We start from the raw sequence: 72,089 nt of genomic DNA on the forward strand, positions 1-72,089 counted from the left end.
CTTCTTTCTTGCCGACGATTTATAAATATATTATAATATATATATTAATTTTAAGAATTAATTATATATTATATTATATTTATGTACATAGTTGACTCGTAATTTTTAGTCCATTGCGTCGAGCGTTGAGAGTTGACTCATGTCCCGGTTCCGGATTTTCGAACGTCCTTGCGTACAATTTTATATTTTGTACTTTGCGTTTTGAATCTTGTACTCTTGTAATTTCGAGACGTTTCTTATCAATAATTGGAACCTCTTTGATTGTATTTTGTACTTTTGAGCTTTTTGGTCGTTTGCGTCTTCAATTCGTCGAATCTGTCTTTTGTCTTCACCTTTTAATATTTAAACGAATATCACTTGTAAATAGAACAATTGCAACTAAAAGCTTGTCTTTCTTGGGGAATAGTGCTATGAAATATATGTTCGTTTTTAGCATTATCACCTTTTCCTAAAGATCATGGTGATAATGCTACTGTTGAACAGATTCGGCAAAGGAGCGAGTGGGATAATGATGACTACATCGCTCGAGGTTTAATCCTCAATGGTATGGCTGATTCCCTCTGCCTGTCTCATATGTGTGGAACCTGGTCTTTTTTGGTTCCAGTCCCCCCTCGAATACATTGGGTAGGTAGGACTAGGTAAGAAAGTGTTCCGTGTTGCCAATAAACTTTCCCCGGCCTTCGATTCCCCTTACTCATAAAGGGTCTTACGGTCGGTACTAACTAAAGAAAAAGAGTCTTCTTTCTAAGAAATGTTGAATCTGCTAAAGAACTATGGGACTATTTGGAAACCATGTATATGTTTGAGGATGCTTCTAGAAATAAGTTCCCGGTAGGTAATTTTAATAATTACAAGATAGTCTATTCTAGACCAGTTTTGGAACAATACAATGAGCTCATTCGTATACTTGGCCGATTCACACAACACAAGATGCATATGGATGAGTCTATGCAAGTCTGAAGCATCATTGACAAACTACCACCTTCTTGGAATGAATTTAAACATTCTTTGAAACATAAGAATGAGGAGTTACATCTTGTTGAGTTGGGCAGTCATATGCGCATTGAGGAAGGCCTTAGGTTGCAGGATAATGACAAGCCAAAGAGAAACGAAGTTGTTGGTATATCTGCTGTCAATATGGTAAAACATAAAATGTTCACGGGTAATAATGACAAAAGGGGCAAACATAAGCATGAAGGTAATAACAAAGTTGATCTAAATAAGAAGTCGAAACTGACTTGTTGGAAGTGTGGTAAATCTGGACACTTGAAGGGGATTGCAAGGTTTAACACCCCGTCAAAATCCATTAACGGAATGTTTACTCTGGTCCCAGTGCTTGGCTTGACTTCTATGTAACAGCAATATCTTACAGCGGAAGCAATTAATACCTGAGAATAAAACACACAAAATGGATCAACAATAATGTTGAGTGAATCTACAGGTTTTAGGTAAACAATACAGTATGTTTAAGAATAATATTCCGAAAACGTTTCTTAGTGGAAGACCCAAAATTTGTAGATAACACCGTGTCCCGTTTCAAAAGTTTGTTGACACTACCATGTCAAGTTTCAAAATATCTGTAGGCAATACCATGTCCAGTTTTATCTCATTTGTTCGTAAACCACAGTTTTAAATAACATTGTATAGTATCTGAAAAACAGCTATCAGAAAATAGTTTAAGTTCCTTGACCACGAGATTTTACAAGTACAACTCCAAGTTGCGAAACGTTTGCATAATCTATGAGCACCTGAATAATAGAAATGACCCGAGTATAGAATCCACTATACCCGCCTTTACCTCATAAAAATGTTATACACTTATACGAGTGTATCTAATGTTCAAAGTAAATGCACCACAGTTAATATTGTAGGGTGAGGTTGTCAACCTAACCGATCCGTCCATCTAAATTGTGCCTACACCGATGGTATTTAAAGTATTCAAGCTAGAGGCTTTGTGAACAAACTCAATATGCATATATAGTACTCGTGTCAATACAAAAAGCATTTGATAATGTAAGTATAACAGCGTGTATTCTCATCCCTGAAAACATGTAAAAAGCGGGACTGTAGACTCACCTTTGAATAAAGCTCGGATGATAGACAAAAACTTGTACGGATTATAGCCGAGTAATGCAACCTAAGTATACGTATTTAGGTTGGTCAATAAATATGTCTTAAACAAATGTGGTTTCATCGCATAAGTTGTCTTACTACTCGACTCGACGCGTTTCAAAGTAAAAGTTAACATATAGTCAACATGATCATGCAAGTCAAACAAAGTCAACCAAAGTCAAACCTGGTCAAAGTAGTCAACTAAGGTCAACATAAGTAGGTTCATGTCAAATGTTTGTCAACATGTCAAAACTAAGTCAAACAACACATTTTAGATCATACATGGTCAATTTCACAATTTCAGTTTATCGTTGTGTACAAAGTTCATGTACACGTAGCAAACTTAGCATATTATCTCATAGTACAAAATTCATGCAAACATGGCAAACTCCAGATCATAAGTATACTCAAAATTGATTCCAAAAAGTCTGCCCAGGGTCTCATACGATAATTAAAAGTCAGGAATCAGAAGGGATACATTTATGGTTTGCCAAGTGAGTTTCTGACCACACACTGATTTTGTTTTGGCTATAACCGGAGCTAGGGGCATGCAATTGATACAAGAATAGTGGACATGGTTCAAGGACAAGTTAAACTAACACATATCAAAAATAAGCAATTTTTGTTTAGACAATTTGTACAGACTAACCGATCTTTACTGATCTATCAGTTTTGTACAACAACTAGACATGCCAATTTATCAAGCTTATAACTCATGGAAATTAAAGTTTTCAGATGTTAACAGGCAAATTAAATATGTCAAGGAACATATGAAATAACATAATCCAGAAGATAAAAGCCTCAATCAATTTCTAGTTCACTCTAGGTAATTATTTCTAGTATTAAAACAGTTTCGGTACACTTTAACGTATGAATCTTCGTTTAAACATATCCGGAGCATTACAAAAGCTTTTGATGCAATTCTTAAGTCTAACATGCATGATTTTTCACAAGAACTACAGTAGTACACTTTTCATTAGCTAATTCAATAAACACATATCTCAGAGAATTCGGATTTCAATTATAAACTAGTCAAAACTTCGATTTAGCATATCTTAAGCATACGGTAACGAAATCAAGTGAAATCAAAGCCTAAAGTTAATAGTTTTTCGAAAGCTAAACATCTAAACATGTTACATGATCAGATCAAAAGTCAACTCTCATCAAATCCTTGAGAATACAATTCGTTTTGTGACGACCCTGAAATTTCCGATCAAATTTAAACTTTAATCTTTATATGTTTCCGACACGATAAGCAAAATCTGTAATGTTGAGTCTCGAAAGTTTTGAAATCTATAATCATGTAATCAATTACCCTTTGACTATGTCTGACGATTCACGAACATTTATGTGTATAGATATGTATATATAAGATCTGGTTATAATTGAAAACGTTAATAAAGTATTAGATGTATAATACTTTACATGAACATATTTGTTTCAATATATATTTAATATAATTATAGACGGGATTAAAAGATAATATCAAATGATTGAATTATCAGATACATGGTGATATGATTACAGTCTATGTTGTGAAGCCCACTATGATTTAAGAAATCTTTCCTTTTTAACGGCATTCTGAATAAATGGTAAATTGATTTCAAGTAAGAACAAATGTGTCAATTAACGAATGTTAGACAAAAATTAATAGAGAATTGAATTTCATAATATTTGATTGATCTATTTTTCAAAGGTGCGGAAACGCTTTTCGACCCAATAGAATTTGATTATGAAAATGTTTGATTAAATAACATAATTTGAATATATAAATAGGATATCAATTATTAGAATTAAATATGTAAATAACTCGCAACATGTATTTAAAACGTGTTTCTGAATATAACATATCAAGTATATATATATATATATATATATATATATATATATATATATATATATATATATATATATATATATATATATATGTAAGACAATTAATATACAAACACATATATCATAATTATATTAAATAAATAATATTCAACATATGTTATATATGGTACAATTATAATATATACTATTAATATGTTAATTATAAGTACATATTAAAAATATGATTGTTATATTAATATTACTTTCATTAGTATTATTAATGTTAATATTTGTATTATCAGTATTATTGATATCATTATTTTAATATGAAAATGGAATACATGTAATTTGTTATATCTTTTATATCACTTGTATTATTAGATATTACTATCATTATTATTAAAAATTGTTAATATTATTATAGATTAATATTATTATTAGGAACTCATATCCCTTATTATTATTAACATTTTATTATTATTATTATTATTATTATTATTATTATTATTATTATTATTATTATTATTATTATTATTATTATTATTTAATAGTAAGATAATAATAAAAAAAATAAGAAAAATAAAAGGATCGTACAAGGCAGATTCCAAATCCAAATTCAATTTACTTTCAACTGTTAAGATTTTTGTTTTTGGTCTATAAATTATTGAAAAGTGATATCAGATTGGTACGATTCAGTTATCTATCTAAATCATTTTATTTTTTTATTTTGTTCTTTTTTCCTCTGTCTTCGTACTCCAGCGAATGAACTTTCCTGCCCAATTGGTTTACATATATTGACCTAATCAGGCTCTAAGATGAATCATCTAACTCCTTCTCTTATCAATTATCTTTTACATCTACAATTATTTAATTAAAATTTTTAGAAAATGGTGAAGAACACGAATGTACTCTGTACGTTTCATTTATTTTTCATAATTCAATTTCGAACTAATTAGAAAAATCTATAAATGCTATTTTATTAGGAATCATCTAGTTAATCTATCTGCAAGTTTTTAGTTTTCAATTTCATTGATTGATTTCGAATTCATGAAGTCAAAGTGTTTTTATAAAAAGTCAAACAACGAATTCATCATGAAATTTGAGTCCATGTTTGTGTTTCAGGATAAATTAAAGATTTAGAAAGTTTTTAGGATCGAATTGAAATATATTTCGTGTTTTAAATTTTGTCTAATACGTTAGTATAATAGAAATCAATTTTTTTTTTACTTTCATAAGCAGCGACGAGCACTGCTGTGTTCTTCTTCTTTTTTTTCCTGTTTATTTAATAACAATTACTACAAATCATTTATATTAAATTACAAGTCTTGGAACAATTGAGTAATTCGCTAAGTGGATTGGATTAGGGTATTTGCTGTTTGAATTGTGAAGAAGAAAGGGAAACAGATAAGAAATGGGTGATAAACTATTAGAAAGGATTATAAAACAGAAAAAGGGCAACATCCCCACGGTTAAGGGTGTTGGTGTAGTAGCGGGAGGTCACGGGTTCGAGTCCCATCCTGGGCAGTTATTTTTTTTTAATGCTTCTAAGGTATTATTTGATATCTTATTATTATTATTATTATTATTATTATTATTATTATTATTATTATTATTATTATTATTATTATTATTATTATTATTATTATTATTATCATTGGTATTATTATTACAAGTATTATTATTATTATTAGTGTATCCTGACTAGTGCTCGAGTATATAGAATTATGCATGCTTGTACGGTTGATATGGTCGTTAGATAAGTTATTATGAATCCTGAATTAGATATACATGCCACTAGAATAGGATATAAGATATGCATGTCGTTGGAAAGCTGGCGAAAAATCATTAACTTTTCATTAATATATCGAATGGTTTCGATGAACGGATTAGAAGGTATAGTCAATTGAATTTTTGTATTATTATTAAAAATGATTATTATTATCAACGTTATTATCGTCGTTCTAGTTTTCTCTAATTATTATTATTATTATTATTATTATTATTATTATTATTATTATTATTATTATTATTATTATTATTATTATTATTATTATCATTATCAATAAAAAGTATTACCATTAAAAATTGTTATTTTTATTATTATTACTATCGTTATTATCGTTAAAGTTATAATTAGTATTATTATTATTATTGTTATTATCATTAAAATAGTTATTAGTATTATCATTATCATAATAATATTTATTATTATTAGTATTATTATAATTAAAACTAATATTAGTAACACTTAATTATTATGATTACTATTATTATCATTAAAATGAACGCGATATAAAAGACGATTTAAAAGCTATTAACAAATTGATTAGGAAATATTGAGTATAAATATCATGATGAAATTTAAGGATATTGATTTAGATAAAATTATCATTTTTCATTATTTTTATCACTATTATTATTAAAAGTATTATTACTAATATTAAAAATATCATCATTTACAAAACTTATTATTTTTAATAGGAATATCATTGTTAATATAAATTTCATTATTTATAAGAATTATCATATTGTTATAATACCATTTTCGTAAATATAAATATTGTTATTATTATTAGTAGAATAATAATAATTATTAATACAATATAATACAATTTTTACTTATTATTATTATTAATGTTATTTTATCAAATAAAAATGTGATACAAATAATATAATTACCTTAATAAAACCTATCATAATATTTTTAAGATATTCAATGAAGGTTATAAATTTTATTATCTAAGATATATAAAAGTATATTTTTATATAAAGTTTTATTTATTAATAAATGAATTATATTTTTACTCTAATAAATCTTTTAAAAATATAAAACGACGATATTTAAACTATATAATAATAATGTTTAAATTTTGGAAATCATTTTGAATCAAATTGACTTTTGTTGACTTTTGTATAATAGTCTCGAGCATTAGGATTGTGATACACTATGACATGACCTAAATTGTTTGATAGATATTGACCATTATATGAATATATATAATTAATATAGGTTCGTAAATTCGAGGCCAACCCTACACTTGTTCAATGATGTTATATATATTTTTACTACGAAATACAGTATGGTGAGTTTCATTTGCCTTTTTCCCCTTTACATTTTTGGGCTGAGAATACATGCGCAACTTTTATGAACATTTTACGAAATAGACACAAGTAATTAAACTACATTATATGGGTGAATGATCGAAGCCGAATATGCCCCTTTTAGCTTGGTAGCCTAAGAATTAAGGAACGGACACCCTAATTGACGCGAATCCTAAAGATAGATCTATGTGCCCGACGAACCCCATCCGAACGTCCGGATGCTTTAGTACTTCGTTTTCGTTTTAAATCATGTCCGAAGGGTTTCCCGAAATGATAGGGGATATTCTAGACGCGTTTTTTGTTAATGTCGGTTACCAAGTGTTCACCCTATAATTGAACCGTTAAGCATGCATGCTGTTAATGAGAAATGGAAAAATATAAACTCTTGTGGTCTATTAAAATGATGGAAATGAATGATTACGATAAACTAATGAACTCATCAACCTTTTGGTTGACACTTTAAAGCATGTTTATTCTCAGGTTTAAAAGAAATCTTCCGCTGTGCATTAGCTCATTTTAAAGATATTACTTGGAGTTATTCATGACATATTTCAAAAGACGTTGCATTCGAGTCGTTGAAGTTCATTAGAGATTATTATTAAGTAAATGACAGATTAGGTCATTTATAGTTTGGATATTATGAAATGGTATGCATACCTGTTAACTTTCAATGAAATGAAAGATTGTCTTATAAAAACGAATGCAATGTTTGTAAAAATGTATGATTTAGAGGTCAATACCTCGCAATGTAATCATATGTTATCGTATTCGTCCTTATGGATTAGGACGGGTCGCTTCATGTGGTATCAGAGCGGTGGTCTTAGCGAACCAGGTCGTGCATTAGTGTGTCTAACTGGTAGTTGTTAGGATGCATTAATGAGTCTGGACTTCGACCTTGTAGTTGTTAGGATATATTACTAAGTCTGGACTTGAACCTGGTCTGCATGTCAAAAGTTTTGCTTATCATTTCTTGTCGAAAATTACCTGCTTACCATTCTTAGTCTAGACACATCTTACTGCATTGACTGCATGAATAGTGTATAGACAAAATTCATATCTTAGCGTATCTGCTAATTAATATCTTAGCGTATCTGCTAATCCGTATCTTAGGGTATCTGTTACCATAAACTATGCATGATATATTTCGTAAATTCCTCCGTCATCTACGAAATCTTTTGTTCTATATACATAGATATTCTATGTAATTAGAATATCATCCGATATCCGAAAAATTATTTCATATCAGAAAAAAAATCCTTTATTCAATCGTGCGAAATGGAACTCACAACTAGTTCAACTCCCTCGGATTCCGATATGGAGTCCCACTCCAGCTCCGAAAGCGATGTCACCAGAATGAATCAATCAATCAGCCATCCCCAATTCATCTGATGGGTTCGTAGTCGACTTAATCAATGGAGACAAGAAGAAGGCGATCCTTTCCACCCACCGAATTTCCCTCTTGGTAATGAACCTGAAGCACTCACCGGCGAACCAATTTGAAACACCATTTTCACCCTCAATGCCCGAATACCTCGCCATGATTATATACTATCTCAAATTCAAAATCTTATTCACTCGCTTGTTCCAACCGCCAATCATCCCGGAGTAATCGAAGAAGTTAACGAGCTTCGCGCTCAAATAATGATTTTGGAGAATATAGTGCAAAATGTACCAGCTTCAGCAACATTACCGGCATTAACAGTACCACCAACAACAACGTCCGCATCCCAAGCCTCAATTTCACAATCTGTCCCACGAACATCAACATCATACGCACCATAGATACCAAGGAGTACCAACAGCAATGAACGATGAATTATTGATCCATAACTTCATTAATATTCTGCGAAGAATATGTGGATCCTAAAAATTAACGATGAAGTATTGATCCATAACTTCATTAATATTCTGCGAAGAATATGTGGTTCCTAATAGTTTTAGAGATTACTTATTCTAGCTCAAATCAAAAATCAAATGAGTATAATATTATATTGACTCCTTAAATCCATGATTACATCTGAATAAAATATATATGTATATATATTTTTTTATAAAGATTGTGATTAAAAATTCTTTCGTACAAACTGTTAATGGTGAAAATATTTTAACGCGTAGGTAATACCCGAGGAATATTTAGATTTCACATTAATAATTTACACTGTACATTCTTCGAATCTGATTCAACAGTCATTTACAATCCTACTTACATCCATAAATATACGAATCCATTCACCACAGAACAACCGATCTCATCCACAATCGATTACATATTCTGATTTTAATAGATCAGAATTCAAGTCAAGAAATAACCGATACCAGCATTTTTAAATTCCTACATCTTTCAAAGTTATACTTTGACTTCAAAACTGTGCTAGAACATCACTTCTATTCACAAAACTCAGAAAATATTCATATCAATAACAATATGCGTTCAAACCTTTCATGATTCTTGGAAACACCTCAATCGAGAGGATGAACCAACCGCACTTCATCTACGGAAGAAAAGATTGATGCATATAGTTATGCACCTAAAAACGCTCGGAACTTAAGTAAACGTTTAACACGTATCTGTGCTAGCTTCTTTGGCATTGTTATTTCCGAAAATAACAACGCAATTTCTTTTCAAATTAGCCAATTTTGTGACAGCTCCAGCAAATCAACTTCAAGTTTTTCATTCGAATAAACCCTATTATAAAGATTACCCCTTCATCATCATTACCAGGGAACCGTGTATATTCCACCACATTAGCATTAAACTTACCAGCAACTTCATTACTCATTGACTTAAGTCTCTCCGAAGAATCGTTATATTTGTTCATTAAAACCCTATCATATACTTATCCGCGTCTTATAGCGAGAGTTGTCATATCAATTACCGAGAATTAGCAATCAGTATTTCGAATCTCACAGCGTTTCTACATCAACAGTTATATGTACACATATAACATTTATCTCTTAGAATTATGATCTTGCATTCTGAAATTCTGAAAAGCACTCAGTCTACGAATCAATACTCTAAATTTTGAAACATTGAATGAAGCAACAAAAACTGTAAACGACCTTAACAGCCAAACGTTTGGTGATAAAGAATTGTATGTTGGCAAAGCTCAGAAATGTTGGAACTGGAAAACGGATTGAGCAAACTATGAAGGAGGCTGTGGACAAATTACAAAGACGAAATTTACCTTCAAAGAATCCAAATGATTCAGTGTCTGCTGAAATCTTTAGCAAATACCTTGCTCCTTACTTTAAAACCTTTGCGGAAAATATTCTTCATCATCATCTTATCTTAAATATTCTAAGATATCATCGTATCTTTCATTGTAAATATCCTCAATATTTCTTAAGATATCTTCATAAATATTCTCGTCCGACATTAATTATCCCTCCGCGCTATCTTTGTTATCTCATAAAAGGAAACTGTTTGGGTTCTATATTCTGTAAATCTTCGAATTTAAAATATGAATGGTTTGAAGTAGTGTTGGGAACTGATGCATGAGTTAGTATAATATAATGACACTTGATCAACGTGATTATATTACGGTAAGTCATGCTGAGTTTCTAATGAAACGTGATGATTCGCAGTACCATCATCATGTGCCATGTTACACGACTCTTACATTCTATCTAATCTCCAAACATATTAAGAACATATCTTCTTAATAGTTCTATCTTTTCGGATATTCTGGTAATTTGACAAATCAAGTTCATGCCATTACGATTTCCTTCTTAGAACATTAACTATGTTCATTTCAAAATCCATACCTACGAATTCCGGACCCTTCAGGTATCTCATTGATGATATGGTCTGATTGCACACCAAATGGTCGTATCTATGAATTTTGTCATGTTACTTATGTTGATTTAATCTTTATGTATTGAAAAAGTTTATTTTTGTGACTATTTAAATTTATAATCACGTTATTTGATGCACACAATGTGTTTGATGAAAAGATATAAAGAAATTTGGATGTATGTATATTTTCTTATGAGTTTAGAGATGACTTCTTAATTTGTACGTGCAGACTTTGAGCAGACTGAATATAAGGTGATCATTTTAAAGCAAACCTAGAGTTACATCAATGTTTGTTCACTTACAGATACATATTAAATATTTCCTTTGTTTCTTTATCGACTGTATTTATATTAAGGGTTTTATGATAGTTTCTGATGCTCTTGAACCTACGTTTACTGTTTTGGAAAAAAGAAGAAAAAGCACGTTGATAATGGGTTATTAAGAATGTGACAAAGAATAATGGAGCTTATCATAGATTGCTTATGTCAAATTGTTATATTTTAGATTGTTGAATTGTTGAATTGTTGATTGTTTAGATAGATCCACTGAAAGATCAGAGAGTTCGAGCTTGAGAATGACCTAAACTTGGCAGCTGATTGCGAAATTCGATGGGAAGATCTAATTTCAAGGAAGAGATCGGTCATGGTAAAACTGTGATAATTATTTGTTAATGTTTTTGTTTATGCTCTATGCAGAAAATTTTTCATAAAAATCTATATTTTTTAAAATAAAATTTTTGGTCTTATTATTTTAGGGTCATTTGCTTGAGTATACCGTGGAATTTGGAATGGATGGGTAAATCTTTACATAATTTACACTTTTCATACTTACATTTCATCCTGATGTATAATGTATAAATGCATTAAGTTATTTTTTAGGCTAATTATTTTGTTGCTTATCAGGATGTTGCGGTTAAAGTTTACTTAGGTAATCAATACAGTGAGACGGTTTTGCAGGACTACAATAAAGAGGTATGTGGTAGTAATATCAAAACATCATTTATTTACTAATTTAAGTGTATAAGTACATAAAATGGACTGCATTGTGTGTTCGTTTCAGATTGATATAATGAAACGATACGTCATCCAAATGTATTGTTTTATATGGGCTCTGTATGTTCACAATACAAACTTGCCATGGTTACGGAGCTACTACCTAGGTACTGCATATTATTTCTTTTCACGGTGTCGAATTGTCGATGTCACTATGTTGCTAAATGCTAATTTTCTTTAATGTAACGCCGTCTTTTGTACTGGAATGTGAAAAGATATAATATGATACGGTTTAACTTATGGATATGTGTTACCAACAATGGATGTTGTAGTTATAGTTTATTAATCAGTAATTCATATTCCAAGTTTCAAACATATGGTGTTTTTATTCTCATACATTCTTAATAATACAACATATGTTGTATTATTTCACAATTTTTCACTTAATTATCTACCAACCAGACCTAGCACTCCAAATTAAAATTTGGAAGCGATAGTCAAGATGTTGATAGCGGTGAATGGAGCCGCAGCATCGCGCGTTCGAATCCCTTGAATACACTTTCAATTCAACCCGGGTTTGTTGGATCCATGGGATAATCATCATTTGATCTTGTGGCGGTGCTTACGAATTAACCATAGGGTTTTGAAGTTCTTGACTTTTTGTTTGTCTGAATATTATCTAACCTTAGGGGTTTCGATTTCCTTTCATCGATTGTGCTTTAACCCTATTGTTTTGGATTTCGTATGACCAGTCAAGTTTCCGACAACTGTCGTCACTACAGCCGTAGTTTTGTCCCCGCCGTCAGCGCTACCTACGCTATTGCAAGTAAGTATTTTTTTACTGATGCGTTTTCCCATATAATACTTCTTCATCAACTACATACGTGGATGAAACTGATGTTCAAGGTTTTGGTCATCTTTTATACATTTTATTCAATTTTCTTTAGAATATTCTTATTTTTATGCCTACATATTTAGAGAGTATGTTGTATTGATTATGTGTCTTGCTTATCTGTTAGATTCTATTGAATATAAGTACCTTTCTACTTCCGACATATTTTTTATATATCATATCATTTATGAGATCAAAACAGTGAATGTTAAATTGTTGAAAGTCAGGCAGAGTACACTTTATGTAGTGTATGCGCTTGTGCTTACCGAGGAACCGTTGAAGATGTCGGCTAAATGAAATTACGGGATGTCTTTTTGGCACTAATGGATTAAAGGTCTATGATGTCATAGTAGAATGTCAAATTTGTGACCCTGTGAAGAAGGTATTAATCATTTACATAAATTTTGGGCTTTTGGCATATACTATTATTATATAGGTAGACTATACAATCATTGGGCTTAGAAGCATGTTGTATTGTCTTTCTTACCATCCATTTTATGATATAATGATTTGTTATAATAATAATAATAATATAGATATGGATAGTCAATTTTGGTGTATACATATAGTCAATTTTGGTACACAAAGTATGTATTTTTATATTGAGATTTTAGGCTATAAATACTCATGAATGCAAGCATTAAACTTGCACCATTTCTCACACTTACAAAGTGTTTCTTTCTTTCTCTCCATTATCATCTTTGTTCTTACACTTCATTATTAGTATTCTAAATCAAGAATCAAACCACTAAAGGTAGTTATAAGCCTACTGAATTATAACATCAAGAATCAAACCACTAAAGGTAGTTATAAGCCTACTGAATTATAACACGTTATCAGCACGATAATCTTAATACTAAATATGGTTGGCTCTGCCACCAAAATGATATATGGTCGGTTATACCACCAAAATGATATATGGTCGGTTATACCACCAAAATGATATATGGTCGGTTATACCACCAGAATGATATAGGTCGGTTATACCACCTGAAAAAATATATGGTCGACACTGTCGCCAAATTTTTCATTTATGTTTACTAATATTTATATTTTTGTTATATAACATTTATTTATGATTGCTTACACATGGTCGACACTGTCACCTACTTATCATTTATGTTATATTAAATTTATGTTTAATGTTTATATACTTATGAATATAAATTGACTCTAATTTATCATGATGTTTGTTTTAATTTTTGATAATAGAAAATGTCGAATCTGGAAAAACTTAAATTTACTCCTTTAGAATCAACTGGAAACAACTACATGCCATGGGTTATAAAAGTAAAAATGCATCTTAAATCAATGGGCATTCTTGAAACCATAAATAAAAACAACACTTGTTCTGAAAAAGAACAAGCTACGGCATGTTGCTTTATTCATCAACATATTGATGAATGCTTACAAAATAATTATGTGACTGTAGAAGATCCCCATGTTTTATGGGAAGGTCTCAAAAGCAGATTCAATAATCAAAGAGAAATTTTACTTCCAGCTGCAATGGAACAATGGAGAACATTAAGGTTCCAAGACTTTAAGAAAGTAAATGAATACAGCTCAGCTCTGTATAATACATGTTCACAACTTAAATTCTGTGGACATGAAATTAGTGATGCAGACATGATGGAGAAAACTTTCTCCACAATGAATGCTGCAAACATCACAGTGCAAAGAAATTTGAGAATGCTAAAGTTCAAAACATATCCTGAACTTAATTCATATCTCTTAGTTGCAGAGCAAAATGATGAGCTATTAATGAAAAATCAGCAATCCCGTCCTACTGGTACACTTGCAATCCCTGAAGCAAATACTGCAAATAATTATAAACAGGGACAAGGACGCGGTCAAGGTCGTGGTTATAATAACCATCACCATCATCATGCCAAAAGCCATAACTATGGTAGAAACCATCCTTATGGTAATGGTAATGGGCGTGGACGTGGTCGTGGTCGTGGCCGTGGTGGTCAAAGAAATAGTAATCCACGAAAATATAAATATCAACCACAAAACAAGCCCATTAAACAAGATGTTGAAGAAAATTCTTCTAAAAATTCTGAAGAATCTTGCTACAGATGTGGTAGAATGGGCCACTGGGCTAATACTTGCCGAACATCTAAACATCTTGTTAAGATGTATCAGGATTCGCTGAAAGGTAAAGAAAAGGAAGTAAATTTTGTGGATAATATTGATCCAACAGTCACTGAGAAACCATCTGATTTATATGAAGATTTCTTGAATGTTTAAGTTGTGTGTCTTTTGAAAAATAAACGATTTAATATCGTCTGTCTTTGTCATTATGTTTGCTAAATGTTTCAGTACTATCTATTTGCGTTTAAAATATTGTGTAATATTAATGTACTCACTATTTATTTCTTATATATGAAGTTCAATATGAATTTTGCTGGAATACAACATCAATCAAGTGGTGGAGATCTCTGTATAGCAGACAGTGGAACTACACACACTATACTTAAATCCGAGAAATATTTTATTGATCTAAAACCAACGGAAGGAACTATACATACAATATCAGGACCTGCTAACTTGATAAAAGGGATAGGAAAGGCAAATTTCATACTACCAAATGGTACAAAATTTTTAATAAATGATGCCTTATTTTCTCCCAAATCAAGCAGAAATTTATTGAGTTTCTCCGACATATACCTTAACGGGTATGATTATCAGTCAGTGACAACAGAAAATGAGAAATATTTAAGTATCACTGACAAGAGTCATGTGGTTGAAAAACTGCCAAGACTTAGTTCTGGATTACATTATACACATATAAATGTACCAGAAATACATATGGTAGTTAACGAAAAATATATTGATCCTGGTGTATTCAGTTTATGGCATAACAGATTAGGCCATCCAGGATCAACAATGATGAAAAGGATTATTGAATGTACTCATGGACATCCACTAAAGGATAGAAAAATCCATCATGATACAATGGTTCCATGTACATCTTGCTCTCTTGGAAAATTGATAACTAGACCCTCACCACTTAAGGTTGAGAAAGAATCACCAATGTTTCTTGAAAGAATTCAAGGTGATATATGTGGACCAATTCATCCACCATGTGGACCATTTAGATATTTCATGGTTCTAATAGACGCATCTAGCAGATGGTCTCATGTTTGTCTGTTATCAAGCCGTAATGTGGCATTTGCAAAATTTCTTGCCCAAATTATTAAATTGAGAGCTCATTTTCCTGATTACACCATTAAAAGGGTGAGACTTGATAATGCTGGTGAATTTACATCTCAAGCATTTAATGACTATTGCATGTCTATAGGAATTGTTGTTGAACATTCTGTTGCTCATGTGCATACACAAAATGGTTTAGCCGAGTCATTGATTAAACGTTTACAGTTAATCGCTAGACCATTGATAATGAGAACAAAACTCCCTGTATCTATATGGGGTCATGCAATTTTACATGCTGCTGCATTGATTCGCATCAGACCAAGTGCAAGTCATAAATATTCCCCCCTACAACTTGCTTTTGGTCAAGAGCCAAATATTTCCCATCTTAGAACATTTGGTTGTGCAGTGTATGTTCCAATTGCGACACCACAACGTACAAAAATGGGTCCTCAAAGGAGGTTGGGAATATATGTTGGATATGAAACATCTTCAATATTAAGGTATATTGAACCTATGACAGGTGACGTTTTTACAGCACGTTTTGCTGATTGTCATTTTAATGAAACATTGTTCCCTAGATTAGGGGGAGAAATGAAAAATAAAGAAAATGATGTTTCATGGTGTGAACCTCAATTAAAGTATCTTGATCCTCGCACAAAAGAATGCGAGACAGAAGTTCAAAAGATAATGCATATACAAGAACTTGCAAATCAATTGCCTGATGCATTTACAGATACAAAAACGGTGACAAAATCATATATACCAGCAGTAAATACTCCAGCTCGAATTGAAATTCCAAAAGCTGGCAATAACGTCACTCATGAATCTTTGCCACGTCAGAAACGTGGAAGACCAATCGGTTCAAAGTGTAACATCCCGCGTTTTTCCGTTAAATTTAATTTTAACACCGTCTTTTTTTTTTAAAACATAATCTTTCGTATTTAAATTAATAGTTTCCGTGAGTAACGTTCATTATATTCCCGCTATTTAATTTTGACATCACCCGTTTACTCGAGCGTTTTAAAAATATTCGTTTGGTTAATTCCCGCACCCGCTTTGAAACTTGAGGGACTAAACTTGCCAAGAGGGCAAAGAGATGACTAGGTCAACTAGTCAACCTTCACCCTCCTCCATTCAATCACCTCCACCTCTCTCTCTTTCTCTCTATCAAGAACACACACACAAACACCCAATTCAATCATTCATCATCTAAATTCAATCTTGGAAGCTCACAACAAATCCGATTACATTTTCGTGATCCTCTCTTCATCCTCTACATTTTGATACAAACTTCATCTCGTTTGGGTAACATTTCTAAAACTCTAGATTTCTCTAAATTCGTGTTTTTGATTTGAAATGGTGTTAGTTAGTGTCTATGGCTCGTGTCTAACATGAATATATGTTTGGTTTGCTCGATTTGTTGTTTTTGGAGTAACTAGCATGAACTTGAAATGGGTGTGCTTAATCCTTGATTTTTGGATGAGTTAATGTTGTTAGATTGTTAAAGTGCATGTTTTAATTGTGTTACTAGTATCATTAGCCACATTTGGATGTGTAGGTTGATTAAGAAAACTTCAAAAACCCGATTAATGATTTTGTGATGTTTGACTAGGGTTTGATAGTTTTGACATGAACTTTTGGATGCTTAAATGCCATGGAATGTTAATTGTTAGTGTTTAGTAGTAATGTATGCTTCATTACCTTCAAAACGGCATATCATATGTGTGAATTGGATTCCCGGAACTCAAAATACGTTTTACGAACTTGAAACTTTGAAAATAAACCTTCCTTGATCAATTGACGAGTTTTCGGTTATTGTAAATGATGTTTCTGATTAATGATATGTGGTTAGTTGTATTCCTTGTCGAAATAGCTTTCCGATGATATAAAATACATGTTCTAATTGTTTGCGGATCATAAAATGTGATTGTTTGTGTTTTGGTTCGTGCATACTTTGAAAACTGACCAGAATTCTCTGGCCAGGTAGTGGCGCGGCGCGCCCCATCCCCGCGCGGCGCGCGGATTGGCCTGGCCAGATTCTGCTCACTTTGGCGCATTTCACGCGAAATGTTTGACTAGCTATCGACCTCCGATTCACATGAAACTTGTTCTAATATGCTTATATATGAATAAAAACCTCAGAAAAATAGTTCGGGACCGAACCCGAACGCGTTGACTTTTTCGTTGACTTTGACCAAGTTTGACTTTTAGTCAAACTTAACCAAACTTTTATACAATCATTCTAACATGCTTTTATACTTGTTTCTTGTATGAAACTTGACAACGTGATTCACATGCTATACTTAATCGAGTCGTAACGAGCCATAGGACTAATTGAACACATTTCACCCGACCTTGTGTCGTAACCGGTTAATTGATATAACTTACTTGTTTAGGTCAAGGCTAAGCAACTTTCATGCACACGTTTACTTGTTGAAGTACTTTTATACTCGTGCACTCGAGGTGAGATCATAGTCCCACCTTTGCAAATACTTTTATTCTTTTAAATCGTGGGCTGAGAAACATATACATTACATACTTATATACATTTCACATGTATATATACTTTTCATACTTTTATACTTTGAACACAAATGCGAATACAAAGATACAGACGAGTTAGAACAAAAGTCCTCAATCCAATTATCATTAGTTCCACTTGCAGGGTGTAAGTGTAAGCGAGTGATTATGTTGTGTGGCCATACGGGTTTAACGAACCCTCATTCAGACGGTTCGCTACCGTTAGTGGATGAAATATAATTTCAACGTGCATAGTGTATGTTCTAACACTATATTCAAAATTCAGAGGGAAGATTCAGTTAAGCTTTGGTAATTGGGTGCTCGCAATACAAACTACATTCTTCGGAATAAATACGATTTGGATAATCATCTATACAAACTATTGTGGTTCAAAGTATACTTTTACAAATACATTTATGATCTCACCAACGTTTTTCGTTGACAGTTTTCTATATGTTTCTCAGGTTCATACATGGCTATTTGATACATGCTTCCGCGTACATTCATACTTGCTTGGGGTCAAGCATACATGCATACACTCTGATTTCATGCTTGGAGTCAAGCATACATACATGCATACGCTAGTGATAGCACCTTTGGATTCAAACATTTGTCTACTTACTTACGCTATTTATAGCAACTGTGGTTTCAAACTAATTATGTCGCAAGTTATTTCATTTATACTTTATAACTTTGTAAACTTAAACTTATTGTCGATCCGTTTGGTAAACTAAACTTTGTACCTTTCAAGTGAACGCGACATAATTTTGGTCAAACGAGTCTCATATAGGGACTACGACCACGCTACGGGACCTAAGTAGTCGGCGCCGTCAATGACGATTTGGTCGGGTCGCTACAGATGGTATCAGAGCTGGTTTAACCTTAGCCGTAAAGGTAGTCACGCGCACCGGCTGTCAGGCCGGGCACTCATACGGACTATGCTTTTTGGCGGGTTAATCGTAGAGGGGGTTCTCACAGTGTTACCTGTGACGAAGCATTGGCTCTTACCCCTTGCGATCCCTTGGAATTTGAGGGTTGGCAGTTTGGCAGAAATGCGGGCCGTAAAATCAGTGTCTGAGGTACACTCAGTGGTCACCAAGCGGTTAGCTGGAAAGGCACTGGGTGGGTTTCTACCCCATCTGTAGCTACTTGCAGGGTCGCTACAGATGGTATCAGAGCGTTGGTTGTAGGGAACTAGGACGTGCATTAGTGTGTCTAACAGAGTCGTTAGGACGCATTAGTGAGTCTAGACTACAACCGGATAGTTAGCCATTGCATTCTGACATACATTTGCTATAGATAGCACTTACTTGAATACTTGTGCATTATACTTGAATCATTCTTAGGCAAACTTTTTAATGGTACCCAACCTTCATCATACGAATTCGTATTCCGCCACTTTTTGGTAACACACGTAAATTCATGATTCATACACGTATGGATGACGACGACTTCGTTAGTCACACTCGTTCGGGAACTCTGTCTCCCGGATTGTTATTTGCCACCGTTTCAACTTACTATCGGTTTCCCACTGGCGTTTCTTACTATCTACTTTTTAGTGTTACTACCATCACTACTCTAGATGAGTATCGTCATCACTATTTATCGCTACGGTTGCGTACTACTTGTTATCATGACTCGTTACTCTTTTTATACCTAAATACATTATTGTTTGAATCGAACCGATTTGACGTTAACAATCATTTATACTCTTCCCGCGGGGAAACGCTTCTTTAGAGTTGTAGAAACTATTTCGATTTAATACGAGTCACGTTTGAGACGTCGTTACATTTTGTTCATTTTAGATTTTCGCGATGACACGAACTTGAGTCTATGGAGTAATGTGGGAATGGAGGTATGAGTTAGCATAATATAACTACACTCGATCAACGTAGTTATATTACGGTAAGACATACCAAAGTTCTAGTGACGCGTGATGGTGGTTAGACTCGATCAACCTAAACACCACCATGTGCCATGTACATGACTTCATCTTTTCATGTTTGGACATCCGAAAACTCCGAGAATATTGATAACAACCATACCGGGGACACCCCTTCGACTTTTGTCGAACTATACTTATGCTTCCGAATGAATTACCGATTCCTCTCGACTTCAACCGTATGTTACACGTGTATACTATCTCGTCCTCGCACAGTCTTATTGACTAATTACGATTTACTCGTTATGCTCGCACCGAGGCGGAAACTTCTTTTGCATCACCCTCGTACTTCCGGTTCAGGAGGTCCTTATTCTAAATTCCCAATGGAGAGAGACTCTCCACGTTATACTAGTATTCACCTCGAGGGTGAATAGTTCCGACGAACGTTTTTCTTTCAGAAACCGATGAGGACTTGCCCCGACGAACGTTTTTGGAAACTGATAAATCTTTCGCTACGCGAATTTTCTTGAGAAACTTGTCCTAGCTAACGTTTTCAATTCCTAGCAAACTTGTTCAATATGCCTTAGGGAAATGTACCCCGTTTCGGATCGAGATCCTCGTTTCACTTCTAGATTTTGGAGTGCCTTACAAAAAGCCTCGGGACCGCGTTTAGACATGAGTACCGCGTACCATCCACAACCCGACGGACCGAACAAACATGCGATTTAAACCTTGGAAACCATAATACAAGTTTGTATTACCAACTTCAAATTTACTTGAGAAAAGTATTTTCCTTTAACTGAATCCTCGTACTACAATGATTTTCATTCGAGTATTGACGCCACGCCTTCGAAACCTTATATGACCGGAAACGTCATACTCCTTTTGTCGAACCAAGTAAACGATGACCAATTCACCGGGACCGGGATTATGCATGAGCGACCGAGAAAACTTATCCATATCCAAGGAAGACCCAACACGACTCGTTGTCGCCAAATGAGCTACGCCGATTTAGACGTAAACATTTCAAATTCCACGTGGAAAACCGCGTCACGTTAAGAGTCGTGCCTTGGAAAGGTGCAATCCGTTTCGGGAAAACGTAGGAAGCTAAATCCGCGATATTTTGATCCTTTAAATTCTTGGGGCGTTTTGGACCCGTCGCTAGCCGTTTAGACTTTTCCGACTCATTTTGGGTCTCCGTTTATCCTACATTCGATGTATCAACTTAAAGGCGTGTTTTGTGAAACGAGAACTTATTATCTCCTTTGATGAACTCACTATCGACGATAACCCTCACTTCCTAGGAGGACCGGTTGAAACCATAAATCGTGAATCCAAACCTTAAAACAACATATGATCCCGACCGTCAAAATTCGTTGAAATACCCTAGGACGTACTTCTCCCTCACTCGTAGAATTGGCAACGCAAGATCTCGAGGAAGATTCAACAACTACTACTTCCAACTAAATTTCGGGACGAAATTTCTTTTGAGACGTGGATAATGTAACATCCCGCGTTTTTCCGTTAAATTTAATTTTAACACCGTCTTTTTTTTTTAAAACATAATCTTTCGTATTTAAATTAATAGTTTCCGTGAGTAACGTTCATTATATTCCCGCTATTTAATTTTGACATCACCCGTTTACTCGAGCGTTTTAAAAATATTCGTTTGGTTAATTCCCGCACCCGCTTTGAAACTTGAGGGACTAAACTTGCCAAGAGGGCAAAGAGATGACTAGGTCAACTAGTCAACCTTCACCCTCCTCCATTCAATCACCTCCACCTCTCTCTCTTTCTCTCTATCAAGAACACACACACAAACACCCAATTCAATCATTCATCATCTAAATTCAATCTTGGAAGCTCACAACAAATCCGATTACATTTTCGTGATCCTCTCTTCATCCTCTACATTTTGATACAAACTTCATCTCGTTTGGGTAACATTTCTAAAACTCTAGATTTCTCTAAATTCGTGTTTTTGATTTGAAATGGTGTTAGTTAGTGTCTATGGATCGTGTCTAACATGAATATATGTTTGGTTTGCTCGATTTGTTGTTTTTGGAGTAACTAGCATGAACTTGAAATGGGTGTGCTTAATCCTTGATTTTTGGATGAGTTAATGTTGTTAGATTGTTAAAGTGCATGTTTTAATTGTGTTACTAGTATCATTAGCCACATTTGGATGTGTAGGTTGATTAAGAAAACTTCAAAAACCCGATTAATGATTTTGTGATGTTTGACTAGGGTTTGATAGTTTTGACATGAACTTTTGGATGCTTAAATGCCATGGAATGTTAATTGTTAGTGTTTAGTAGTAATGTATGCTTCATTACCTTCAAAACGGCATATCATATGTGTGAATTGGATTCCCGGAACTCAAAATACGTTTTACGAACTTGAAACTTTGAAAATAAACCTTCCTTGATCAATTGACGAGTTTTCGGTTATTGTAAATGATGTTTCTGATTAATGATATGTGGTTAGTTGTATTCCTTGTCGAAATAGCTTTCCGATGATATAAAATACATGTTCTAATTGTTTGCGGATCATAAAATGTGATTGTTTGTGTTTTGGTTCGTGCATACTTTGAAAACTGACCAGAATTCTCTGGCCAGGTAGTGGCGCGGCGCGCCCCATCCCCGCGCGGCGCGCGGATTGGCCTGGCCAGATTCTGCTCACTTTGGCGCATTTCACGCGAAATGTTTGACTAGCTATCGACCTCCGATTCACATGAAACTTGTTCTAATATGCTTATATATGAATAAAAACCTCAGAAAAATAGTTCGGGACCGAACCCGAACGCGTTGACTTTTTCGTTGACTTTGACCAAGTTTGACTTTTAGTCAAACTTAACCAAACTTTTATACAATCATTCTAACATGCTTTTATACTTGTTTCTTGTATGAAACTTGACAACGTGATTCACATGCTATACTTAATCGAGTCGTAACGAGCCATAGGACTAATTGAACACATTTCACCCGACCTTGTGTCGTAACCGGTTAATTGATATAACTTACTTGTTTAGGTCAAGGCTAAGCAACTTTCATGCACACGTTTACTTGTTGAAGTACTTTTATACTCGTGCACTCGAGGTGAGATCATAGTCCCACCTTTGCAAATACTTTTATTCTTTTAAATCGTGGGCTGAGAAACATATACATTACATACTTATATACATTTCACATGTATATATACTTTTCATACTTTTATACTTTGAACACAAATGCGAATACAAAGATACAGACGAGTTAGAACAAAAGTCCTCAATCCAATTATCATTAGTTCCACTTGCAGGGTGTAAGTGTAAGCGAGTGATTATGTTGTGTGGCCATACGGGTTTAACGAACCCTCATTCAGACGGTTCGCTACCGTTAGTGGATGAAATATAATTTCAACGTGCATAGTGTATGTTCTAACACTATATTCAAAATTCAGAGGGAAGATTCAGTTAAGCTTTGGTAATTGGGTGCTCGCAATACAAACTACATTCTTCGGAATAAATACGATTTGGATAATCATCTATACAAACTATTGTGGTTCAAAGTATACTTTTACAAATACATTTATGATCTCACCAACGTTTTTCGTTGACAGTTTTCTATATGTTTCTCAGGTTCATACATGGCTATTTGATACATGCTTCCGCGTACATTCATACTTGCTTGGGGTCAAGCATACATGCATACACTCTGATTTCATGCTTGGAGTCAAGCATACATACATGCATACGCTAGTGATAGCACCTTTGGATTCAAACATTTGTCTACTTACTTACGCTATTTATAGCAACTGTGGTTTCAAACTAATTATGTCGCAAGTTATTTCATTTATACTTTATAACTTTGTAAACTTAAACTTATTGTCGATCCGTTTGGTAAACTAAACTTTGTACCTTTCAAGTGAACGCGACATAATTTTGGTCAAACGAGTCTCATATAGGGACTACGACCACGCTACGGGACCTAAGTAGTCGGCGCCGTCAATGACGATTTGGTCGGGTCGCTACACAAAGGATAAAAATCCTCGAAAAAGAAAATCAGCTGATAATGAAGTAAAAGAAAGTGTTCAAGAAGAACCACAAATCAGTACTCCTACTGCAGAGGAGATTGATGATGTCAATACAGAAATTGCAATCAATTATGCATATTCAAAAATATTATGGAACCGAAATGAAATGAAAAATCTTGATGAGAAATTTTCATTTAATGTTGCATATGACATCATGAATAATGATGATGATCCAGAACCAACATCTATGGTTGAATGTCAAAATAGACATGATTGGGCTCAATGGAAAGAAGCAATACGAGCTGAATTAGAATCACTCAATAAAAGAAAAGTTTTCGGATCCATCATTCTCACTCCTAAAGATGTGAAACCTGTAGGATACAGATGGATTTTTGTCCGAAAAAGAAATGAGAAAAATGAAGTTACAAGGTATAAAGCTAGACTTGTAGCTCAAGGTTTTTCTCAAAGACCGGGAATTGATTATGAAGAAACTTATTCTCCTGTTATGGATGCAATTACTTTTAGGTACTTAATCAGTCTGGCAGTTTCTAAAAATTTAGAAATGCATCTCATGGATGTTGTGACTGCTTATCTATATGGATCACTTGATAGTGATATATATATGAAGATACCTGAAGGATTTAAGGTACCAGAAGCATCAAATGCAAAACCCAAAGAAATGTATTCGATTAAATTACAAAGATCTTTATATGGGTTAAAACAATCGGGACGTATGTGGTATAACCGATTAAGTGATTACTTGATAAGCAAAGGGTATACAAATAATCTTACTTGCCCTTGTGTTTTCATTAAGAAAACAACATCCGGATATGTGATCATAGCTGTTTATGTTGATGATCTTAACATCATAGGTACAAATAAAGAGATCCATGAAGCCATTCAACTTCTAAAGAAAGAATTTGAAATGAAAGATCTCGGAAAAACCAAGTATTGCCTTGGTTTACAAATTGAGCATATGCCTAATGGTTTACTTGTACATCAAACAACATATACTGAAAAGATTTTGAAACGTTTCAATATGGACAAGGCAAAACCATTAAGTACTCCTATGGTTGTTAGATCACTCAATGTTGAAGCTGATCCATTTCGTCCATGTGAAGATCAAGAAGACATTCTTGGACCAGAAGTACCATATCTTAGTGCAATTGGAGCTCTTATGTATCTTACAAATTGTACAAGACCTGACATTTCTTTTGCAGTTAATTTGTTGGCAAGGTTCAGCTCTTCTCCTACCAAAAGACACTGGAATGGGATCAAACACATATTTCGATACCTTCGAGGAACTACTGATTTAGGATTATTTTATTCTAACGAATCAAAACAAGATTTGGTTGGTTATGCAGATGCAGGTTATTTATCTGATCCACATAAAGCTAAATCTCAAACTGGATATGTATTCCTAAATGGAGGTACTGCAATATCATGGCGTTCTCAAAAACAAACACTTGTTGCTACATCGTCAAATCATGCCGAAGTGATTGCATTACATGAAGCTACTCGAGAATGTTTTTGGTTGAGATCAATGACACAACTCATTACTGATTCTTGTGGACTAGAACGCGATAAAAGTCCAACAACTATCTTTGAAGATAATGCAGCTTGCATAGCACAGATGAAAGAAGGGTATATCAAAAGTGACCGAACAAAACACATACCACCTAGATTCTTCTCATACACTCAAAATCTCATTAAGGACAACCAGATTGAAATGAGATATGTGCAATCTAGCAAAAACTCTGCTGATCTTTTCACGAAAGCACTTCCAACTGCTATTTTCAGAACACACGTTCATAACATTGGCATGAGACATGTTCAAAAGATGTAACAGCTGAAGCGATGTCTACTTGAGGGGGAGTCAACTCCATGCTGCACTCTTTTTCCCTTAGCTAAAGTTTTTTTCCCACTGGGTTTTCTTTAGCAAGGTTTTTAACGAGGCAGTAATTTATAGTTGATCTTCAACAAAATAAAATTGCTATCCAAGGGGGAGTGTTATAATAATAATAATAATATAGATATGGATAGTCAATTTTGGTGTATACATATAGTCAATTTTGGTACACAAAGTATGTATTTTTATATTGAGATTTTAGGCTATAAATACTCATGAATGCAAGCATTAAACTTGCACCATTTCTCACACTTACAAAGTGTTTCTTTCTTTCTCTCAATTATCATCTTTGTTCTTACACTTCATTATTAGTATTCTAAATCAAGAATCAAACCACTAAAGGTAGTTATAAGCCTACTGAATTATAACATCAAGAATCAAACCACTAAAGGTAGTTATAAGCCTACTGAATTATAACATGATTATATTTTTAGTGTATTGTCTTTCATTATAGGCATATACTCTATGATGATTAAAGTTTCAAAAGGGTTTGCTAAGGAGATGTATTTGCTTTTCAATTTCTTGCAAATATGTATGGCTCTAGGAAATCATTTACTTGAAGTGTTGGTGACAAAAACTTGATAGTCTATATTATTCTTTGTTTCTTAGTGTTCGCAAGTTTATGTAATCGTTAGTCAATTACTAACAATTACATCATTTTGCATTTCTACTTATATCTTTGGAACTTTAAGTCATTAAATTTCTAAATGGGATACAACCTCGACCAATTTACTTTTTTTTGGCACATTGGTATATATAGTTTTTTACATGTAACATCTTAAATAGCTTTGAGAAGATCCATGTATTGTTTACAATATTGTCTATCTGTAGGAAAACACGTGTATTGTTTCCATGTCATGTATTGAAAGAAATATACTTTCTTCACCAAATCCATTAAAAGTATTCTATTTTTACTTCGATGTTTGATTTGTGACTTCACAATGTTAGTTCTTTGCATGAGCAATTTGTTATTCTTCAATTTTTGATGAATTGATATGAAATTTTAGTGCTTTTTTTACTTCTATTATGTCTAATGACAAATTACAAGTTACTATTATGTTATGTATTAAGGTATAAACTAAAATTAAATTCATTGTTGTTGAGTAAAATCTGAATAATGTTGTAACTGTAAGCTATAATCTTTATTCTTTCATAATTAATAGTTGACCAGCTAAAGGAACTCAAAATATCATTTTTTGAGAATAGGTGTACGAACGTAAGATAAGTTCCAAGTTCCAAACCTGAAACGTTAATGATTATATAGACTAAATACTTTGAGGTAAGACAAAAAACTGCAAGTACTAAGCAGATTTCATGGCTGCTTTTACTAAAAGCTCAATGAATACTACAATATCTTTCTTTCCATGGTTAACAATGCGTTTTTCTAAAACTTTTGTTTCTGTTAAAAAACGAAACATATATTACTAAAGTGTTTCGTCATAAAAATACTATCAACAACAATGTTGTACAAATACGAACGTTTTCGAATACTATTTTCTGAGCTAATATTAGTTTGTAGCTAGTGATTTCCGGCACCTATATATTGTTACAGTGAAACACTCACTTTTAAATACAAGATCATAACTCATCATTCGTTACCATAATTTGCATATCAAATAGAACTAGACTTGAACTACGACTCGCTGAAGATCTTAACACAAAATTGCTCACTCTGTTTTTGACTATTTTAGTTTTGAAGTACTATTAATAAATCATTGTTGCATTCTAAGGCTATTGATTCATAGCGTTTACGAAACTCAGTTATAACATTTCTTTAGTTTCAATACATATACTATACTACTAAGTGTTTTGTTTTACCATTTCTTTAGTTTCAATACATATACTTCTAAGTGTTTTGTCATTGAATTGGTATCAACAAAAAACAATATTGTACAAATAGTAACGATTACGAAAACTATTTTTTAGAGCTGTCGTGCAACACACGGGCTCTCAAAATCTATAGTTACATATAGTACGTTATTAGGCGTTACTAATGGGTGAACTGGGATTAAGATACATAGCAACAGTCAAAATGTTATCATTTAATGCATTTCGGAAACAGATTGTGCTTATTATGGTGTAGCTCAAGCAACTTTGGTGAAATGAACACAAACATACAACTTAGACATTTTGTTTTAATTATGTTATACATTGTCAAAAAAATAGCTTACAAAATATGATGACTTGATCAGAACAGTTCAATTTCATTACTGATTGCTTGCGTCATTTCAATTGTGTAATACAGGTATTCGGTGCCAATAGTAATGCATTCAAATACTATTATGTTTATTTCATTCACAGGGATACTTGTCATACTCTGTTTATCACTCCATCGTAACTTTAACTATCTCGGTTATAATGTTTCAGTGCTGAATAAACAGTAATGATTATGAAACAACTTTTTACACCCATCGTGCAACGTACGGGCTCTTAATCCTAATAGCATAGACATACCATTTAGAGAAGGTTAGAGTGTTTGGCGGAGATTTTCGGCAGGTGTTACCGGTTATAACTCAAGAAAAAAGAGAGGATATTGTAGCCGCATCACTTAACTCATCATTTCCAGTTGGTTTGATTAATGAAGTTGGTGATGAAAAGACAAGCATATCTACTTATCATCTTAACGAAATGGAACAACCTGACTTCTTACAACATGAAGTTAAAACTTATGATTGCGAAATTACCATACCGCGTGGTCGGGTATTAGTAAGTAAACATTCTTATCTTTATACTATTTAAACATAATCATGAACACATTTTTTATTATCAAAGTTTTAACACAATATATTTATATTGAATTTTTTTTTCTTACATTTAAAATTTAACTAACAGTTTATGTTACAAATGTATCTTTTTTTTTTAGAGTCTTCCAAAAGAATTGATGCTACTTCCTGGACTACGAAGTGGAAAAATTGTTTCATGTTACAATTTAGCAAGGAAGAAATACAAATGGCGGTTGAAATAGGAAAATTCAAAGTCAAAGCCAAACCTTTCTGTTACGTACGGTTTTATCATTTAAGAAAAGAAAATCGCTTAAAGTCCCGGAACAAACTGCATATTCACCTACTATTTCGACGAACGCGCTTTCTATCTATATTGATGTTTAGCACAATCATACAAAAACTTCAATGCATTTGATGGATTTAAAAACATTGTTTGTTTAATTATCTACTATGATGTTTTATTTTCAATGTTCATTTGTTATTGTCATCATTAACTTATGTTTTAATAATAAGTGTAATTAGAGCCATCCGTGCAACGCACGGGCTCTCAAAGTCTAGTTTATTAATATATTTGATTGATATTTAATTTGTACATTTTAACCTTCAAAAAAATGACACGTAGCCAAATAGGAGTTTCAAACTCCGGTTTACCTTGTCACTCTGCCATGTGGACAAAAAGGATACAAACCGGAGTTTTAAAATGCGGGTTATCTGAAACCGGAGTTTTAAACTCCGGTTTTAGTAATTTTGTAAAATATTTTTCCAGATTTCTATTTTTGTAAGACTTAAATCTATCTATAGTTACTATTAAAATGCTATAATGATGATGTCATTATTAGGCTAATTCCTTTGTTAATAAAAAATCAAAAAGAAAAAAGAAAAAATCTAAGCATGGTGGATGATGTCATTAATCTAAATAATTTTGAATTAAAATCAAACCTTACAAATTAATTATTATTATTATTATTATATCTTATTAATAGTTATTTTAATTATTAAAATTAAATAATTTTGAATTATTTAATAATATTAACTATAGATTATTTTTAAATGAGTACGAGAACGTATAAAAGCTAGGCAGAAGGAAACCAATTCTAAATTTATATTTTAATTTACACTTTTAAAATAAAATGACAACCAATATTATCTCTTATGATTGAATGTGGATTGTTTAATATGCATTTTAGGTTTTTGATGAAATGTTCAACTGACGAGTTTCTTAGTCGGACTCTGTGGTTCCAAGGGTCATTAAACTAAATAACTTTAACATTTACGTTAACTTAATACCTAAAACATATTATTAAACTGTTACGTTTAAACAAACCCGTAATTCCACGGGTCATTTCACTAGTTATTATTTCACTAGTTATTACTATTCCAATAATAAAATCCCAAAATGTAGCGGAGATGTCTACAGTTTTGGAATATTGTTATTGGAGGTAATGACTGGAAAAAATCCGACACACGATATGTTTAATGATGGCCTTAGCCTTCATAAATTTGTTTCCATGGCTTTGGTGGACCATGTACTAATCGATGTGATCGATAGCGATGCAATTACTCTACAACGTACGGAAGCGGATGCAATGAAACTGGAGGAATGTTTGTTTTCGACTCTCAAGATTGGATTGTTTTGCTCTGCGGATTCTCCAACACAACGAATGAAGATTGAAAATGTTGTCATTGAATTGCAACATATTAAGGACGCCCTTCGAAATATTCAAGGTACCATGTCATCTCTTTTTAATCATCTGTTTATTATTTTCTGCATCACTTGTTTGATAACATGAATCATTGGATTATTATCAGCTTATCAGTAATACGGTTCCAGGAGCAGCATACTATTTATGCTCTTCAAATGATGCTTGTATGGTGGAGTTGAGAATACTGAATCAGGGAGTGGTGTGGCATATCATGTCAAGTAATAAAGCAACTGTTATTTTGTGAAACATTTGTGTATTGTAAAGATTTGTGTAAGTCCTTCATTTGCCAAACAAAGACCAAGGTCCGTATGGGCCTAATTGTAATTAAAATATAATTGGACTAATCAAAGCTGTCGGCCCATATTTAGAAATTAATGGCCCAAAATGTCTCGTTTCTGATTAGTCCCCTCCCCCTCTCTTTCTCGTCTCTATTCTCAGAATTTTCTACCCAAACTCCGTAAACAGCAGGTACAATATTTCAATATTTAATTGTTTGATTAAGCTTATGAATTACTTTTAATTATTATTTTAAAAGCCCAATATTGCTGAAATTGAGCTAAGGGACACTCACAATTGAAGTTTTTGGGTAGCAATTGTTGTACTTTATACGCCATTCAAAGATTGAATTTTGACTTTTAATTGTTATATGTGCTACTCTAATGTTAATAATAATGGTGCAATCAGTTCGATATTACGTAACGTTTGATTGATTTGAAGATATTGTGTAACACACTTGGTTTGTAGAAACTGTATTTGTTTTTCAAAATTGGAATTTCTTGTGTTAGGTTTATTTAGAAGGAAAGGGTGATGACTGATGAGACCTCAAGTGTCAGTGATTGTAGTTTTCAAGAAAATTTGACAACTCGTGATTGGATGACAGATATGCCAGGGTCTATTAAAAAGTCTACTAGGGAAACTTAGTCTCCGTTTGGCTCACGGAATCCCATTGGATTCCGTGAACCAAGCGGGTCATTAGTTACCTAGGAGTTTAGTTGCTATGTTGTTATAGGAAAGGTGAGGTATGGTATAGAGAAAGTAGTTAACTACTCTAGAGAAAACGGTTAGGTGCTTGATTAACCGTACTGTTAAAGTTTAACAAAGGTTGGTAGTTTTAATCTATATAAACAATGCTTATATGAGTGGTGACTTGGGTGAACATATATATACATGTCTTTCCCACTTGGTTATTATTTTCATCAATTCCATTGGTTACAATATCATATACATAGACAAAGTAAAGCAACAGATAGACCACTAGAATACATAAAAAATGAGTATATGCACTAAACTCTGAGAATGAGCCTCGAGTTTGTAATTTGACTATACTTTATGGATTGAAACAAGCTCCTAGACAATACGGAGTAGAATGTCAAGTTAACTGCTCAAAGTGAAAACCTTTTTGTGCTTAGAGTCAGATATCACGTTGTTTGTTAAGTATTTTGGTGTTCTGTTTGTTAAGTATTCTGGTGATGTATTTGTTGTTTTACTTGTTTATGTAGATTATATTGTAATCAATGGAAATGATGTAAATGAAATGGAAAAGTTTAAAACATTTCTATAAACTAAGTTCTTGATTAAGGACTTGGGTACTTCAAAGTATTTCTTGAGTATTGAGGTAGTTAAAACCAGTGACGGGTGTGTTTGTCACAAAGAAATTTTTATATGGAGTTGTTAAGTGACTTTGGTATGTTTGGGAGTAAACCATTGAATACTCCTTTGGAAGCAAACATTGTTGTTTATGGTATTGTATCTGTCAAGGATCCTGTATTGGATTTTATTTCTGAATGTCAAAATCAATTGGAAAACTTATAAACTTGACTTTAACAAGGCCCAAAATTTCTTATTGTTTTCAATGCTTGAGTCAGTTTATGCATACATCTCTTAATTTTTAATTGAAAATTTGCTTTGGGACTGTTGAGGCATAGTATTTAATGGGGTCCATATTTTGAGTAGGAGCCATGTTTTTACAGTTTATATTGTTCTTTCTGGTCCCTTGAGTGCAGGATATGGTGTATATGCAGATTGGATATTGTTAAATAAAAGACTTCCTGATTAGAAACAACTACTCTTAATTATACAACACTGTTTTTTCATGTGCTAGTCACTAATTACCATTATTTTTCTTAAACAGGAGGCCACCACCAGTACTTCAATTTCATGCAATACCTTGATCTAATAATTGATTTTCAGTTCAATCATATACAACATCTTTTGTGTTCCCTTATCAACATGTGACATTTGGATGCATCTGCTGCTTTCTATCTCGATGGGTTTATTCCTCATCAACAATCAAATCTCTCCAACTTGCTTCATCAAGATCTGTAATTGCAGGTATTTTATTGTTATTCTTATGAGTTTATAACTATACATGGCAAATGGTTCAAGTTGGGTCGGTTTAGATAATGGGTCAAAATGGGTTTGGGTTGAAATGGGTCATAGGTCAAACGGGTCAAATTTTAAAGGGTTCAAATGGGTCAGGTTGGTTCGGGTTGGGTGACAGGTCAAAACGGTTCATGGGTCAAATGGGTCATATACTTTTACATTTAAGTTTTTACATTTATTATATTATTTTAGTTATTAGTATCTATATCTATATTTATTATTATATATAAGAATATATTAAAATACATAATAATTGATATAACGATGACTGCTTTCATAAATGTTTGACGGATGAAACTTGTTATGCTCGATCCATTCACAAGACCCATTAGACCTATTTCTTTATATCTATTTATTGAGTTTTAGGAATTGATACCCATTAGACATGTTCTTTTATATTTTGTATAGGATTCAATAGGTTGAAGGAAAACCTATTTCACCTTTTTTTAAGTTTTGGTTTACTTTGTTAAGCCTAATATTTCTCAAGATCCAATTGAATCGAAAGTTTGACCCTTTGACTCAAATTTGAGAGTATGATCTCAATTGTCAATTGCCAGGTATAGTTTATATATGTGGATGCATATGGATACATGGATTACACCTCTCAAGAAATAGTTTAGGAGGTATTATTCCACAACAACAATACACCTCTCAAAAATCCTCTATTCTTTCAACTTTAACCTAGGGTAAGGATAGGAGGTTTTTTTTTTTTTTTTTTAAATTAGTCAAACTCTAGCTAAACTCAATTTATCAGAAGTTCAGAACACCTCCTCCTGAGCTTGGATGTTTATTAGAACACCTCCTCAGCTTGTCATCCAAATAATTTTATTGTATAATTAATGGGTGATGATCCTTACACTAGTCATACATCATCAATAATAGGGATGGAATGGATCGGATATGAATCGGATGAGCCTATATCCATATCCGTTTAAATATATTTCATCTATCCATATCCATATTCGTTGGATGAAGCGGGTAAACATATGTCCGTTTGGATGTTAAGTTTTTCCAAAAATATTCCTGTTATAAAATAAAATTATTAAATATTTTTAACAAAAGATATATGTAATATATGCAAGATATACGAATTAAATACTATTCGAATAGTTGTATGTATATTAATGACATTTTAATAGTTTATAGTGTACATATATAAGGATATGTAAATGTAAATGCATATATTGAAATAAATATGTATATATTTATATGTATATATGTATTTCGGGTGGTAAATGGATATATCCATGGATGAAAAATTATTATCCATACTCGATCCACTAATTTTTCACATCAACCATATCCATATCCATTTATCATCTATTTAGAACATTCATATCTATTTATATGGATCGGATTGGATCGGATGGTTATCCGATGGATCAAACATCTTGTCATCCCTTGAAACCATTGTATTGTACGATACTTTAATGCACATTTAGTGATTAGTGATGTATTGATGTATGTCTAGAACTTAGAACTGATGGTTGGATAAGATATGACTACTTCTTTACTTATTATAGTCTATTAATATATTACTCCATATTAAATATCAATGTACATAGCATTTATTTTTATTGGTTTTAAAATGGTAGGTACGTATCAAGTCATCAATTAATAAAATGGACCATTTAACTCTTGATGCGGTAATCATTTAAAGCATGTCGCTCTACCACTTAAAACTAACAGCGTAATTCCAGTTTTCGTGAAAATTTGTTTAATTAATTAAATCTAATTCCAGTTTTTTGTTTTTTTTGTCAAAAATAACTAACACCGTAATTGATCAAATAAAAACGTACATGTAAAAGATCTTTCTTGAAACATATATAACAACACTTCTACTTCAAATCCCTAACTAAATTGAAAATCCACAAAAACCCAAATGGACAATTGGTAGTGTACATTTAAGTGACTACTATTAATAAAGTTGATCACTTATAAAGTTTTTCCATATTTGACTTGTAAGTCTCTTATCTACCTACTAGATCATTGATTATGTCATTCTAAATCGTCCCACCAAAGTGGAAACTAAAGAATTTCTAAAATTATTTTATATAATTTAATAATTAATAATAAATAATAAAATGGGACAATATGGACAAGACACCAAAAGTTAAACAAGACTTTTGCTAAAGATAACTAGAAAAGATACCTATATATGTATTAAAAATTATAGGTGAGGACTGTCCTATAATAGAGTTCGGCTCGTATAAGCTCGGTATCAGCCGATCCTAAACAAGCTCGAGTTCGAGCCTAAGTTATGGATCGTTTTATAAACGAGCTCGAGCTCGAGGTTCGAATGTCGAGCCCGTTTAAACTCACAAGCATAAACGAGCTCTAATATTTATAAAAGAGAAAATTGTGCGGTTGGTCCTTGTGGTTTACATGAAATGGGGTGTTTGGTCTCTGAACTTCATTTTCGGGATTGTTGGTCCCTGTGATTTTCAAAACACGTGTGGTTGGTCCCTGACAGGGACCAACTACACAAGTTTTGAACTTTCATTTTCGGGGTTGTTGGTCCCTGACAGGGACCAACCACACGTGTTTTGAAAATCACAGGGACCAACAACCCTGAAAATGAAGTTTAGGGACCAAACACCCCATTTCATGTAAACCACAGGGATCAACCGCACAATTTTCTCTTTATAAAATATAATTTTTGTATTTTTATATATTAAATAATATATAGTATTTAATATTGATATTAGTTAGAAACGTTTACAAGAAATTGTGATTTTTGATTTAAAGACCAATGTGAAAAGCCATTTAACACCTACTTCGTTTCCCAAGGTTGTAGATAGACTTTATAGTTTTCCATTTGAAATTGGTCACCATCCCACCACCAATCTACCTAATGAAAGCTACTTCACAATTTTAATAATAAAGTTATGCCTACTTATTATATTTTGCCCATAAAAAAACCAACAACGAAGGTGAGCAGTGTAATCTTATGCATACATAGTTTCAAAAATGAAGTCAAGGGAACCAATTTGCTCATCATTTTCCCCTCTCACTTCTTTCCTATTTTCTTTTCTTCTTATATATTTTATGACTACTAATACTACTAATGCCACCATTTCATCATCTTCTTATGATTATGGAAATGAGACAGATCACCTTGCCTTGTTATCATTCAAGTCACTCATCACCCACGATCCTTATGGAGCTCTGAGCTCATGGAACACTTCCTTCCATTTCTGTGACTGGAGTGGCGTTACATGTGGGAAGCAACACAAAAGAGTAACTGTTTTACAACTCACTTCACAAGGCCTAAAAGGATCATTGTCCCCTCATGTAGGAAACCTCAGCTTCCTTCGTGAGCTTAGCCTTGGAAATAACAGCCTTCAGAAAACCATACCCCATGAACTCGGTCGTCTGTATCGGTTACGTGTTTTGAATCTTTCAAGAAACAAATTTAGTGGAGTCATTCCAACAAACTTGTCAGGTTGTTCAAATCTTGAAACACTTGGGCTTGGTGTCAATGAGCTATTTGGAAGCATACCCAAGGAAACATTACATCTTTGGAAACTATGTTAAGTTTGTATGAAAATCGCCTAACAGGTGGAGTCCCGTCTTTCTTGGGAAACATTACATCTTTGGAATTGCTCTCCCTACCAAAAAATCCGTTTGGTGGGACCATTCCAGACACGTTTGGCCATTTGAAAAGTTTAAAAGAATTATACTTAGGTGTATGTAACTTAACTGGTACCATCCCTCTTTCCATTTATAACCTTTCACTCCTAACTGAATTATCTTTACCTTCAAATCATCTCACCGGTAGTCTTCCTCTCACCATAGGTTCAATGTTACCTGCTCTGAATGGACTTCAGTTATGGGGTAACCAACTGACTGGGATTCTTCCTCCCTCCATCTCTAATTGTTCTAAATTAACAACATTTGATATAACTAACAATAGTTTTAGTGGTAAGTTGACAATCGACTTTTCAAAACTAACAGATATTGTTAGTCTAGGCTTAGGTAATAATCTTTTTGGAGGTGCAGAAAATGATGAAATGAAGTTTATTGATTCTTTGAACAACTGCAGCAAATTAAATTATTTGTTTATCTACAATTGAAATTTTGAAGGAGCGCTACCGAGGTCAGTTGGTAATATTTCAGATCAATTGTCTTTTCTAAATTTAGGAGCAAATAGATTATATGGAAACCTACCCTCAAGTATAGGTAATCTAGTTGGATTGAGTCGGTTAGTTTTATCTTCTAATAGATTGACAGGAAAAATACCGTCTTCCATTGGAAAGCTTCAAAAGTTAAAACTTGCTCTGTTTTATGAAAACCAATTCTCGGGGCCAATTCCTGATGCCTTTGGGAACTTGTCAGGGATCAATAGACTTGCTTTACATTCCAACAAACTCGAACGAGTTATTCCATTAAGCTTAGGAAATTGTTATAGCCTTGAGTTGTTATACCTTAGCAACAACAGACTAAGTGGCAACATACCGAAACAACTTCTTCAACTGCCATCGCTAACCATAGCGTTAGAACTTTCTCAAAACAACCTATTCGGCTCCCTTCCATCAGAGGTCGGAGACCTCAAGATGTTGATGTTTTTGAATTTATCTCATAATAATCTATCGGGTAACATTCGTAGTAGTCTTAGTGGTTGCACTAGCCTTTCATACCTAGACATCAACCACAACTTATTTCAAGGTATGTTACCACAATCATTAAGTTCTATGAGGGGATTGGTGGAACTTGATCTTTCTCATAATAATCTTTCGGGCCAAATTCCCCGATTCATAGAAGAGTTTCCATTATACGCATTAAACCTTTCATTTAACGATTTTGAGGGTGAAGTACCAGTGAAAGGAGTGTTTGCCTATGCAAGTGGCATCTCTGTAGTGGGGAATAGGAAGCTTTGTGGTGGATCGTGAGAACTTGGGTTACCCAGATGCAAAAAGAAGGAGAAGAATAAAAGTAAAAGGTGGTTTATGGTGTTTGTAATAATCTTATTCATTGCTTCAACGCTTCTCGTTATATCATGTGTTGTGTATGTTTTGTTTAAAAAGAAAAGAAAGGGCCAACATTCTCAATCATCACAAGTGGACGATTTTCGAAAGTTTCCTACGATCAACCTCTTAAGGCTACAGATGGCTTCTCTGAAGCCAATTTGATTGGCAAGGGTGGGACTAGCTCTGTTTATAAAGGAGTTTTTGAACATGATGATAGATTTGTTGCGGTGAAAGTCTTGCATTGTCAATTTCGAGGAGCTCACAAAAACTTCATAAGAGAATGTGAAGCATGGCGTAGTACTCGACACAGGAATCTATTGAAGATAATTACTTCGTGTTCTAGTGTTGACTTTCAAGGCAATGATTTTAAAGCTTTGGTTTATGAGTTCATGCCCAATGGAAGCTTACACGATTGGTTGCATTCAAGTGCACATGAACCGGGACTAAACCTTATTCAAAGAATAAATATTCTCATCGACGTTGCTTCTGCACTTGATTATCTTCACAATTGTTGCGTAACAACCATTGTGCACTGTGACTTGAAGCCTAGCAACATTCTCTTGGATGATGATATGGTGGCCCATGTTGGAGACTTTGGTTTAGCTCAATTTCTTGGAACAATGTCAGACCTAAATAGCTCATCCGGGTTGATAGGAACAATTGGTTATGCACCTCCAGGTAAAGTTCTTGCACTCTTATGCTCATAGTTAATCTGCATTACTACATTTTCCTAAAGTAATGATGCTTATAAGTTGCAGAGTATGGTCTTGGGAATGTAATGACAAGTAGTGGAGATGTGTATAGTTTTGGAATACTTCTATTGGAAGTGATGACTAGGAAAAATCCTACACACAATATGTTTAATGAAGGCCATAGCCTTTATAAATTAGTTTCCATGGCCTTGGTGGACCATGCAATAACCGATGTGGTCGATAAGGATGCAATTATTATGCAAAGTACGAAAGCAGATGCAAAGAAAGTGGAGGAATGTTTAGCTTCAACTCTTAAGATCAGATTGTCTTGCTCAACGGATTCACCAACACAACGGATGAAGATTGAAAATGTTGTCAGTGAATTGCACCATATAAAGGATGCCCTTCAAAACATTCAAGGTACCATGACATCTCTTTTTAATCATCATGTTTATGATAATCTGCATCACTTGTTTGATTATCTAACATTGGCTTATTAGCAGTTTACAAGTAAGACGGTTCAATTTGCTCCCACTCCTTGGATGCACGTACTATTTATGTTCTTCAAATGAAGCTTGTATGGTGGAAGTGTTTTATGAGTAATAATTGCAAATTGTAGCTTATTATTTATTGGTTCCTTGAAGGCTGATGTAATTGAAAATATATAAATTAGATATTCAATATTATTATTAAATGAGTTTTTCTGACCACAATTTTATACTCCGTATTTGATAGCCACCACTTTAAATTAAATTAAATATATATTTTTATTTTTATTTTTAAAAGGCAAGCAACTTTTATTAATAATTAAAAATGCAAGTACATAAGGCGATTAGGATTGCATTGAGAGAATGCTAGAAAACAACAAACGAGAACCAAAGAAAATACAAGTCAAATGAATCTAGTCTAAACGGAACGAACGAACTAAACAAAAAGGCCTTAGCTGTGATCATCGTATGTGCTTGGATTGAGGCGCCACGTGTTCCAATCGAGATTAAGACCTTTCGACCTCGAAGTGATCCATAAGTAGCTTTTCGATTGTATTTCGTTGAGAGCCATTGGGATGGTCCAATTTTTACCCTCGAAGACTTTCAAGTTTCAGTTTTTCCAAAGTATGTAACCGCAAATCCATTCGATCGATTGCCAAATTTTTGGGGGTCATTGTTCGAGTTAGTCATTTTTCCAAGGAACATGTCGGCTAGACTATCATAGAACACATTGCTTCCATTCCACCAACGAAAGACTCGGGACCATAACTCATTTGCGAATGTACACTTGAGGATGATGTGTTCTACCGTTTCGATATTGTTGTCGCATAGAGGGCATCTAACCGTGTTGAGGTCTATAGATCGTTTATCAAGCTCGGCTCTTACCGGTAATCTCTCAAAACGAGTTCTCCAAACGAAAAGACCAACCTTTTGAGGTACAAAATTGTTCCTTAATGTCTCAGCTTTTATACTACTAACTTGAGCAATTTATCATTTATGATCTTCGTGAGTTTTCGAGAGGTAAGGATGCCGGTGCTATGCAAAGACCATGTCCACTTGTCTCGATCACTGATTGAAAAACGATACGCAGATAGCATCTGTTGAAGTTGTTGCAAGTCAGAATCCGTACGGCCTGATGGAGTTCTTGTCCAATGCCACGTGAAAGAGACATTTGAACTATTACTATACAATGCAATTCTCATGTTTACAGCAGCGTTCTGATTCGAATTTAACCTGTATAAACGATCAAACCTTTCACAAAGCGGGGTGTTATCAAGCCAAGGGTCTTTCCAAAAGAGAGTATCAACACCATTGTTAACGGTTTTGACAAAAGAATTTGCGAAGTTAATGTTTATTTTGTTAAGAACGGATGCAACCTTTTGAATGTTGTTCCAGGTGGTGCCTTTTCGAAAACTACATGACCCGTTATTTAAAGAAAGACCCCCATCCCGACCGTATATGCTTCTAATAATTTGGGTTCAAAATGAGTCTTTTTCAATCCTAAATCGCCACCGCCATTTTCCTACCAATGATAGGTTTTTCGCTTTAAGATAGCCAATGTTAAACCCGCCCTTTTCGTATGGTAAAACTATGGTGTCCCAACTAACCCGCGACATATTTTTGTGATCCCCGAACCCGTCCCAAAAAAAGTTACGACGCGTACGTTCAAGCGATTTGACGACACCCGCTGGAGCACGATAAAAGGAGAATGCATATAGCGGTAGGCTAGAGAGGACCGATTTAATCAAGGTCAACCGACCACCAAACGACATCAGTTTCGATTTCCAACTACAAGGTTTGTTTTGCACTTTCTCGACAAATGGGTCCCAATCTTTAATTTTGTTCATTTTTTTCCCGATAGGAAACCCGAGATAAGTTAGGGGGAGAGGACCCGATTGACATCCCACAAAATCAGCCATGATCTTCACTGAAGGGTTTGAGATGCCAATACCGAATAAACAGCTTTTCGAAAAATTAATTTTCAGCCCAGATATTTTCTCGAAACATTGAAGGCTTTTCATCAGGTTTATAATGTTCCGTCTGTTCCATTCCCCAAATATGATGGTATCGTCAGCATACTGAAGGTGAAATACGATGACCTTATCCGAACCGATTTGAACTCCCTTAAACAGTTCGACATTCATGGAATTTTTTATCAAGTCTATTGAGGCCTTCGCTAGCGAGAATGGAAAGATATGGTAACAGGGGGTCGCTTTGACGTACCCCTCTATGAAGCGAGAATTCTTTGGTTGGCGAGCCGTTTACTAAAACCGAAACCGTGGCCTACTTTAGACAGGCTTTCATCCACGTACACCATTTTGTACCAAACCCCATTAACTTTAGGACCGTTAGCAAATAATTCAAATCGATACTATCAAATGCCTTTGCAAAATCTGCTTTAAAAATTAAACTCTTACTTTTTTGTGCCTTTAAGTCGTCAATTACCTCATTTGCTAATAGTATGCTGTTCATAATATACCGGCCTTTGATATAAGCAGAATGCTCATGACCCACTAGTTTCCATACGATCTTCTTTAGACGATTAGCTAGGACCTTTGCCACGATCTTGTAGAAGCTTTCTATTAGGCTTATGGGCCTATAATCACTTAATCCCATTGGGCACTTGACTTTCGGGATTAGAGTGGGGAAAGAAGCATTGCAACCCTTCGAGAAAGAGTTGGAATTATGAAACCAGTCAATAGCTGATAGTAAGTCATCTTTAATGAGCCACCAAAACTTTTTGAAAAAGTTCAAGTTAAAACCGTCCGGGCCTAGGGCCTTGGAGGGCCCACATTCCTTAATCGCGTTCCAAATTTCCGTTTCTGAGAAAGACTGTTCAAGAAGCGAAGCATCAACCTCATTTAAACGATTGAAACTTAGATCATGTGACGACCCAGAAATTTCTGACCAAATTTAAACTTTAATCTTTATATTATTCAGACACGATAAGCAAAGTTTGTTAAGTTAAATCTCAAGAATTTTAAACTGTGTTCATACATTCATTATAACCTCGACCAAATTCCGACGATTCACCAACCGTTATATATAAATAGATATGTATATGTATATATATATTATAACTTGAGAATATTAATAAAGTATTAAACATATAATACTTTACACGAACGTATTTGTTTCAATATGATTTTCGACGAAAAAAAATATATTAAATGATTGAATTATCAGAAACATTGAATTATGATTACAAGTCTCTGTTGAGAGGTCCACTATGATTTGAGAAAATCTATTCCTCTTAACGATATTCAGAATAATTTGTAAAGCTATTTATAAATAAAAACAAAAAGTGTCATTTACGAAAGTTAGACAAAAGTTAGTGGAGAATTGGTTTCCATAATATTCTATTAATCTATTTTCAAACGTACAAAGACGTTTTCAGTTTAAAAAGAACTTTATTATTAAAACGTATATAACTTTTATAAATATCTAGAATCACTTTTGACAACTCATCACTTAACCAGTATAATAAATATAACGATATTTATATTTTATTTCATTAAATATATATAACGATTTAAATTAATATTATATATATTTATACGCGTATTATACATACATAGTTTTTTTTTACTTTTACTATACTTTAACTTTACCTTTACTTTACTTTTACTTTACTTTAACTTTAATAATTCATACTTTAATAATTCACTTTAATAATTCATACTTTAATAATTCACTTTAATAATTCATACTTTAATAATTCACTTTAATAATTCATACTTTAATAATTCACTTTAATAATTCATACTTTAATAATTCACTTTTATAATTCAAAAATCTATTATAAATAGAATTCAATAGGTTTCATTATTTCATAGAAACTTGAAAATATATTTCTCTAAACTCTCTCAATTGATATATATATATATATATATATATATATATATATATATATATATATATATATATATATATATATATTTGCTCTGTATTATTTCAAGATATTATTAGTATACATAAAATATTACGACGGAGTGCTGTCCGAGTGATTTCAAAATAGTTTTTTTGAATGAGTCGAAGCTAAGGAAATTATTGGTTATAGCTATGGAGGTGATGGGTATGGTTCATGGGTATGCTCGTGAGGTCAATCTAGTGTTTATCATCTCCGTTGCGTCTACGTACTTTCCTGCAATATTGAATCTCAATATTGATACGTTCGTGAATCCGAGGCCAACCTTGCACTTATTAAATGACGTTATATGTATTTTTACTATGAAATACAGTATTGTGAGTTTCATTACTCCCCTTTTATATATATTTTTGGGCTGAGAATACATGCGCTGTTTTATAAATGTTTTACGAAATAGGCACAAGTACTAAAACTAATTCTATGTGGGCTTAAACTAGAAATATACCCTTAGCTTGGTAACATTAAATTACTTGTCTATGTACAGTAGGCGCGAATCCTAAAGATAGATCTATTGGGCCTGACAAACCCCATCCTGACTATGGGATGCTTTAGTACTTCGAGGTTATTTTAAACACACCTGATCTGGTGTACTTCAGAGGGTAAAACATGAACGTTAAGGCTTGTTACCGGGTGCCTACAACTTATAGAATACTTTTATACACTTGCGAGTGTACATATATTTATAAACGGAAATCTTGTGGTCTATTAATATATTGAAATGATTGTTATGATAAACCTATGAACTCACCAACCTTTTGGTTGACACTTTAAAGCATGTTTATTCTCAGGTATTAAAGAAATCTTCCGCTGTGCATTAGCTCATTTTAAGGATATTACTTGGAGTCATTCATGGCATATTTTGAAAGACGTTGCATTCGAGTCATTGAGTTCATCAAGATTATTATTAAGCCAATTATAGTTGGATGTATTATGAAATGGTGTGCATGCCGTCAACTTTCGTTGTAAAGAAAGTTTGTCTTTTAAAAACGAATGCAATGTTTGTAAAATGTATCATATAGAGGTCAAATACCTCGCGATGTAATCAACTATTGTGAATCGTTTATAATGTATATGAACGGGTCCTTTCAGATCATTTAACGAATTTAGATCAGGTTGGCACGAGGGATCACGTTCGAACACTTTTTGGTAGAAATTAAGCACCTCATTTTTAATTATCGAAGGTTTTTCCTGTCATACTCCATCAATATGTAGACCATGTATTTTAGTTGAGTTCCAATTACGTTTTATTGAGGCATGGAAAAGTTTCGTGTTATCATCACCCGAGGTTGCCCAGTTGGTTCTGGATTTTTGTCGCATCATTTCATTTTTTCCCCATCTTTTTGGAACCACGCTTTCCTTGCCTCAATCCAGGTGTTGAGATCATCATCATTTAAATAATCTGCATCTGCTTTTTCTTCCCAGAAGTTAGCAGTTGAGCGCGCCAATTCTAATTCTTCATCGATGGTACCGTATTTCTTTTTGCTCCATTCTCGTAGCGCGTTTTTTACATTTTTAATTTATCCCGGAAGATGCAGTCTTTCCTATTGTTATTTCCCTCAACTTGTTTGTTCCAGGCATCGACTATTATAGGTTCAATATCTTTGGATTCAAGCCATATGTCGAATATATAAATACGTACAAGAGTTTTATTCACCTTAAAGAAAACGATAACTTTTAGCGTTGTTTTTGAAAAAATTCCTATCTTTATTAAATATATACGATTTAGATATATAGATATTTATTGCTATATCTTATTTTAACCCTCTGATCAAATTAAATCATGAAATGAATATATATGAAAGGTATCGTTTACTTAGAAAACCAATACTTCAAACATTTATTAAATTATCATTAAAGATGTCACAAAAATACTACTCTCACCAATTTAGTTTAATTTATTCACCAGTCAATTCTAACAATTTAGTTTCATATTTATAATCATTTTTTATTTTATAAGTTTTTATTTGTTAAGAAAAATGGGCGTAATTGGAACTAGTTTGTACTTGGGATGATCAAGGCTCTCGGGCCAAGAAATAAAGTATATGCCAAAAATGAGTGTTGGCCCAAAAGTAGAAATTGGCCCAAAAAGTTTCAAATCTTATTTGTTCTCTCCCTATCTTTCCCGTAATCCCGTCTCTGTTCTCAGATCTTTTCTACCCAATCTCCATAACAGCAGGTACACTTTTTAATATTCAATTTATTATAATGTATAAATTACTTCTAAAGCTTAGTTTGAAACTCTACATTGCTGCAATTGAGGTAACCTATATCATTGTACTCTTTCAATTGAAGATATTTGGGAGTAATTGTAGTAGGTTATACTCCGTTCAACACAAGATTGAATTTTGACTTTTGATTGTTATATGTGCTACTCTAATGTTAATAATAATGATGAATTCATTTCTATGTTACCTAAAATTTGAGATTTCAGGATATGAAATACATTAGAGTAGGCGAGTAGCACACTCTGGGTTTTGTAGAATCTATTTTTATTTCGTCAATTCAGAAATTATTGCATTAGGTTTTTGTAGAGTGACTTCTTTTTTAAAGATGGTTACAAGTTTTTACCTTTTATTCTTTTAATGACAATGTTCAATTTTTATACTAACAACAACAAAACCCAATACTACATGAGTAATGTATGGGGAGGTGAGATGTAGACAATCCTTTCCCTATCCAATGTGTAATTTTTATGTTAATGTAGAATTCTTACATGTTACTGAGATATATATTGTGCTGATATCTTGTTTTGCTTGTTTCTAATTCATAATTGTAGTCTTGAAATTATTGAGTGTTCTTTGACCTTATTACAATGAAACTTTGAGAAGCGTTTAGTAATTTATTGATTTCAACATCTCATTTATATATTAGAAAATGTTAATAAAGTTGCCATATTGAGTTATAAGTCCTCTATCCACGTACTTGATCGTTGATTAAGACATTAAGTTGGACTAGGTCAGTCCACCATGGTGGAAACTAAGGATTTTCTCGATTACTTTATATAAACATAAATCTAATAAATATTACAAAGGGATATAATGACAAAACACCGAAAGTTAGACAAGAATAATGATGATGATAAGATCCTTATGCACTAATATGACAGGCGAGGATTGTCTTATTATTTGTTTGTTTGCTCTTATGAAAGTCACTTGGCAAGTACATAAATTATTTTTTGCCTAATTATAATCCAAAACTTGTTCAATATTTTTATTATCATCATCATCATCATCATCATTATTTTGCCTATAAAAAAAGCCAACAAAGAGCATTGTAATCTTATGCTTATTGAGTTACAAAAATGAATTTAAGGCAACCAACTTGCTCATCATTTTCCTCTCTCACTGTTTTTCTATTTTCAAGTCTTGTTATATTTCTTACGATTACTACTACTAATGCCACCATCTCATCATCTTCTTATGATTATGGAAATGAGACTGATCACCTTGCGTTGGTGTCGTTCAAATCACTCATCACTCACGATCCTTATGGAGCTCTGAATTCATGGAACACGTCCTTTCATTTCTGTGATTGGATTGGCGTTACGTGTGGGAAACAGCACGAAAGGGTAACTGGTTTACAGCTGATTTCACAAGGCCTAGAAGGATCATTGTCTCCTCATGTAGGAAACCTCAGCTTCCTTCGTGTGCTTCTGCTCGGAAACAACAGCTTTCAAAAAACCATACCCCATGAACTCGGTCGTTTGTTTAGGTTACGTGTTTTGAACCTATCAAGAAATAAATTTAACGGAGTCATTCCAACTAACTTGTCAGGTTGTTCAAATCTTGAAATGCTTGGTCTCGCTGCCAATGAGTTAGTTGGAAGCATTCCCAAGGAGATTAGTTTCTTACCGAAACTAACTTTTTTAGTATTGGATGAAAATCATCTAACCGGTGGAGTCCCATCTTTCTTGGGGAATATTACATCATTGGAATTGCTCTCCCTTCCGGTAAATCCGTTTGGTGAGACCATTCCAGACACCTTCGGTCATTTCAAAAGCTTAAAAGAATTATACTTAGGTGTCTGTAATTTAACCGGTAGCATCCCTCATTCCATTTATAACCTTTCACTCCTAAATAGATTATCTTTGACTGAGAATCAGCTCACTGGTAGTCTTCCTCTGGCAATAGGCGAAATGTTACCCGATCTGACCGGACTTCAATTAAGGAATAACCAACTGAGCGGGCTTCTTCCTCCCTCCATATCTAATTGTTCTAAATTAAGAACATTTGATATGAATAACAATAGTTTTAGTGGGAAGTTAACAATTGACTTTTCAAAACTAACTGATATTTTTAGTATATCCTTAGGTAATAATCTTTTTGGTGGTTCGGAAACGGATCAAATGAAGTTTATTGATTCATTGAACAACTGTAGTAAATTAGATAGGTTGATTCTGTACAATTGCAATTTTGAAGGAGAGCTCCCCTCAAGTATAGGTAATCTTTCAAAGCAATTGACTTCTCTAAATTTAGGAGTGAATAGATTATATGGATACCTCCCCTCAAGTATAGGTAATCTAGTTGGATTGACTCGGTTAGTTTTAGCTATTAATAGATTCACAGGAACAATCCCGTCTTCTATAGGAAAGCTTCAAAACTTACAATTTGCATTGTTGTATGAAAACCAATTTTCAGGGCCAATTCCCGATGCCATTGGGAACTTGTCAAGGATCAATAGACTTGCTTTAGATTCCAACAAACTCGAAGGGCCTATTCCATTAAGCCTAGGAAATTTTTATCATCTTGAGGCGTTAGACCTCCATAACAATAAGCTAAGTGGCAACATACCGAAACAACTTCTTCAACTTTCATCTCTAACCATAGCGTTAGATCTTTCTCAAAACAACATATTCGGCTCACTTCCGTCAGAGGTTGGAGACCTCAAGAATTTGATTTTTTTAAATATATCTCATAATAATCTATCGGGTGACATCCCTAGTAGTCTTGGTGGTTGCACTAGCCTTTCATACTTGTACATTAACGACAACTTGTTTCAAGGTATGTTACCAGCATCATTAAGATCTATGAGGGGTTTGGTGGAACTCGATATTTCTCATAATAATTTATCATGCCAAATTCCTCAATTCTTGGAAGTGTTTTCATTACAGGCATTGGACCTTTCATTTAACGATTTTGAGGGTGAAGTCCCGGTGAAAGGGGTGTTTGCCAATGCAAGTGAATTTTCTATCGCTGGTAATATGAAGCTTTGTGGAGGCTTGGTAGAACTTGGGTTGCCTAAATGCAAGGCGAAGGAGAAAAAGAAACGTAGAAGGAGGTTTCCGGTATTTGCAATAATCTTAATTATTGCTTCCACGGTTCTAGTTGTGACATGTGTTTTGTATGTTTTGTTTAAAAAGAAAAGGAAGGACCAACCATCTCAATCATCGACACATGAACGATTTTTGAAAGTTTCTTACGATCAACTTCTCAAGGCTACCGATGGCTTCTCTGAAGCCAATTTGATTGGCAAGGGTGGGACCAGCTCTGTTTATAAAGGAGTTCTTGAAAATGATGTTAGATTTGTTGCGGTGAAAGTCTTGCATCTTCAAACTCAAGGAGCCCACAAAAACTTCATAAGAGAATGTGAAGCATGGCGGAGTATTCGACATAGGAATCTATTGAAGATAATAACTTCATGCTCAACTGTTGACTTTCAAGGCAATGATTTCAAAGCTTTGGTTTATGAGTTCATGCCCAATGGAAGCTTACACGATTGGTTGCATTCAAGCGCACATGCACCAGGACTAAACCTTCTTCAAAGAATAAATATTCTCATCAACGTTGCATCTGCACTTGATTATCTTCACAATAGTTGTGTACCAACCATTGTTCATTGCGACTTAAAGCCTAGCAACATTTTATTGGATGATGATATAGTGGCGCACGTTGGAGACTTTGGTTTAGCTCGATTTCTTGGAACAAGTTCAGACTTAAATAGCTCATATGGGGTGAAAGGAACAATTGGCTATGCACCTCCCGGTAAAGTTCTTGTATTCTCATATCTTCGTATTTAATATGCAATACTACAATTTTTTTAAAGTAATTGTTTTGCAGAGTATGGTCTTGGGAGTGAGATGACAATTAGCGGAGATGTCTATAGTTTTGGAATAATTCTTTTGGAGGTGATAACGGGAAAAAGTCCGACAGACGATATCTTTAATGAAGGCCTTAGCCTTCATAGCTTTGTTTCCATGGCTTTGTTAGACCATGCAGTAACCGATGTGATCGATAAGGATGCAATTAATGTTAAAAGTACGAAAGCAAATGCAAATAAAGTGGAGGAATGTTTGGCTTCAACTCTCAAGATTGGACTATCTTGCTCCACTGATTTTCCAACACAACGGATGAAAATTGAAAATGTTGTCCATGAATTGCACCATATCAGGGATGCCCTTCAGTAATCTTTTCAAGTTGTTCCAAGTGTTTTTTATAGAATAGTTGGAGTCAAGTTGGTGGGCAAAGGACTTGGGTTGCTGTTGGAGTTGCAGTCAAGGCTGAAGTTATAGAATTTGTCAAGTTGAAGGGTTTCTGGATTCACACTATTACTCCAGGGAGTAGACTGTAACTTTTTGCATATATATATAATTGAAGTAATGTACATTCTTCACGATTTTTGTATGCTTGAGTAATTTTGTCTCTGTTTTCTCTCAATTGCGACTTTCATCCTGTATACTAATACCCAGATTAAGATTTTTCTTATATGAATTTTATCATATTTATGATTGATGGATTCTAGTCTAAGTGTGTGATTGAGTATATTTTGTGGTGAGGTCTTTTCGATATTGTCTTTTGCTTTTAGTTGGTTATGGTTTATGGTAATATTATAAATGTGATTCGATTGTGTGTTCTTGTTTATTTCTGATATGTTAAAGATTAGAATTATTTACAGGGTATCAGAGAGCCATAGGCTCAATTTGTACTCTTGAAGATATCGTAGTTGATTTATTTCGGATCAACTTAGGGTTTCTTGTGTGGTGATATGGTTTCTTGGTATTACTAGTAATGGAAGATGATCAAGGGTTGTATATTCGGTTCAATAGAGTAGTGTTCATCTTCGTGATTCACATAAAACCCATATTATTTCATAATTTAGTTAGGGTTGACAAGGAGTTGATTTAATCATTCTTAAAGGGATCTTGTCTATTGGTGATTTACGCGGGCTCATAAAAATCTCCAGATTAAGATTTTCAATTTCTTAGAAACCTTTATTTTTAAGAAACTCAGGTCCTTACCGAATCTCTACGTTTGTGACATTTTTGGGAATCTCATGTGGGTTTTTCGCCATGCTTTTTGAAGTATTGCTGATGAGTACTTTGTAAGTATCTAAAACTATCATGTTTCATACTTGGACCATCGCCATGGCCTTATATGTTTATTTCTATCATATGTGACTGTAATTATATGTGCATGACTATCTTTTATCTTGCCTGAATATTATGTGAATCTTGTGTGGAATTATCTAAGTTGATCTAACCTTCTAATGGTAGACGATAAATTGCCTCCAACTCTTGACCCTTGAGGTTTACAAAATACCTGATCAAGCGCGCACACACACAGGTCAATTTGTGGGGGGTTATTTGCATTTTTATGCATATGTGTGTTGGTTGCTCTTGTTTGCATTAAACGGTTGGTCAAGTATTAATGATAATACTGGTCAAACAACTTTGATTAACAAATTGAATTTTTTTTTATCCACTATAGCTACATGGTTGCAAGTGACACCATAGGTGTTATGTTAGTATCTTTAAAACTAAAAGGGACAAAGAAAATTATAAAGTTTGGTCTAGGGCCATGGAGAGTTGGCTTTGGCAACTAAAAACAAGTTAGGGTTAATAAATGGTACTTGTTTGAAGTCTGTAGATGATGAGGTTCTTGCTAAATAGTGTGATAGATGTAATACGATTGTTTTTTATGTTTAATTTGCATCACAATATAAATTCTCTAACTCAAAATGGCATGTCTGTTAAATACTATCATAAGCTTAACTTTATGTGAAAACAATTTGATGCACTTACTAAGTTACCATCCTGTTTAAATTGCACTTAAAGAGTTTTCTGATCATAGTCAACTCCTACAATTGCTTCGATGTATAATGGGGCTCGATGATGCTTATCTTCTTATAAGATCGAAGTAATACACTCAAAAGAGATCCTCTTCTATAAAATCTGCTCTGGCAGTCATCTCAAGATAAGAGTCTCACAGGCATTATTTTTCGCATAATGCATCTTCTTGCTCTAACGTTTGTTATTGGATAATTTTTCTGAATATTAATAGTTGACTGGAAAACTTGCATACTGTAGTTGATTCTAAGAAGGCCATAAATTTCTTGTTCTGTTCAATACTTGAGCATGCATACGCCGCCTCTTAATTCTCATCTGAAAATTTCTTTGAGGCTATTTAGTTAGCATCTGCTGCACCGGGTGGACCCGGTAACAATCCGTCACACCAGATCTAGTTGGAAGAAAGATCTTTGTTGCTACATGGACTTTTTTAATTATATTTTTTTGCTGGAATAATTTTATGTAGTTGTTGAAGTGCACTTTTGGTGTGACAATGCTTTTGTGCACAGAATAGGCATAGCATTTTATGCGGTTCTTATTCCGAGTAGGAGCCGAATTTTTGCAGTTTATATTGTTGGTCTCTCTTAAGTGCAGGCTATGGTATATCTGCTGTTTGAATGTTGCCGATTTGCAGATTAATTTTATAAACCAAAGGCTATGGTACCTTTTTTTAAGTTTTAGTTTACATTGTCAGGCTTAATTTTTTTCAAGACCCAATTGACCCGGAAGCTTGACTCAATTGACCCAAATTTGAGAGTATGGGTCTCAATTGCCAGGTATACTTGTCATCTTTCCAGCTGCTTGACAACTTAACTAAAAAGACTTTTGAATACTTTTAGCTAAACAACTTTGATTTCTTCTGATAGTTACTGATTACCATTACTTTATGCTGCTAATCTCATTGGGTTTATTCTCATCAACATGCAAATCTCTCCAACTTGCTTCATCTCGATTTTTAGTTGCAAGTATATTTTATTGTTATTAACCATCACAAGATTGCTCGGTGGTTCGGGCACCGATATCTATCTAAGAGGGAATCTTGCGGTGGTCAGGGATGGGTACGAAACGCTCACGGAGTATTCCTGCTGGCCCCTTACATTAGAGTATGACGTCGGAATACTCGACCTCCCGGGTAACCCGAATAAAGAAAAACATTATAACTTAATTAACAATTTTTGTGTTATTTTTTTTACAAATTAGATTTATATGATATATGAATACGGATGGATGGATGGAAATCTGGATTACACCTCCGAAGAAATATATTAGGATGTTTTATTCCATTTTTCTTTTTTCTCTCGTTTTTTTTTTTTTTTTTTTTTTAAATAGTCAATCTCCATCTAAACTGATTTTTTTAACGGTAATTTCGGCATCACCATAGGGGGCTGAACCACCTTTGTGATCATTGCCACCTACGCACGCTATGGAGGAACCCACCAGGAAACCGGGAAGGGAAAACCCCCGAGGAGATTTAAACCCGAGAAGATCCTCAAAGTTTGTGTGTTCTAGGATTCAAACCCGAGACAAGGTCCTCAAAGTTCAGCCTCCCATACCACTCGGTTCCATTCAAACTGAATTCATAACACCTCCTCAGCCTGTCATCCAAATAATAATTTCTTGTACAACATAGCATTCATTTTTATTGGTTTTGAAGTTGTAGGTCACATATGAAATCGATTAATGAAATAGACTATTCAATGCTGATGGGTTAATCATTTAAATTTAAAGCAATTCTATAAACAAGAGCCCTTGAAGTCAAGTCTACCCACTATGACTAACTTGGTAAGGAGAAAATTAACGAAATATTCAACGCTTTGTTCACTTGAATAAAAAGACGTTCTTAGATTTAGTTTTCAAAGATGGACATTAATTTCGTTGAAATAAACACAACCCTGCTCATATGGCGTTTTTATTTATCCCAATTTTTTGTTGCCACGTGGGGTTAATATTTCACGGATTTATTTTATAAAAATTGCCAGAAAGTTAGTTCAATCAACCCGTCGGACTCAGCTGATTTTCTAAATTGGAAAATGCAAAATAAACCACCTCCTATAAGATTGCGCCATATGTCCACATGGTTAAATCTCAAAAAATGAAAAACAACCGGACTGACTCTGCAAAGTCTTTGAAATTTTAAATTGGAAATTTCTAAAGATACTTAAGGTATTAAGACATGCATTAAATTTAAATTTTTTTATTTTTTTTTTACTTCATACAACATTATTTTTGTTAACTTCCGAAAATGCCCTTATTTCAATTAAGATAAATTATATCCTTTATTCATCTATCTTAATAAGTTACCTGCATCTCTTTCCTGTAATTTAACTCTCGATTGATTGATGTTTCAAAAAACAATCCTAAAATTATTAACCAATTTACACTTGAATCCTAGCAATTATTTTAGAAGCCTAAAATATAAGTTTAGTAAAACACTTCAATTTCTACTAGAACCAATTTACACTTGCATCTCTAATATTTAGAACCCATGGTTGTGGATCCCATATATAATGTTATATGTGAATGTGAATATACTGGTCGGGAAGAAAACGAAAAACTTGCAAGAACTGGAAACAATAAAAATCCAGGCGGCCAGTGGCAGCTCACGGCGGCACGCGACAACAATCGACGATTTGCGGTGTTTCTGATTCGAAAACCCCATCGATACTGAAGCCGGTTCCGAAATAGACTACACGCAACTATACAACCGGAAAAAACAAAGAAATTAGTGGCCGGAAAATATTCCGGTGACCTGAAATGGATGGCGCGTGGTGGCGTGTTTGGTGACGGCTGCCGGAGTAATTTGTATCCTCAGGTTCGAAAAAATGCAGCGGGTTTATTGGTGTAGAGGGTGACTTTTAATTTGCTAGGATTCAAGTGCATATTGCATTCATAACTTTGGAGTTGTTTTTTAGTCTTTAAACTTAGAACAGCAATCTAGGTGACTTACAGGTGGGAGAGAGACGAAGACAATAATTTAATAAGATAGGTGAATTAAGATTAAGGGTGCGTTTGTTTGCCTCTTAATGGAATGGTTCAGCACTGAATGCCGAACCATTCAGCATTCAGTGCGTTTATTTCTCACCTCTGAAAGACATATGGTGCTGAATGGTTCAGAATTCAGCGCTGAACCATTCAGAGATGAAACACTCTCTTAACCATTAAGAGCCTAAATTATCCATATAATTCTCCTCAAATCATATCCAGATCACCTAACTAACAAGTATATTAAATTTTTTATTCATGTCACACGTTAATAAGGTAGTTTTAGTAAGTTCATATCGTTCATTCTAAATGATTATCAAACAGCTTATTTTTATTCAGAGCAAACTTTATTCAGAGGCTCTGGACGATTCAGATTCTGAATCATTCAGCATTAAATTATTCAGTTTTATCAAACGCACCCTAAATAAAATACTTTACTTGAATTGAAATAAGGTTATTATAGGAACTTAAATAATAGTGGATATAGTAAATTTGAATGTGAAAATATCAATTCTCATTAAATATTTGTACAATTCTAATAACTACCCCACTAACATGGAAATAACCAAGTTACTGATTTTTTTTGTACAATTTTTTGTGCACAATTTTTTTCTTAAACATAGCATTTAAGACTATTATTAAAAAAACTCCTTTTAAATTTCATGCCAAACCCCAGCTAAACTGAAAATCCACAAAAACCCAAATTGACAATCAGTAGTGTAGATTTAAGTCACTATTGCCAACGAAGTTGATAATTGATAGAGTTGCCATATTTGATTTATATAAGTCTTCTATCTACGTATTTAATCATTGATTAAGTCAGTCTAGCTCGTTCCACCATGGTTGAAACTAAAGAATATTTCTGAATTAATATATATGGATTAATTGATTAATTTTTAAATTTAAATAAATAATAAAAAGGGACAATAATGACAAAACACCAAAAGTGATACAAGATGGAGTATATGATAACGATAAGATACTTATGTACTGAAATGTTTGGTGAGGAGTGTCCTACATACATTTAGCTAGTGTTTAAGTAATATAATAATAATAATATTTTATGCCTAATTATATTTCAAAAGTTTTTCAATATTATTATTATTATTATTAACATCATATCATTATCATTATTTTGCCTATAAGAAGCCAACATCGAGCAGTGTCGTCTTAGGCTTACTTAATTGGTTCCAAAAATGAAGTCAAGGCATCCAACTTGCTCATCATTTTCCTCTCTCAATGCTTTCCTTTTTTATAGTCTTTTTATAACTATTATGACTACTAATACTAATGCCACCATCTCATCTTTATATGATCATGGGAATGAGACAGATCACTTGGCGTTGTTATCATTCAAGTCACTCATCACCCACGATCCTAATGGAGTTCTGAGCTCATGGAACACTTCCATTTTTGTAACTGGAGTGGCGTTACATGTGGGAAGCAACACAAAAGAGTAACTGTTTTAAATTTGAATTCACAAGGCCTAGAAGGATCATTGTCTCCTCATGTAGGAAACCTAAGCTTCCTTCGTGTGCTTCTGCTCGGAAACAACAGCTTTCAAAAAACCATACCCAATGAACTCGGTCGTTTGTTCAGGTTACGTGTTTTGAATCTTGAAAGAAACAAGTTTAACGGAGTCATTCCAACTAACTTGTTAGGTTGTTCAAACATTGAAACACTTAGGCCACGTTTGGCTCGCGGAATCCCTAAGGAATTTGATGGAATTGGAATTGAATTCCTTAGACCGCTCCGTTTGTTTGACATATTTTGGAAGGAAACAAATTCCTTGGAATCTTGAGATTCATTCATCTATGGAATGTTCATTCCTTCAAGATGTTGATGGATTTGAATTCCTTCCAACATTGAATTTTTCGGGTCGCGACTCCCGAGCGCCTTTTTGGCCCTCATTTTCGGGGCACGTTTTCAGAGAGCATTTTGGCGCGCGTTATCGGGGCGCGGTTTCTGAGCGCGTTTCCAGGGAGCGTTTTCCACGCGCGTTTTTGGGTCGCGTTTTCGGGTCCCGTTTTCATGCCGCGTTATCGTGGCACGTTTTCGAGACGTTTTTTCACGGATCGTTTTCGGCGCGTTTTTCTGGCTCACTTTTAGAGGCGTTTTCAAACGCGTGTTTTCGGGGCGCGTTTCCGGCGAGCAATTTCGGGGGGCGTTTTGGCACCGCGCCCGGAAACGCGCGTTTTGGCCCCGCGCCCGAAACGCGCGTTTTCGCACCCTCCCAGAAACGCGCGTTTACGTAGGGCGCCCGGAAACGCGCTTTTTCGCAGGGCGCCAGGAAACGCGCGTTTTCGCATAGCGTCCTTTAACGCGCGTTTTTGCAGGGCGTCGGGAAACGCGCGTTTTCGCACCACGCCCGGAAACTCGCGTTTTCGCACCCACCTAGAAACGCGCGTTTTCGCAGGGCGCCCGAAAACGCGCATTTTCGTATGGTGCCAGAAAACGCGCGTTTTCACAGGGCGTCCTTAAACGCGCGTTTTCGCAGGGCGTCGGGAAACGCGCGTTTTCGCATCGCGCCCGGAAACTCGCGTTTTCGCACCGCGCCCGGAAACGCGCGTTTTCGCAGCGCGCCCGGAAACGGGCGTTTTCGCACCGCGCCCGGAAACGCGCGTTTTCGCAGGGCGCCCGGAAACGAACGCTTTCGCACCCGCCCGGAAGCGCGCGTTTTCGCAGCGCGTCCGGAAACCCATGTTCCCGCAGTGCGTCTGCCGCGTTTTCACACTGCGTCCGGAAGCGCGCGTTTCTGGATCCCCTGCCGAAACGCGGGCTTTCGCAGGGCGTCCGAAAACGCGGATTTCTGGATCCCCAGTAAAAACGCGCGTTTTCGCAGCGTGTCCTGAAAACGCATTTTCGCAGCGCATACGAAACACACTATCTCACAGCGCGTCCAAAAAAGCGCGATCTCGCAACGCGTCCGAAAACGCTCTTTTTCACAACGCGTCGGAAAACACGCTTTTTCGCGGATTTCTGGATCCCCAGCAAAAATGCGCGTTTTCGCAGCTTGTCCTGAAAAACGCATTTTCGCAGCGCATACGAAACACACTATCTCACAGCGCGTCCAAAAAAGCGCGATCTCGCAACGCGTCCGAAAACGCTCTTTTTCACAACGCGTCGAAAAACACGCTTTTTCGGATCGCGTTTTTGCAGCCTATCAGAAAACACGCGTTTTCGAAAAGCGTTCTCAAATCGTGAATCAAATTTTTTTTTTTTTTTTTTTTTGAAAAAAGTGATTCTGAAAATGAATTTATATAACACATTCCATGGAATTTATCAATTCCAATTCCTTCGGATTTCAATTCCTTTGACACATTCCATTCCATCCAAAAAAATTCCACGAGCCATACGGGGCCTTAGGCTTGGTATTAATGAGCTAGTTGGAAGCATACCCGTAGAGATTAGTCTCCTGACCAAACTAACTATTTTAGTAATGGATGGAAATCGTCTAACAGGTGGAATTCCATCTTTCTTGGTGTAGTGACCCGAAGTTTTTCATGTTTATATATATTAATTGAGATTGATATTTACATGACTAAATGTTTCCAACGTGTTTAAGCAATCAAACTTGTTCAGTTTCATCAACAATTCTACTCGTATGCACCCGTATTCGTACTCGTACAATACACAGCTTTTAGATGTATGTACTATTGGTATATACACTCCAATGATCAGCTCTTAGCAGCCCATGTGAGTCACCTAACACATGTGGGAACCATCATTTGGCAACTAGCATGAAATATCTCAGAAAATTACAAAAATATGAGTAATCATTCATGACTTATTTACATGAAAACAAAATTACATATCCTTTATATCTAATCCATATACCAACGACCAAAAATACCTACAAACACTTTCATTCTTCAATTTTCTTCATCTAATTGATCTCTCTCAAGTTCCATCTTCAAGTTCTAAGTGTTCTTTATAAATTCCATAAGTATAGTTTCATAAAAATCAAGAATACTTCCAAGTTTGCAAGTCTACCTCCAAGCTTTCTAATCCATTCCAAGTAATCATCTAAGATCAAGGAACCTTTGTTATTTAAAGTAGGTTATCTTTCTAATTCAAGGTAATATTCATATTCAAACTTTGATTCAATTTCTACAACTATAACAATCTTATTTCGAGTGAAAATCTTACTTGAACTGTTTTCGTGTCATGATTCCGTTTCAAGAACTTTCAAGCCATCCAAGGATCCTTTGAAGCTAGATCCATTTTTCTCATTTCCAGTAGTTTTATCCAGAAAACTTGAGGTAGTAATGATGTTCATAACATCATTCGATTCATACATATAAAGCTATCTTATTCGAAGGTTTAAACTTGTAATCACTAGAACATAGTTTAGTTAATTCTAAACTTGTTCGCAAATAAAAGTTAATCCTTCTAACTTGACTTTTAAAATCAACTAAATACATGTTCTATATCTATATGATATGCTAACTTAATGATTTAAAACCTGGAAACACGATGAACACCATAAAATCGGATATACGCCGTCGTAGTGAAACCGGGGGCTGTTTTGGTTTGAATAATTAAAAACTATGATAAACTTTGATTTAAAAGTTGTTCTTCTGGGAAAATGATTTTTCATATGAACATGAAACTATATCCAAAAATCAAGGTTAAACTCAAAGTGAAAGTATGTTTTCTAAAATGGTCATCTAGACGTCGTTCTTTCGACTGAAATGACTACCTTTACAAAAACGACTTGTAACTTATATTTCGAACTATAAACCTATACTTTTTCTGTTTAGATTCATAAAATAGAGTTCAATATGAAACCATAGCAATGTGATTCACTCAAAACGGATTTAAAATGAAGAAGTTATGGGTAAAACAAGATTGGATATTTTTGATCTTTTTAGCTACGGGAAATGTTTAACAAATTTATACAAATCATATCCTAGCTTACTTATATTTTATTATACATGTATTCTAATATATTATGTAATCTTGGGATACCATAGACACGTATGCAAATGTTTTGACATATCATATCGACCCATGTATATATATTATTTGGAACAACCATAGACACTCTATATGCAGTAATGTTGGAGTTAGCTATATAGGGTTGAGGTTGATTCCAAAAATATATATACTTTAAGTTGTGATCTAGCCTGAGACGTGTATACACTGGGTCGTGGATTGATTCAAGATAATATATATCGATTTATTTCTGTACATCTAATTATGGACAACTAGTTGTAGGTTACTAACAAGGACAGCTAACTTAATAAACTTAAAACAGTAAAACGTATTAAAAATGTTGTAAATATATTTTGAATATACTTTGATATATATATGTACATATTTGTTATAGGTTCGTGAATCGACAAGTGGCCAAGTTTTACTTCCCGATGAAGTAAAAATCTGTGAAAGTGAGTTATAGTCCCACTTTTAAAATCTAATATTTTTGGGATGAGAATACATGCAGGTTTTATAAATGATTTACAAAATAGACACAAGTACGTGAAACTACATTCTATGATTGAATTATCCTAGCTTACTTATATTGTATTATACATGTATTCTAATAGTGTACTAACTTGTTTCTTTGCTGTCTTGTATCATAGTGTACTATATTTCATGTTATATGTAATATAGCGAAGTTGTAAGTTTAGATGCATGACTTGTTTCTGGACTTATGAATTACGTGTCTTTATTTCCTTTGCTGAACAACTTGCGTATTAACTAGATTTATCTTTAAAACTGTCCTGTATCATAGTGTACTATATTTCATGTTATATGTAATATAGCGAAGTTGTAAGTTTGAAGAATATTTGTATGTGATATATTATTATAATCAGTTTTTCATATGGAATTGTAGTAGTTGAATTGTATATTAGCTACTAAGTATGAACTTAACGGGTAGGTAGTACCCGAATTTAAAATTATAAAACGCTAATATAAAGAAAAAGCTTTTATAAATGAGTTAATATTATGCTACGAGATACTATTGACTACTCTTAATATTATGTATGATTAAATTGTTTCATTTGACTATTTTGATGGGAATGGCACCGACTACTCGACACACCTTGAATATGAGCGAAGAGGAATTTCGTGCCTTTCTTGCTTCAAACATAGCCGCAGTACAGGCCGCGCTACATACCAACAATAACTCTGAATCTAGCAATGCAGCTAACGGCGCAAGAAATCGTGTAGGATGCTCCTACAAAGAATTCACTGTCTGCAAACCTTTGGAATTTGATGGAACCGAAGGACCAATTGGATTGAAACGGTGGACCGAGAAAGTCGAATCGGTGTTTGCCATAAGTAAGTGTACTGAAGGAGACAAAGTGAAGTACGCTACGCATACCTTCACAGGTATTGCGTTAACATGGTGGAATACCTATCTAGAGAAAGTGGGACAAGATGCTGCTTACGCGCTACCGTGGTCAGCATTCAAGCACTTGATGAACGAGAAGTACCGTCCCAGAACCGAGGTCAATAAGCTCAAGTTAGAACTTAGAGGGTTACGAACACAGGGATTCGATATTACTTCGTACGAAAGACGATTCACAGAATTGTGCCTATTGTGTCCGAGAGCGTTCGAAGATGAGGAAGAGAAGATCGACGCATTTGTGAAAGGGTTACCGGAGATAATCCAAGAAGATATAAGTTCACACGAGCCTGCCTCCATACAAAAGGCATGTAGAATGGCTCACAAACTAGTGAACCAGATTGAGGGAAGAATTAAAGAACAGGTGGCTGAAGAGGCCAACGTGAAGTTAGTCAAAAGAAAGTGGGAGGAAAACGGTGATAAGAGTCACCAAAACAACAACAACTACAACAATCAACCCAACACCAATAACAACCGCAACAACAACAACAATCAGAAGCAGCTATGCCAAAGGTGTGAAAAGTATCACTCGGGGTTCTGCACCAAATTTTGCAACAAGTGTAAAAGAAATGGTCATAGCGCGCCGAAGCGTGAGGTCTATGGACCAGGGGTTAACAGAACGACAGGAACAAATGGTTTCGGAACGAGTAATGGTGGAGCAAGTAGTTTTGGAGCAAGTTATGCCAATGTAGTTTGTTATAAATGAGGAAAACCGGGCCACATTATTAGAAATTGCCCGAACCAGGAGAACACAAATGGACAAGGCCGCGGAAGAGTTTTCAATATTAATGCGGCAGAGGCACAGGAAGACCCGGAGCTTGTTACGGGTACGTTTCTTATTGACAATAAATCTGCTTACGTTTTATTTGATTCGGGTGCGGATAGAAGCTATATGAGTAGAGATTTTTGTGCTAAATTAAGTTGTCCATTGACGCCGTTGGATAGTAAATTTTTACTCGAATTAGTAAACGGTAAATTAATTTCAGCAGATTATATATGCCGGAATCGAGAAATTAAACTGGGTAGCGAAATATTTAAGATTGATTTGATACCAGTAGAGCTAGGGAGTTTTGATGTAATAGTTGGCATGGACTGGCTGAAGGAGATGAAAGCAGAGATCGTATGTTACAAAAATGCAATTCGCATTGTACGAGAAGAAGGAGAACCCTTAATGGTGTACGGAGAAAAGGGCAACATGAAGCTACATCTTATTAGTAATTTGAAGGCACAAAAACTAATAAGAAAAGGTTACTATGCTGTTCTAGCACATGTCGAGAAAGTACAAACTGAAGAAAAGAGCATCAATGATGTTCCCGTCGTAAAAGAATTTCTCGATGTATTTCCGAAAGAATTACCGGGACTACCTCCACATCGATCTGTTGAATTTCAAATAGATCTTGTACCAGGAGCTGCACCAATAGCTCGTGCTCCTTACAGACTCGCACCCAGCGAGATGAAAGAACTGCAAAGCCAACTGTAAGAACTATTAGAACGTGGTTTCATTCGACCAAGCACATCACCATGGGGAGCTCCTGTTTTGTTTGTCAAGAAGAAGGATGGTACATTTAGGTTGTGTATTGACTACAGAGAGTTGAATAAACTTACCATCAAAAACTGTTATCCACTGTCGAGAATTGACGACTTATTTGATCAACTACAAGGCTCGTCGGTTTATTCGAAAATCGATTTACATTCTGGATATCATCAAATGCGAGTAAAGGAGGATGATATTCCAAAAACTGCTTTTAGGACGCGTTATGGTCATTACGAGTTTATGGTTATGCTGTTTGGATTGACCAACGCATCAGCTGTGTTCATGGACCTTATGAACCGAGTGTGTGGGCCATATCTTGACAAGTTTGTCATTGTATTCATCGATGACATACTTATTTACTCAAAGAATGATCAAGAGCATGAAGAACATTTGAGAAAAGTGCTAGAAGTATTGAGGAAAGAAAAATTGTACGCTAAGTTTTCAAAGTGTGCATTTTGGTTGGAAGAAGTTCAATTCCTCGGTCACATAGTGAACAAAGAAGGTATCCAGGTGGACCCGGCAAAGATCGAAACCGTTGAAAAGTGGGAAACCCCAAAAACTCCGAAGCATATACGTCAATTTTTAGGATTGGCTGGTTACTACAGAAGATTCATCCAAGATTTCTCCAAAATAGCAAAACCCTTGACTGCATTAACGCATAAAGGGAAGAAATTTGAATGGAAGGATGAACAAGAGAAGGTGTTTCAGTTATTGAAGAAAAAGCTAACTACGGCACCTATATTGTCATTGCCTGAAGGGAATGATGATTTTGTGATTTATTGTGACGCATCAAAGCAAGGTCTCGGTTGTGTATTAATGCAACGAACGAAGGTGATTGCTTATGCGTCTAGACAATTGAAGATTCACGAGCAAAATTATACAACTTACGATTTGGAATTGGGTGCTGTTGTTTTTACATTAAAGACTTGGAGGCATTATTTATATGGGGTCAAAAGTATTATATATACCGACCACAAAAGTCTCCAACATATATTTAATCAGAAGCAACTGAATATGAGACAACGCAGGTGGATTGAACTGTTGAATGATTATGATTTTGAGATTCGATACCACCCAGGGAAGGCGAATGTGGTAGCCGACGCTTTGAGTAGAAAGGACAGAGAACCTATACGGTTAAAAGCTATGAATATAATTATTCGTACTAACCTTACTACTCAAATAAAGGAGGCGCAACAGGGGGTTGTAAAAGAAGGAAAGTTGAAGAATGAGATACCCAAAGGATCGGAGAAACATATTAATATTCGGGAAGACAGAACCCGATATAGGGCTGATAGAATTTGGGTACCAAGGTTTGGAGATGTGAGAGAAATGGTACTTAAAGAAGCACATAAAACCAGATATTCAATACATCCCGGAGCGGGGAAGATGTATAAAGATCTCAAAAAACACTTTTGGTGGCTGGGTATGAAAGCCGATATTGCTAAATACGTAGGAGAATGTTTGACGTGTTCTAAGGTCAAAGCTGAACATCAGAAACCATCAGGTCTACTACAACAACCTGAAATCTCGGAATGGAAATGGAAAAACATTACCATGGATTTTATTACTAAATTGCCAAGGACTGCAAGTGGTTATGATACTATTTGGTTAATAGTTGATCGTCTTACCAAGTTAGCACACTTCCTGCCAATGAGAGAATATGACAAAATGGAGAAGTTGGCGCGATTGTATTTGACGGAGGTTGTCTCCAGACATGGAATACCCATCTCTATTATCTCTGATAGGGATGGTAGATTTGTTTCAAGGTTCTGGCAGACATTGCAACAAGCATTGGGGACTCGTCTAAACATGAGTACTGCCTATCATCCACAAACTGATGGGCAGAGCGAAAGGACGATACAAATGCTCGAAGACATGCTACGAGCATGTGTTATTGATTTCGGAAACAGTTCGGATCGACACCTACCGTTAGCAGAATTTTCCTACAACAACAGTTATCATTCTAGTATTGAGATGGCGCTGTTTGAGGCACTTTATGGTAGAAAGTGCAGGTCTCCAATTTGTTGGAATGAAGTGGAGGATAGACAGATTACGGGTCCGGAGATAATACAAGAAACTACCGAGAAAATCATCCAAATTCAACAACGATTGAAAACCGCCCAGAGTCGACAAAAGAGCTACGCGAACAGTAAAAGAAAAGATATAGAGTTTGAAATTAGAGAAATGGTCATGCTTAAGGTTTCACCTTAGAAAGGCGTTGTTCGATTTGGTAAACGAGGGAAACTAAATCCAAGGTACATTGGACCATTCAAGATTATAGATCGTGTCGGACCAGTAGCTTACCAACTGGAGCTACCTCAACAACTCGCGGCTGTACATAACACTTTCCACGTCTCGAATTTGAAGAAATGTTTTGCTAAAGAAGATCTCACTATTCCATTGGACAAAATCTAAATCAATGAAAAACTTCAATTCATTGAAGAACCCGTCGAAATAATGGATCGTGAGGTTAAGAGACTTAAGCAAAACAAGATACAGATTGTTAAGATTCGATGGAATGCTCGTAGAGGACTCGAGTTCATATGGGAGCGTGAAGATCAGATGAAGAAGAAATACCCGCATCTATTTCCAGAAGATTCGTTAACACCTTCAACAGCTTGAAATTTCGGGAGGAAATTTATTTAACGGGTAGGTACTGTAGTGACCCGAACTTTTCCATGTTTATATATATTAATTGAGATTGGCATTTACATGACTAAATGTTTCCAACGTTTTAAGCAATCAAACTTGTTAAGACTTGATTAAATGAAATAAGTTTCATATAGACAATTGATCACCCATGTTGACCGGCGATTCACGAACGTTACAAAATTGTAAAAACTACATGTTATGGTATATATATATATGAAGGTTTTCGTATGCCCGAGAGACATATTTAATTAATGTGGCTAATATGTTATGATCCAAGTCGGGTCATACCCAATAACAAGCTTACCAACACCTTAATCGTATTTGATCTTAATGAATGGATCATTAAATCAATACGCGACACTTGGATTTTTGAAAATCGGTTTTCTAAAATATTATTACTTGAGATAAATTATTTGGATAATTTGTAAATTAAGGACTTAATTGTTTATAAGGATAAACAATACATTGTGTTATATTTTATAAAAGGTTTATAAAATAAATATGTATGTAACTTAACAAGTCATGTTTTTTTTTATATACAAGTTTTATAAAAATAAAAGGGTTATTTTATATAAAACCCATGTGAAGTGGAATGCAGATTTTGGGACTCCAAGACAAGCATCCCATGCTTGTTTTGTTACTTTTAACATAACACAAGTATTAAGGTACATGGGTATCAAGTCCTTGACTCAAGAGAGAATACATAATACATCCATACATGCAAAAACACTCTCTTTTTCAAACTTGCTGCATTCTGGCCGAATTTTGAAGCTAGAATAGAGAGTCCTTGAGCTTGTTTGGAAGCTTATCTTCAAGTGTCAATAAATCCTAACCATAGTATTAGGTGTTGGGTAAAAGTTTAGGGTATTATCTCTTGAGGTTTCATAGTTTTGAGGCTCCATTCACCATCATCTTTCTAGTTGCTGCTGATCAGAATTTTGGGTGCAAATAAAAGGGTTTTAAGCTTGGTTAATTAGCTAGTTAAGTGTCTAAATCTTAACTAACTTAAAGGGTGGTGTTGGTTCATCAAAGGATTAGGGTATTGCACACTTGAGGGTTCATTTTAAAGCTCCATTCTTCAACATCTTCATCATCACTTACAAGCTTGGAGTAGGTATAAACTCTTTACTTGCTTGTAGTTTGTAAGCATACTTCATAACTTGATCCTAATTGGGATTTAACTTTAATTGGTTAAAGATTAACAAGTTTAAATGGTAATAACAACATGCTTCCGCTTTAATTTGATTCTTAAAAGGTTTTATGTATCATGAAACTTGTTAAATCCCAACAATGGTATCTAGAGCCGAAGTTGTTGAAATATGCTTCGAGATGTTTTTTTGAACCCGCTAGATTTTTGCATTTTATGAACATGCATGATAGTAGAATGCAAAAATTTTCGGTTTTGGGTGGGTGTATGTTTTGGCCGAATTCGGGAGACCTAAAAGTGGGTTTGGGTTCTTCCGTTTTGGTCATATTTTGGTTGTATGTAAAAGTTCACAATCTTAGCCTTGACCTTGTGTTTGGTTGCATGCTTGTTTGGTTGATTATTCATTCATTTGGTATGTAATAATAATTATTCTTTTGGCATGTAATTTATTTATTCATTTGGTTATGTAATTTATTTTATATTTGGTATGTAAAATAGATTAGGTTGTATTTTCATTTTCTAGAGAAAAATGTATTAGGATATATTTTTTGTAAAGAGTATGAAGATGCAAAAGATGGAGCAAAAGAAGAACACATGCATTTTGGATGCAAGATTTAGTGGGAGATGTTAAATCTCCTACTTTGTGTTATAACCCATTTACCGGTGACATTTGTTTTCGGCTAAACAAATGTCCCCCAAAAGGCTAGATTATGAACATATTGTTTTGCATGGTTGGTTGTTTATTGTATGATTGTGGATTGTATGTTTGTATGCTACAAGTTAATCACACAAGTTAACAACAAGAAAAATGACATTTAATTGGTTAAATTAACATTAAAAACGACATGCAAAACGTCAATTTAAATGGTTAAATTAAAAACGGCTAAAAGGACATTAATAAACGGTTATTAACAACATGATAAGGATCATATATATAAAATAGATTATATCATGTAATTGGCTAAAATTACAAGACTTGAAAATGGATTTCATACAAACCATACACTAAATGCATGTTGGTGTATGGTGTAAAAGTTTTCTCAAACTAGAATTAACGAAAACTTAAAATCCCTTAATCGACAAGGTAAACAAGTTTAACGCCATCCTTTTGTGGGACACTTAAACATAGTAGGGAACTCATAATGGGATAAAGGTCACCTAACCGTTATGAGCTAACTAATATGGTTAAGGTAAAATTCGCATGCTTGTGGGATAAAGGTCACCTAACCACTTGTATGTTAATTTTACATGTTTACACAAGTAGGACGACTTGATTTGGGAATCATGAACTTAGGGTCACCGAAGCATGAGGAACAAATAGGTGTTGATGGGATAAATATGCCATGCAAAAGGATTGCATGATCCCATAATTTGGAAGTTGCAAAAGGATTGCAATTGTCATATAAATGACTACCTAGCTAAATCAAATAACGGGATAAAGGTCACCTAACCGAAATTTAATTTATCGTTGGATTCTAATATTTAATAAGTCAATTAAAATTTAAAAGGGTATTGTTTATTAAATTTAAAATCGATACTTAAATGAACTTTGTTAAATTTTGTAGATGGCCGCCAATAACAACAACATGCAAAACGCACCTATTAACTTGAACAACCTATCGTTAAGGTCTCTCCTCAAGAAAGACAAACTCAACCATACGAACTTTATGGATTGGTTCCGCAATCTTAGGACTGTCCTCAAACTTGAGGATAAGGCGTATGTGTTGGAAGACCCCATTCCCGATCAACCCGACGAGGATGATACGGAAGGCATGGCTTATTGGGATAAGTATTGCGCCGATTCGGTGCAAGTCGCTTGCCTAATGCTTGGGACTATGATACCCGAACTCCAAAAGGATTTCGAGCATCATACTGCATACGACATGATCACGCAATTGAAGGAGATGTTCCTTCAACAAGCACGTGTCGAGCGCTTCGAGACCGTTCGAGCGCTTCATGCATGTCGTATGGATGACTCTCAATCCGTTTCATCTTATGTCCTTAAGATGAAAAGCCTCATTGATCGCGCAAACCGTCTTAATCTCAACATATCTAATGAGCTAGCCACGGATCTTATCCTAAACTCCTTGTCAAAGAGGTTTGACCAATTTGTAATTAATTACAATATGAATGGGATGGATAAGACCATTGGCGAACTTCATGGCATGCTTAGGACGGCGGAAACTAGCATGGGTAAGAGGACTTCACCCGTGCTAATGATCAATGATGGTGGGTCCAAAGGTAACAACACCTCTAAGCCAAAGGCAGCTAAGAGAAAAGGACCCGCCCATCAAGGCAAGGGAAAGGGGAGAATGGTTACCCCAACCAAAAACAAGAGCAAGAAGCAAAAGGTTACCGGACAAGCAAACCACAAAGAAGACCCGTGCTTCGGTTGCGGTGAAATGGGTCACTGGAAACGCAACTGCCCGGTCTACCTTAAGGAGTTGAAGGAAAAGAGGGATGCGGGGCAAACCTCAGGTAATATATATATGGTATATATAGAGCTTAGTGTTACTTCTTCTAATACATGGGTATTAGACACTGGATGTGGAACTCACATTTGCAATTCTTTGCAGGGGTTCAAAAGAAGTAGCAAGCAAATGGGAACATCAAGTCTCTTTATGGGTAATGGAGCCAAAGTGCAAGTGAAGGCTCAAGGAGACTTTGTATTAAAGCTTCCAAGTGGTTTGGAACTTATTTTGAACAATGTTTTGTATGCACCGGATTTATGTCGAAACATTATTTCAGTTTCCCGTTTAAAACAATGTGGTTTTTATCTTAATTTTGTTAATGATGATATCCACGTTTATTTAGATAATGTATTCTATTTTAAGGCTTCGCCTTCAAATGGAATTTATGAATTGATTCATGATGACACATCATCTAGTAGCTCAATATACCATACTAGCACCAAGAAACTCAAAAGGGATTTGAGTGATTCCTACTTATGGCATTGTCGCCTTGGTCACATAAACAAGAATTGAATGCATACACTTCAAAAGAATGGCCTTTTGAAATCAAATGAACTAGACTCGTTTGATGTATGTGAATCTTGTTTACAAGGCAAAATGACTAAAGCACCTTTCAAAGGGACCTATGAAAGGGCTAAGGACTTATTAGGATTAATACATTCGGATGTATGTGGACCCTTTAAGCCCATAACTAGGAACGGTGAAAGATACTTCGTTACTTTCATTGATGACTTCAGTCTTTTCGGATATGTCTACTTATTAAGACACAAGGACGAAACTTTTGAAGCATTCAAGGAATATCAAAACGAAGTACAAAATCAACTCAATAAGACAATCAAGGTACTTCGTACCGATAGAGGTGGTGAATACCTAAGCGATGCTTTCCAAGATCATCTTAAAAGTTGTGGGATTATCTCGCAACTTACTCCTCCTGGAACACCCCAACTTAATGGAGTTTCTGAAAGGAGGAACCAAACCCTAATGGATATGGTTCGATCTATGATGGCTAGAACCTCATTACCTCTATCATTTTGGGGTTATTGTCTATGCTCCGCGGCTCGTATTTTAAATATGGTCCCAACCAAGAAAGTGGAACGAACTCCTCATGAGATGTGGTTTGGAAAACCTCCATCTCTATCATACTTAAGGGTATGGGGATGTGAAGCTTATCCTAAGCGTTACGTCCCTAATAAGTTGAATGCTCGATCCACGAAGTGTATCTTCATAGGATATCCCAAGGATGATATGGGATATTATTTCTATGATCCTTCCGAGCAGAATGTATTTGTTGCTCGGAAGGCGGAATTCCTTGAAACTAAGTTCCTAATGGAAGGTAATAGTGAAAGGAAGATAGATCTTGAAGAGGTTCAAGATCAAGTAGATGATACACAATTGGTTGACACTAGCACTCAACATGAAAATGTTGAGAATGATCAAATGGATGATCAAAGTATACAAGACGTTCGCAAATCTGGTAGGATTAGTAATCCTCCTGAGAGATATGGGTTTCTCATGGATGATTGCTATGTGGTTGATTTGGATAAACCAACTAACTACCAAGATGCTTTATCAAGGATTGATAAAGATAAATGGCAGGAAGCCATGAACGCTGAGATGCAATCCATGTATGACAACCAAGTTTGGGAACTAGTTGTACAACCTGCTAGCTCCAAGTTAGTTGATTGTAAATGGATTTTCAAGATGAAAACCGACATGCATGGAAACTTAAATACATATAAAGCCAGACTTGTAGCAAAAGGTTTCACTCAAACTCAAGGGGTTGACTATGATGAAACCTTTTCGCCTGTGGCAATGCTAAAGTCTATTAGGATATTATTTTCCATTGCTGCTCATTATGATTATGAAATTTGGCAAATGGATGTCAAAACCGCTTTCCTAAATGGATATCTTGAGGAAGATGTCTATATGGTTCAACCTGAGGGTTTTGTCGATCCGAAACATCCTAACAAAGTATGTAAGTTAAAGAAATCAATCTACGGATTGAAACAAGCATCTAGAATGTGGAATCATCGTTTTAATGAGGAAGCCAAGAAATTTGGCTTCATTAAAAATGGTGATGAAGCTTGTGTATACAAGAAAGCTAGTGGGAGCACTATCATGTTCCTTGTATTATATGTGGATGATATATTGTTATTTGGAAACGATATTCCGACAATGCAAGGTGTTAAGACTTGGCTGAAAAGCTGCTTCTCCATTAAGGATCTTGAAGAAGCACAATACATTTTGGGGATTAGGATCTACAGGGATAGATCCAAGAAATTGATAGGTTTGAATCAAAGTGCATACATTGAAAAGATCTTGAAAAGGTTCAAGATGGAGAACTCTAAGAAAGGTTTGGTACCTATTCAAAGAGGAACGCTCCTTAGTTCATCTCAGTGTCCCACCACAAAAGATGAACAGGAAAGAATGAAGAAAGTCCCATATGCGTCTGCTATTGGGTCAATCATGTATGCAATGATATGCACTAGACCGGATGTGTCATGCGCTCTTAGCCTGACAAGTAGATACCAGAATAACCCAGGAAACAGTCATTGGATTGCTGTTAAAAGTATATTGAAATACCTTAGGAGGACTAAGGATATGTTTCTAATATATGGGTCTGGTGAGGAGGAGCTCACTGTGAAAGGTTACGTGGACGCGAGTTTCCAAACTGATCGTGATGATTCTCGATCACAATCCGGTTATGTCTTCACATTAAATGGAGGTGCGGTCTCTTGGAAGAGTTCAAAACAGGATGTTGTTGCCTTATCCACTACAGAATCGGAGTACATTGCCACCTCATTGGCAGCTCAGGAAGCTGCATGGATGAAGAAATTCATCGACGACTTAGGAGTAGTCCCTTCCATTCAGGACCCTCTTGAGATCTTTTGTGACAACGAGGGTGCGATTGCTCAAATCAAGGAACCTCGTGCTCACCAAAAGACACGTCACATTGAGCGGAGATTCAACTACATAAGGGATGAAGTTAAAAAGGGAAAGATATGTATTCGCAAAGTTCACACAGATCTTAATATAGCGGATCCTCTCACGAAGCTCTTACATGGAGCAAAACATGCAGGACATGTTTGTGCATTAGGGCTTCGATATTCTAGTGATTGGTCATGATCTGTTTTAAGTATTGTAACGGAACGAAATTTGTTCAAACTCATTAATATAATTATGGTGTTAATTTATTAATCATGAGTCAGGTTCCTATTTTGCATATTTTATCCATGAATAAGCTATTATTCTAAATTCCGTAGTCGATCACATTTGTGGGAGCAAGTGTGAGGTTTAGACTATTATGAACTTGGATTGGTATACATTCACGGAATGAATGTGGGGCAAGGTTGCAACCAAAGTTCATAGATATTTGTGGGATACAAATATTGGAAGACCCGCCCTCAAGATTTACTGAATGGAGCCTTTGTGGTTGATCACGTGTAATCTTGAGTAAAGGCGAATATCATTGTATCCTCTGACCTGAGATACATATTGGGTTCAGATATTTATCGAGTATTGTGCCTTGATTCTTTCCTTCGCTATTCTGAAATATGGTAGTTCATAAGGAAGAGCTCAGGTATAATGCAAGGTATATATTTAGGACGTATGTAGTCAAGATGGAATTTGTCCCTCTTATTCGTTGAGAGTCAGATGTCTAAGGCCTGATAAAGTTAAATCTAAAAGAGAGTGATCACTCTGTATCTCTTGGATTTAACATGACATCTAGGACGAAAGGATGTGATGAAAGATTCACCTATTCATATTCGATATGGGAACTCGAAAGGGATGATGTTATTGAATGGAACA

The 72,089-nt window shown here is 34.7% G+C and overlaps 1 protein-coding gene, 1 long non-coding RNA gene and 1 pseudogene across 2 annotated transcripts; all 3 read left to right on the forward strand.

Moving 5' to 3' along the window:
• Nucleotides 1-30,994: 30,994 nt before the first annotated feature.
• Nucleotides 30,995-34,076, forward strand: LOC139895813 (uncharacterized). Its single transcript, XR_011776036.1, has 3 exons — nucleotides 30,995-31,084; nucleotides 32,748-32,947; nucleotides 33,556-34,076. It is a non-coding gene; the product is annotated as an uncharacterized lncRNA (long non-coding RNA).
• A 1,515-nt stretch (nucleotides 34,077-35,591) lies between these two features.
• On the forward strand, nucleotides 35,592-39,346 carry LOC139895814 (receptor kinase-like protein Xa21; annotated as a pseudogene).
• A 6,910-nt stretch (nucleotides 39,347-46,256) lies between these two features.
• LOC139895815 (uncharacterized) lies at nucleotides 46,257-50,582 on the forward strand. Its single transcript, XM_071878357.1, has 2 exons — nucleotides 46,257-49,057; nucleotides 49,133-50,582. The coding sequence occupies exons 1-2, from the start codon at nucleotides 46,378-46,380 to the stop codon at nucleotides 49,477-49,479; spliced, it is 3,027 nt and encodes a 1,008-aa protein (XP_071734458.1). The 5' UTR covers nucleotides 46,257-46,377; the 3' UTR covers nucleotides 49,480-50,582.
• The last annotated feature ends 21,507 nt before the right edge of the window (nucleotides 50,583-72,089 follow it).

Source organism: Rutidosis leptorrhynchoides, chromosome 3, assembly GCF_046630445.1.
Source record: "Rutidosis leptorrhynchoides isolate AG116_Rl617_1_P2 chromosome 3, CSIRO_AGI_Rlap_v1, whole genome shotgun sequence".
Classification (NCBI taxonomy): domain Eukaryota; kingdom Viridiplantae; phylum Streptophyta; class Magnoliopsida; order Asterales; family Asteraceae; genus Rutidosis; species Rutidosis leptorrhynchoides.

Coding starts and splice junctions, on each gene's coding strand:
- LOC139895815 (XM_071878357.1), top strand. CDS start 46,378: ATGAATTTAAGGCAACCAACTTGCTCATCATTTTCCTCTCTCACTGTT. Junction 49,058..49,132: donor AATTGGCTATGCACCTCCCG/GTAAAGTTCTTG, acceptor ATTGTTTTGCAG/AGTATGGTCTTGGGAGTGAG.